Source organism: Peromyscus leucopus, chromosome 1 (genome assembly GCF_004664715.2).
Source record: "Peromyscus leucopus breed LL Stock chromosome 1, UCI_PerLeu_2.1, whole genome shotgun sequence".
Classification (NCBI taxonomy): Eukaryota; Metazoa; Chordata; class Mammalia; order Rodentia; family Cricetidae; genus Peromyscus; species Peromyscus leucopus.
The window spans coordinates 118,674,617-118,746,705 of NC_051063.1; the positions used below are offsets into that span (position 1 = coordinate 118,674,617).

The window sequence follows — 72,089 nt, forward strand, 5'->3', positions numbered from 1 at the left end:
TCCCCTTAGAGCTACATCAGGAAGGATCCCCTTCTCCAAGCCCCCAGCAGCCCCTGCAATCTCCATGCCCTGCCCCCACGGCCATCCGACTGAGACCCCAGCCACTTCCTGGGACTTAAAGACTGGCCCCCAGCTCCCATCCTGCCCTGGACTTCCCTTCTGGACCAGAGGGGGCTCCCATATTGCCCTGGACTTCACTTCTGGGCAAGAGCTCGCATCCTGACCTGGATTTCCCTTCTGGACAAGAGCACACATCCTACCCCGGACTTCCTGTCTGGACAAAAGCTCCCATCCTGCCCCAGACTTCCCGTCCAGATAAGAGCTTCCATCGTGCACTGGAGTTCCCATTTAGACAAGAGATCTCCCATCTGGACAAGAGAGAGAGACTTCCTGAATCTGTCAGCTCTGTCTGAACCAAGTGTGCTTGCTGATAAGACCAAGAACAAATGACAAGGAGATGGGCAGACATCAAGCCAGAAGTACATACAACAAAATGAAGAGCAATACAGCATCACCAGAACCTAGCCTGCCTCCAACATCTAGACCTGAATATCAAAAATTGGAAGAAGTAGAAGAAAACAGCCTTATGAATAACATCACGAAGAAGGTAGAGTCTTGTATAGAGGAAAAGACAAAAAAATGGGAAGAACGCTATAAACAACTAGAGGAAAGGAAAAACAAATTAGAAGAAAACAATAAAGTCCTAGAAGAAAACAATAAAGTCCTGAAAGAAAACAATAAAGTATTGAAGGAAAATCATGAAAAAGCAATGAAACAAATAAAGGAAGCAGTCCAAGACCTGAAAAGGGAAATAGAAAAAATAAAGAAGACACAAACAGAGGGAATGCTAGAAATGGAAAATCTGAGTAAAAGATCGGGAACATCAGATGCAAGTATAACCAACAGAATGCAAGAGATGGAAGAGAGGATCTCTGGCATTGAAGATACAGTAGAAGAAATAGTTTCATCAGTTGAAGAAAACACTAGAGCCAACAAAGGCATGAACCAAAATGTCCAAGAAATTTGGGACACCATGAAAAGACCAAACTTACTAATTATGGGGATAGAAGAAGGTGAAGAATACCAACTCAAAGGCACAGAAAATATATTCAACAAAATCATAGAAGAAAACTTTCCCAACTTAAAGAAGGAAATGCCTATGAAGATACAAGAAGCCTATAGAACACCAAACAGACAAGACCCCCCAAAAAAGTCCCCTTGACACAATAATTAAACAACTAAATGTACAGAATAAAGAAAGAATATTAAGAGCAGCAAAGGTAAAAGGTCAAGTGACCTATAAAGGCAAACCCATCAGAATAATACCCGAATTCTCAATGGAGACTTTGAAAGCCAGAAGGTCCTGTAATGCAGACACTAGGAGACCATGAATGTCAGCCCAGACTAATATACCCAGCAAAACTTTCAATCATCATAGATGGAATGAACAAGACATTCGAAGACAAAGTCAGATTTAAACAATACCTATCCACAAACCCAGCCCAACAGAAAACACTAGAGGAAAATTCCAACTGAAGGAAGTCAGATACACACTCGAAAACACAGGCAATAGATAAAGTCACAACAGTAAACCCCAAAGAAGGGAAGTACACACACACACTACCACCAAAAACAACAGGGATGAACAATCACTGGTCATTAATATCCCTTAATATCAACGGACTTAATTCACCTATAAAAAGACATAGGCTTACAGAATGGATATAAAAACAGGACCCATCTTTCTGCTGCATACAAGAAACACATCTCAAATTCAAAGACAGACACTACCTAAGAATAAAAGACTGGGAAAAAACTTTCCAATCAAATGGTCTTAAGAAACAAGCAGGTGTAGCCATCCTGATATCCAACAAAATAGACTTCAAACTAAAATAAATCAAGGAGATCAAGAAGGGCATTACATACTCATCACAGGAAAGATGCACCAAGATGAAGTTTCAATTCTGAACATTTATGCCCCAAACACAAGGGCACCCACATATGTAAAAGAAACATTACTAAAGCTTAAACCACATATAAAACCCCACACATTAACAGTGGGAGATCTCAACACCCCACTTTTACCATGGGACAGATCTCCCAAATCGAAACTTAACAGAGAAATAAAGGACTTAACTGATGTCATGACCCAACTGGACCTAATAGATATCTACAGAACATTCCATCCTAACAAAAAAAAATATACCTTCTTCTCAGCACCCCATGGAACTTTCTCTAAAATCGACCACATACTTGGCCACGAAGCAAATCTCAACAGATACAAAACATTTGAAATAACCTCCTGTGTTCTATCAGACCACCATGGTTTAAAGTTAGATTTCAACAACAACAAAAACTACAGAAAACCTATAATCCCATGGAAACTGAATAATGCTCAACTGAATCACCAATGGGTTAAGGAAGAAATAAAGAAAGAAATTAAAGACTTCCCAGAGATCAACGAAAATGAAGACTTCACATACCCAAACTTATGGAACACTATGAAAGCAGTGCTTACAGGGAAATTCATAGCACTAAATGCCCACATAAAGAAGTTGGAGAAATCTCACACTAATGACTTAACAGCACACCTGAAAGCTCTAGAACAAGAAGAAGCAAAGTCTCCCAGGAAGAATAGATGCCAGGAAATTATCAAAGTGAGAGGTGAAATTAATAAATTAGAAACTAAGAGAATAATACAAAAAATTAATGAAACAAAGAGTTGGTTCTTTGAGAAAATCAACAAGATAGACAAGCCCTTATCCAAACTAACCAAAAGACACAGAGAGAATCCAAATCAACAAAATCAGAAATGAAAAGGGGAACATAACAACAGACATTGAGGAAATCCAGATAATTATCAGGTTATATTTCAAAAACCTCTACTCCACAAAACTGGAAAACCTAAAAGAAATGGACATTTTTCTGGATAGGTACCACTAACCTAAGTTAAATCAAGACCAGATAAACTATTTAAATAGTCCAACAACCCCTACGGAAATAGAAACAGTCATTAAAAGTCTCCCAACCAAAAAAAAGCCCAGGACCAGATGCTTCCAGCACAGAATTCTACCAGATCTTCAAAGAAGAGTTAATCCCAATACTCTCTAAATTGTTCTACATAATAGAAACAGAAGGAACATTACCAAACTCCTTCTATGAGGCTACAATTACCCTGATTCGTAAACCAAACAAGGATACAACAAAGAAAGAGAACTACAGACCGATCTCCCTCATGAACATTGATGCAAAAATACTCAATAGAATACTGGCAAACAGACTCCAAGAACACATCAGAACAATTATCCACCATGATCAAGTAGACTTCATCTCAGGGATGCAAGGGTGGTTCAACATATGAAAGTCCATCAATGTAATACACCATATAAAAAAACTCAAAGGAAAAAAAAACAAGCCAGGTGGTGGTGGTGCACGCCTTTAATCCCAGCACTCGGGAGGCAGAGCCAGGCTGATCTCTGTGAGTTCGCGGCCAGCCTGGGCTACCAAGTGAGATCCAGGAAAGGCGCAAAGCTATGCAGAGAAACCCTGTCTTGAAAAAAAACAAAAAAAAAAAACAAAAAAAAAAAACAAAAAAAAACCCAAAAAACACATGAACATCTCACTAGATGCAGAAAAGGCATTTGACAAAATCCAACACCCCTTCATGATAAAAGTCTTGGAGCGATCAGGGAATACAGGGAACATACCTAAACATAATAAAGGCAATTTATAGCAAGCCAACATCCAACATCAAATTAAATGGAGAGAAACTCAAAGCAATTCCACTAAAATCAGGAACAAGGCAAGGCTGTGCAATCTCTCCTACTTATTCAATATAGTACTTGAAGTTCTAGCCAGAGCAATAAGACAACATAAGGAGATTAAGGGGATACAAATTGGAAAGGAAAGAGTCAAGCTTTCCCTATTAGCAGATGACATGATAGTATACTTGAGTGACCCAAAGATTCCACCCAGGAACAGATAAAGCTTTTAAACACCTTCAGCAACATAGCAGGATACAAGATAAACTCAAAAAAATCAGTAGCCCTCCTATATACAATGGACAAACAGGCTGAGAAGGAAATCAGAGATACATCACCCTTTACAGTAGCCAAAAATGACATAAAATACCTTGGGGTAACACTAACCAAGCAAGTGAAGGACCTATATGACAAGAACTTTAAGTCCCTGAAAAAAGAAATTGAAGAAGATCTCAGAAAATGGAAAGATCTCCCATGCTCATGGATAGGCAGGACCAACATAGTAAAAATGGCAATTTTACCAAAAGCAATCTACAGACTCAATGCAATCCCCATCAGAATACCAACACAATTCTTCACAGACCTGGAAAGAATAATACTCAACTTCATATGGAAAAACAAGAAACCCAGGATAGCCAAAAGAATCCTGTACAATAAAACAACCTCTGAAGGCATCACAATCTCTGACTTCAAGCTCTACTGTAGAGCTACAGTAATAAAAACAGCTTGGTATTGGCATAAAAACCGACATGTGGACCAATGGAATCGAATTGAAGACCCTGACATTAACCCGCACACCTATGAACATATAATTTTTGACAAAGAAGCCACAAGTGTACAATGGAAAAAAGAAAGCATCTTCAACAAATGGTGCTGGCATAACTGGATAGCAATGTGTAGAAGGCTGCCAATAGATCCATATCTGTCACCATGCACAAAACTTAAGTACAAGTGGAACAAGGACCTCACCATAAATCCAGCTACTCTGAACCTGCTAGAAGAGAAAGTAGGAAGTAGTCTTGAACGCATTGGCATAGGAGGTCACTTCCTAAATATAATACCAGTAGCACAGACACTGAGAGAAACAATCAATCAATGGGAGCTCTTGTAACTGAGAAGCTTTTGTAGAGCAAAGGATATGGTCAACAAAGCAGAATGGGAAAAGATCTTCACCAACCCCATATCTGACAGAGGACTGACATTCAGAATATATAAGGAACTCAAGAAATTAGACATCAAAACGACCAAAACATTGAGAAATGGGCTTTAGAACTAAACAGAGAATTCTCAACAGAGGAAACTCAAATGGCTGAAAGACATTTAAGGAATTGCTCAACATCCCTAATCATCAGGGAAATGCAAATCAAAACAACTCTGAGATATCACCTTACACCTGTCACAATGACTAAGATCAAAAACACTGAAGACACTCTATGCTGGAGAGGATGTGGAACTAGGGGAACTCTCCTTCACTGCTGGTGGGAATGCAAGCTTGTAGAACCAATTTGGAAATCAACATGGCAATTTCTTAGAAAATTGGGAATCAATCTCCCCCAAGATCCAGCTATACCACTCCTGGGCATATACCCAAGAAATGCTCAATCATACCATGAGAGCACTTGCTCAGCTATGTTCATATCAGCATTGTTTGTAATATCCAAAACCTGGAAACAACCTAGATGCCCTTCAACTGAAGAATGGATAAATAAATTGTGGCACATATACACAATGGAATACTACTCAGCAGAGAAAAACAATGACATCATGAGGTTTGCAGGCAAATGGATGGATCTAGAAAAAATCATCCTGAGTGAGTTAACCCAAACTCAGAAAGACAAATATGTTATGTACTCACTCATAGGAGGATACTAGATGTGGAACAAGGATGACTGGACTGCTACTCACATGACCAGTGAGGCTACCTGGAAAACAGGACCCCAAGAAAGACAAGGAGATCACCCAATGATGGAGAAATAGATGAGATCTACATGAACAGCCTGGACATGAGTGGGAGCAATGAAGGACGAGGGTTGAGGGAAAGAGAGCGGAAGATCCCAGCTGGATCAAGAACAGAGAGGGAGAACAAGGAATTGGAGACCATGGTAAATGAAGACCACATGAGAAAAGGAAGAAACAAAGTGTGAAAGAGGCCCACAGAAATCCACAAAGATACCCCCACAAAAGACTGCTGGCAATGGCCAAGAAACAGCTGGGACTGACCTACTCTGGTGATAGGATGGCCAAACACCCTAAGAGTTGTGCCAGAAACCCCACCCAAGGACTGAGAAACCTGGATGCAGACATCCATGGCTAGGCCCCAGGTGGAGCGCTGGGAGTCTAATTAGTGAGAAAGAGGAGAGTTTATATGATCGAGAATTGTTGAAACCAAGGTTGGATAAAGCACAGGGATAAATAGCCAAACAAATGGAAACACATGAACTATGAACCAAAGGCTGAGGGGCCCCCAACTGGATCAGGCCCTCTGAATAGGTGAGACAGTTGATTGGCTTGATCTGTTTGGGAGACATCTAGGCAGTGGTACCAGGTCCTGGGCTCATTGCATGAGTTAGCTGTTTGAAACCTGGGACTTATGTAGGGACCCTTGGCTCAATCTGGGAGGAGGGGACTGGACCTGCCTGGACTGAGTCTATCAGGTTGATCTCAGTCCTTTGGGGAGACCTTGATCTGGAGGAGGTGGGAATGGGGGGTGCGCTTGGGGGAAGGGGAGGGAGGCAGGAAGGGAGAGAACAAGGGAATCTGTGGCTGTTATGTAGAACTGAATAGTATTGTAAAATAAAATAAAATTAAAAAAAAAAAAATAAAGACGCCGGGCGGTGGTGGCGCACGCCTTTAATCCCAGCACTTGGGAGGCAGAGCTAGGCGGATCTCTGTGAGTTCGAGGCCAGCCTGGGCTACCAAATGAGTTCCAGGAAAGGCACAAAGCTACACAGAGAAACCCTGTCTCGAAAAACCAAAAAAATAAATAAATAAATAAAGACAACTCCACTTCAAAATTGAAAAATATAAGAAATTTACAGTAATAAGAAGCAAAGCACTGTGGTGATATTGTGTTCCTCAATATATTATGCACCCTAATAAACTTATCTGGGGGCAGAGGACAGAACAGCCACTAGATACAGAGGCCAGAAAATGGTGGCACACATATCTGGATCTCTAAGAGTTCAAAGCCACACTGGAACAGCCAGGCATGGTGACCCACACCTTTAATTCCAGGAAGTGATGGCAGGAAGCAGAAAGGTATGTAAGGCTTGAGGACCAGGAACTAGAGTCTGGTTAAGCTTTTAAGCTTTTAGCAGCAGTTCAGCTGAGGTTCATTTGTGTAAGGACACAGAGGCTTCCAGTCTGAGGATACAGGATCAGCTGAGGAATTGGCCAGGTGGCGTGGCTGTGGTTTGTTCTGCTTCTCTGATCTTCTAGCATTCAGCCCAATACCTGGCTCCAAGTTTGATTTTATTAATAAGATCTTTTAAGATTCATGCTACAAAACACTGCCATTCTTATTGATAATAATGTAAATTGATATGACCCTTTGAACTTGATATGTGCAAAAAAATCTCCAAGAAAGTTTATAGGAACTATTATATTTTAACCTTTATCACACTTTATTTATGATGTGTAGATGTGTGTGTGGCAGAGTAGGGAGTGGAGGGCACAAGCCTGCCATGAAAACTGTGAATGGAGGTCAGAGGACAACTTTTGGAGTCTGTTTTTTCCTTCTAGGGTCCCAGGGAGTCACAACAGGTGGCTAATCTAGACATGTGACCTTTATCTGTGCAGCCATCGATCCAGCCCAGCAAAAAAATAAAAAATAAAAAAATAATAAAGTTTAAAATAAAAAAAAGAAAGACTGACTTCAGCAATAATAGAATAATACCAAATTCAAATGCTAGACAAATAATAATTGATCTCCGAATTTTGAAAATGCTAATGCAGAATTCAAAAGGGTAATTAGACTGTTAAAGACAAGATCAGCACCCTTAGAGGAATAGATTTGAGATGCAATCAATATTGAATATCATAATCATGATGGTACTTGGACAGTAGAGGTAATTTCCAGAGGTTTGAAGAAAAATCAGAATATCAGGTCTCTCAATTGTGGTAAACAAGGTCACCTAAAAAGGGATTGTAAACTGAGCATTCCTAGAAACACTGTTTTTTCTAAAAGTGACCCAAATGCAATGGCCCTCTCTTCTTGAGAATACAGAAGGTGTGGCAAAGGACAAACAAATATAGATCAACAAGTGACAGTCAACATAATCTTTTACCATTGAGAGACACCTTGAAGGGCCACTTGCAGGTGCTCATGTCAAATTCAGAAATCTCATTTCTTGTCATCGTGGAGGAAACTACTTCCCAGACCAATTGAAGGACTAAATGCCTATTGTAACAAACCACACTGCTCTAGATGATAGAACAGTTTTAAAAGATAAAACAGAAATTTCAGGAGAAACCATAAATCAACACTGATAAAGATTAGTTTTGATCAAGACAGACCTCTTGATGAGAAGAGGTGTTAGTTCATCAAACAGAGTTCCTGTTAAATCTAAACTAACCTATAAAACTAACAAAATGCTTTTCATTTGATCAGATATGACTTGCTAAAAGGGAACCTCCCCAAAGTTAGGGTTGGGACAGAGTTTTGTTTTTGTCTTTTCAGAAGAATGAAGGCAGCCAGTTGGTGGTGGCTCACGCCTTTAATCCCAGCACTCGGGAGGCAGAGGCAGGTGGATCTCTGTGAGTTCGAGGCCCGCGTGGGCTACCAAGTGAGCTCCAGGAAAGGCGAAAGCCACACAGAGAAACCCTGTCTCGGAAAAAAAAAAAAAAAAAAGAAGGAGAAGAATGAAGGCATTCTGCTAAGGAATCGCAAGACCACTGGACAAATGAGACATGTGAAGAAAAAGGACAAATCATCCAGAAAAAAAAATGTCCCAAGAAAAAGAGTAAATTGGCCTGTTGATTTATAACATTTTCAACAGCATAAAATATTACATATCTTCCCAAATGTTTGTTTATGCTTTTCTCTATAGACATATAATGCAAATGATATTTTTGTAGTCCCAGTTCAATTAAAAATTAAAGCTGTTTGCCAGGTGTTTCGAGGCCAGCCTGGTCTACAGTGTGAGTTCTAGGAAAGGTGCAAAGCTACACAGAGAAACCCTGTCTCAGAAAAAAAAAATTAAAGCTGGCTTTGGAGTTGGAGTTCTGTAATTCCCTTTTTTTTTTTTTTTGTTGCGTCTTTCTGTGTTTTGGGTATCAGGGTTACTGTAGACAAATAAAAAGAGTTTTTGTAGCCAGGTGGTGGTGGTGGTGGCGGCGGCGGCAGCAGCGGCGGCGGCGGCGGTGTACGCCTTTTATCCCAACACTCAGGAGGCAGAGCCAGGCAGATCACTGTGAGTTCAAGACCAGCCTGGTCTCCAAAGCAAGTTCCAGGAAAGACAAAATGTTACACAGAGAAACCCTGTCTTGGAAAAAAAATTTTTTGCAACATCCCTTTTTTTTTCTATTGTGTGGAACAATTTGAGGAGAACTGATATTATCTCTTTTTTGAAATTCTGGTAGAATTCTGTGCTGAAACCATCCGGCCCTGTGTTTGTTTGTTTGTTTTCTTTTTTTTATTAGGAGACTTTTAATGACTGCATATATTTCCTTCGGGGTTATATGTCTATTTAAGTTATTTATATTGTCTTGATTTAATTTTGGCATGTGGTACCTATCCAGAAAATTGTTCATTTCTTTTAGATTTTCTAATTGTGTTGAGTACAAAATTTCAAAATATATCACCTGCCATCTGAATGCAAACAAGATCTGAGAGTATGACTAGGCATGAGAGAAAAGAAAGTACATTATGAAGTTTTGATAAGGGTCATAAGATGCTTCCATACAAGCAAATAGTCATATAGTACTTCCATTTTATTACTAACAGCTAAAGTTAGCATTTATTTTTCCCATATAGGACATATTTGTAAAGGAGAGTTGCCTTAGTTGTAATATCTGCGTCTATACCTATATCTACAAACATATATATATATATATATATATATATATATATATCCTGAAATATATTGTATATTTTATCATGTTTTTTATACCTGAAAAAGGTTCAAAGCGCTATCAAGAAATCCGTGTATTATTTAGAGAGAAGGATATGCAGGAGTGAGGAAAAAAGAATGCTTCTACTAAAATTTAAAACCCATGTGATAGAATGTAAAGTTGCAAGTATCACTTGTAAGATGTAAACTTAATAAGCATGTGCACCCCTTCTCTGGATCTCACTTATCAGAAGACTGACTTTTCATAGTCTCACTGAACACCCACTTTTTTTGTTCAGGCCATGTCCTGCTATAAGTTGCTTTATAGTGTATAACATGTTAACATCAGGCTATAAGTTTTCCTGGATTATTTCATTTTACAAACAAAACATGACTCCACTTTAAGTGAAACTTTAGAAGCACCTTGTTTCTCATCTAGACATACCACCTGCACAGTGCTACCCATAAAGCAGAGATTAATTAATAACTTTGTGCTATAGTAAGGATACTAACCCATGAAGTCATCCAAAAACTTTGCGATTATATAAATGTATCAGTGTATTAAAATCAACTTGCCCTCAAAATTAAACAAACACAAAAAAACCCAAGCTTGATAATTTATGGACTACAATAAACAGAATCAAGGTGTATGATATCTCTTGAAGAGGCACACACTTAACACTGGTGACAATAGCCACCACTGGACAATCTTATGTCTACCTGGTATGTATGAAAGCACTGACCAGGAGGAGAACTGCTATCTGCTCAGGCACTTCTGTTCAACTTGATCTTGACTGATGACACAGCATATTTCAAGTACTCATTGTCAGTCTGTCCATTCATTTGTCTATCTGAACTGGGTCCTGTGTTTGTCCTCAATCACTTTCTTTGTACTGCACATTGACTACATTTCAACTCAACCTGGCAGTCCATCTAAACATGACATCTCTACAGCCTGTTGCTTTACCTCCTTCCACTCCGCACTGCAGCCACATTTTGCATCTCTATCACTCTTCTGCCTATATCTACAGTGAGGCTTCTTTGACCCCCCTGAACTCTATTGTGGTCTCTATAATACTTCCATAACTATTCTGCAACACACACACACACACACACACACACACACACACACACACACACACACGGTCTCTGTATGATGTGTAATGTATAACCTTAGACAATGTCAGCAATTAAGACTAGAATAAAAGAATGTATGTTTCAGGGCCTGTATATGTTTTTAACAGGTCCTTTCTTTTAATATGATACCTTCAAGTTTATAGTTTTAATGAGATTTCTAAGTGTGTGCACAAGTAGGACTCTGATTCTTGTCCCTTTTCTTGGGCTCTTCTTCTTATGTTTCTATTTTCCAGTGCACATGTGATAGTTATTTTATATTATTATATTTTATTTTGATACTCTTTAATAGAATCTGTGTGTTGACTGACATCAAGAAAAGTTAGAATTAGTTTGCAAGTTGCATCCTATGAAATTGTTACAGTATGTGAATATGTTATTCAATAATCTCTGATATTGTGGAAAGAAAAATAAAGAAAAGTAAGTACATTGAAATCTAAACCGATACTAGGAAATTTTGGTATCTATCATTCTAAGCAAGATATAGGATTAAGAACTCAAGTATAGATGTGGTGGATTAAATGAAAATGGTCTGCATATGCTCATACGGAGTGCCACTGTTAGGAGTTGTAATGGTGCCACTATTATGAATTTGTTGGAGGAAGTGTGCCCCATGAGGTAGGCCTTGTGATTTCAGTTCAAGTCAGGACTAAAGACACACTCACTCTTCCTGCTACCTGCCTGCTAGTCCAGACGTAGAACTCTCAGCCAAGTCTCTAGCACCATGTCTGCCTTCATGCCACCATGCCTGCCACCATGAAGACAGTGGACTAACCTCTGAACTATAAGCCAACCTCAATTAAATGTTTTCCTCATAAGAGTTGTTGTAATGGTGTATCTTCACAGTCCATTTCCCATTTATAGCCCTCAAGATTTGGGTCATCCTTAAACTTCATCATTTAATAGAATTGGGTTATGAACTGTTGTATGGGTATAGCCAAAATTTTGTCAAGATATCAAAAATATGTCTTTAATGTATAATTTAAAGTATATTTGGTATTTTAGGACTGTTATTAGCTTCCTTCAAAGAACATTGTAACAGGAATGACTATTCATGAATCCCTAGTTATGAGAATCTCCATTTGGGAGATGTCAGTTTGTGAGGCATTGTTGAGCAGTGTGTGTCTGTATTAGATATTTTAGGGAAAAACCTATGGGTCTGCTTCTGGAACTTGACACATTAGAAGAAATTAGCTTAAGAATGTGATGGGTTTGGAAGTCTCAAAAATCTTAGGTGGTCTTGAAGCTTAGACGTGATATCTTACCCAGAAAGGTAGTAGGTTGAAAGGTTGGAACACAAAGGAATATGAGAAATGTTAATATCTATAATATAAGAAAGAGGCTGTATAAATAATTTGGCCAGTTGAGGCTTGATATCAACGCATGTGGAGATGACTGATGACCAAATATTTGAACGAAAAAAGTACTTAGCAATGATAAACAGTTGTCATATTTTATATATTATATATATCATATTATATATTATAACATAATGTATATATATATATATATATATATATAATTTCACATATCAGCAAAGGATTCCCCCATACTCCCTCCTCCCACCTCCCAGCTCTCCTCCCCCCAAATCCACCCCCTACATTCCCATCTCCTTCAAGGCAAGGTCTCCCCTGGGGAGTCAGCCCAACCTGGTAGACTCAGGCAAGGCAGGTTCAGCCCCCTCCTCCCTACATCAAGGCTGAGCAAAGTGTCCCAGCATAGACCCCAGGCTCCAAAAAGCTAGCCCATGCACCAAGGACAGGTCCTGGATCCACTTCCTAGGGACCTCTCAAACAGTTCAAGGCCCTCTGGATAAGTGAGACAGTTGATTAGCTGTCATATGATTGAACTGTCATATTCTTATTAAATAAAGCTTTGCTTCCTTTTTCATTTCAGTTTATTTGGGTAACACAGAGATGGAGAATACAGAAGCCTGTGTATCCTAGAACACAATTAATATTCAGAGGGATAAAAACTGATACCTTCAGCAAGGTGGTGGTAGAACACACATTTAATCTCAGCACTCGGGAGGCAGAGACAGGTGGATCTCTGTGAGTTTGAGGCCAGTCTGGGCTACAGAGTGCATTCCAGGAAAGGCTGCAAAGCTACACAGAGAAACCCCGTCTCAAAAAAAAAAAAAACAAAAAACCCAAAACAACAACAAAAACCTGATACCTTCCATTTCTTCCCATATTCTATGAACAGAATTTGAGATTTGTAATTTACAGGTTTGAACTTCACCTGGTTTTCCAGGCTTTGTTGTTGCTCTAACCTGATCAAATGGATACATTCTTTGTTCTATTTGATCCCCTCTTTACATATTGGACTTACTCCCAGAAGAATTTATTCACTAGATTGTTGTTGATGGTGATGAAGGTGATTATGATGCTGTGGTCATCTTTCATGAGATATTTTGATTTTGGTCAATGATAGTAGGAAAAGCCATTCATCTCGAGACAGATAATTTCTCTCAGAATAAGGAGGTGTCCTCAACAAGATCTGGCATTTCTTGAGATTGGCAGAGAATACACAATTGCTATAGCCATGGTTTGAGTTTTCCATGGACTAAGATTATTCTCAGGCTTTCCCCTCCAAGTTCTCAGCATTGCATGATACTTTATAAAGAATTTGAAGTTTGTGTCTAGTGATGTGAAGTAAAAATGTAGAGTCCCTTGTTTGCTGTTTGAAATGAAATGCTTGTCTATTATCTCAAGAGATCTGACCTATAAAGTGTACATCCAGAATGTCTTGGTGTTCCCAACTACCAGGGTACATGGTTTCTCTTTGCCTAGATTAAAAGGCAAAATGATTCTTGAAAATCCTTGTTATTTCCCACAAACTGTTCTAGTCAATGATTTTCATGATACAAGTCTTCAGTCTCTGAAATGGATAGTTCATCAAATACTCCCAGATGATTTTTATCCCATCATTAATTTGTCATGATTTGATAGGACCAGAGGATTAATTTGTGCCATCCAGTGTAGAATCTGGCCATTATGGAGGTCAGTTAGGAGTGTGGACCATCTTGATCCAAGTGTATAGTATAGTACAAATAGAAAATATCTACTGGTACACAGCAGGTAGGTAAATAGTATGTATGCATTGCCAGGTTCAATTTCTTAATATAGATGGAAGGATGAGACTTAAGATCCCATACTATACATACATTTGGAAATGATAAAATATATAAGTGGTGACAACTACGTTGATTGTACCAAAATGCCTATTTGCTAACTGAACTTCATATTCCAGAATTATGGCACAAAACCAACATAAGGCAAGTGTCAGCCAGTCAAAACATTCCATTAAAAAAGACATTCTTTCATCTTGCAAAATCAAACTTAGTTTTCATTCTTTGCTTGAATCTATTCAGATGGTCAGGCTAGACTTCATCTGAAAATGAAAATTCACAAACCCAAATTGGTCCCAGATTAGCTTGTTAAGTAAGGTGGAGACTCACTACTTCTGAGACTGTCAGTAATTTGTTGAGTATATATGTATCAGATAAGGAGATCTCACTGGAAATGCAGAAACCGAAGGAGTCGTATGTTGTGTTTATTGTTACTCATGAGATTTGTTGAATTCTGAAGAGCTACTGTACCAGGAAGTTTGTCATGAAAGTCCTTCCAAGAAATGAATACATAAAGAAGAAAAGAAGAAAAGCAGTATCAATAGACATGATGATACGGAAGACAACTATTTTGTTGGGTTCCATTCTAGAAAAAGAATTACAGGCAACTAATAATGCTAGGAGAGGAGGAAGTAGCCTCTTCTATGGACAAGACCACTTAATGATATTTCAAGACTGAGTTGTCAATCTTGAAACCATATACACACGAACAACACCAATGGTTTCAGAAAATTCCATTTATGTACTTGGGTATATACAAATTTATTTTTGGTGTGTGTGTGTGTGTGTGTGTGTGTGTGTGTGTGTATGTCTGTGTGTGTGTGTGTTTGCCACAGAAGGGTTCAGGGAAAGATAACTGGGAGTGCCTGCATAGAATAAAAGGAGGCCAAAATGGGAAAGGATATGATTTAGTTTCAACTAAAAACAGCATAGTCTAGAAGTTATGAAAACACGAATGTACATTCAAATGAAAGAATAACAAGTATACAAGAAAGTAAAGATAATTTTTCAAAGAGGTAATAAACAGAAATCCCAAAATTTTTCTTTAAAAGCAACAGTCTACATTATTGACAATATTAGCATTGCAGAGAACACTAACCACATTGGTTTAACTGTGTAACTCAGTTTTAAAACTAAAGACAACAAGCATACATCTCCATCAAAGATTGGCAAGGAAAGAGACAAATTAATCTTAAGGTTTTTATGAGAGACAGAGAAAATTGTAAGTAATAAAGTAATAAACATAACATAAATACATTATTCAGATATTAGAAAGATGTCAAATCATAGATGATTCTGTCAGTTGGGTACTGTCTGAACAGCCTCAGACTCTGTTAAATTACATAAGTTGCAATAGTGATAAGCAATGGAGAAATGCAGAAGAGGAGGACAAACAAAACACTCAAATGATGTAAGATAATACTTAATGAGATTGTCAAGCTCTATAGAAATATATTAAACAGTTATACCCTCTTAAGTATATTAAATAAAAATACAGCCATGAAAAGTTAAGCTATTACAGAATCAATAATGTTGAGCTAACCAGAGACAAACTATGGTAGTTTGAATCAGAATGTCATACTAGATTGTTTGGTTTCTTGTTTCTTAGACTGCTTAGGAAGAACTAGGAGATGTGGCTGTTTTGGAGGAGGTGTGTCATTGAAAGTGGGCACTGAGTTTTCAAAAGCTCAGGCCAAGCCAAGATTTGTTCTCTTTGCCTCCACCTTGTGGACCATATGTAGGATTTCAACTATTACTCCATAGTGATATTTTCCTGCCTATAGCCATACTCCCCAACATGATAATCACAGACTAAACCTCTGAAAGCCAAATCAAGCTTCCAGTTAAATGATTTATTTCATGGGGTTCCTTGGTCATGGAGACTCTTCACAGCGGTAGAGCAGTAACTAACACACCAACAAGCATAAACCCAGGGTCAATACTATAAGGTCCAGTTTAGTGATTATGATAACATGCTCCAATATCAATCCAAGTTCCGATGAGAAGAGGACTCATCACTTGCAGAAACAGACCCTGATCATTCAATATTGTACAGCCTCAAGTGTTAAACATAGAAGAGTCGTGCACAAAATGGAGGAGGAAGAGTAAGAATCATGATATTTGCAATCTCTCTGACTTCATCAATTTTTACAGAACTTTTGACAATGATATATACATTTGACTTCCTATTCTTCACAGCCATAACTAAATTGTGAACTTATCCAGTGGTGTTTCTTTGAAAAAAAAAAGATAATATTTTCAGTAACAGTTGCAATTCATTTACTCCCATGTATGTTAAGTATATTTCAAAAGCAAAGAATGAGCATTTATTTGAAGTGCTTTATGGTATATGAATTGACAGCACAGCAAGACTCTCACCATATTCACAAATGTAGTGAATGTATGAAAGTTCACAATGACAGAATTCTAGATAGTAAAATCCACAAAAAATAATAAAAATCCTTATATACTCCCATAGATATTACATGTTCATCCACTACAGATATAAGCTTGTGTCTCCACAGGACTGGATCAAGGAAACAAGCATTCAATAGAAAACTCACAGTGAGTGAGATTTAACACTGTCATGTTTGGAGCCTAGTCTCTAATGATCATTGTGATCTTTTTCAGATTGACAACAAAGAATGTTCACTTGATTTTCATTTTGCCATTGAATAAATCAATAGGAATTCTAATGTTTTACCCAATATTAAAGTAGAGTGCATCTTGGTGATTGATCAGAGGAAAACTGGTTTATTCTAAAATAAAATTGAATATTTTGCTAACTCTTAAAAGTAGAAGACAGAGGAGATATTTAATTGTACTTACAGGACAAATGTGGTTACCATTGACCATTCTTGGACCACAACTATAAATCTCAAGAACTACATAGGTAAAGTGGAGTAGTTTTGTTTTTATGAAATATTGTGTTATCCATGCTGAATTTCTAAGTGTCATGACAGGTTGAAAGGCAGAGACTGAATTTATGTCTGTCTTGACCCACAGTGTTCAAAAAATAAACACTAAGAATCTCTCTATTACACATACCAGAAATTTAATGTAAAAGAGCACAGAGATGGTAGGAATATAAAATATTTTACTGGAAGGATTAGTATATGACTATTTTTTTAAGTGGAAGAAATTAGAAATGACTTTAACATAAAAAAAAATCATACTAACACTCCCAGGTTTCTTAACAAAATTTGGTCTTAGACTAAGCATTGTGCATCCCATCTTCTTCAAGGATTTTGTCTGTTTGTTGTTTATTGCCCTACAGCTATATTATGGATCCTGTCTACCCCTCCTGAATAGCCATGAGCATTTTCCTTATCTGTACCAGCTGTCTATCAGTGATATATCTTTAGCCATGGCCATGGTGTTTCAGATGGTTTATTACAGCTGGAATTGGGTAGGAGCAATTTTCTGATTCACTTTCTTTGATAGATTTTCTTTCTGGATTTTTTGTTTTTCTCATATTGTTTTATAGACAAACACATATATACATATGCATATACATACATGCACATAGGTTTCACAATACAATCATAATATATACCACAAAATACAATTAAATTGTACTTTATAATTTATGCCTGCATGTAATAGATTTTCTAGTACACAGTGTTCTAAGTCCCTATAAATATTGCTTAGTAGGGAAAATTTTTTATTACAAGAACATGTTTAATTTTTCTCAGACTCCACTCTCAATATGCAGTGCAGCATGAACTTCAGGGTTTGGAAAATCACCTCAGGATGAAAGACACGTTTTCTGTTTTGATTGTACTTCCTGCCCCCCAAAATGAAATTTCCAACATGACAAGTAAGTACATGCCTACAAAAAAATTCACTGATTTAACTGATTTCTCCCATTGTTATATCATAAAGATGTCTTTATTAGAAATAAAATGCTAAATCTCTTCATGAAATGAAAGAATCAATGATACTTTCTTTAAAGAAAATATAATTCCCTTTAGAACATTCAGCAATATCTTATAAAATTTAGGAAAGCTGTCAACTACTGTATCCTAATAAAATTCATACATAAACAAAAATATGGGCTAGAGAGATGGCTCAGTGGTTAAGAGCACTGGCTGCTCCTCCAGAGTACCCAGGTTCAATTTGTAGCACACACATGGCAACTCACAACTGTCTATAATTCAAGTTGCAGTGGATCTGACTCCCTCATGAAGATATGCAGGTCAAACACTAATACATATAAAAAATAAAAATACATTTAAAAAAGATTTGTTAAATATAAAAATAAAGTGATAATTTTGACATATATATATAAGGTGTGATTGGTTCATGCCCCCTCAGCTGTCCTAACATTATTAGAGTAGACATGTAAGAAGGAAATGGAGTAGGTGATGATTTTATGTCCAAAAAGCCACAGGAGTACATGGACATTTGTGTCTTGGCTGTGGATTATAGACATATAGTACTCTACATGGACAGACTGGTTAATGGTACATTACATAGAATAGAGAACCAAGACAGAGCTGAAAATAATCAATGTTCTTCTATGTAATTATAATTTCCAATATATTGTCTTGTAGCAATCAAAATATTCTATTAGTATGCATTATTGTTTTTTGATCATTGCTGAAGCTGTCCTGAATATACCAGATAATATAAAAAAAAACATTGTTAAAGCATGTAGAAAGTATAAGACTTGAATGTGAGGAATGTGGATATGGGTGTAGAGTTCAGATACAGAAAGTTTTCATTGAAATTCTAAATATTTATGATTATGAAACACATTGAATATTGTAAGTAGATATCCTATTTTGAAGGAGTACTGTATAGAACAATATCAATAAATATTGAGGATATTTAGCTGATACAATGATAGGACTTTTAAATGCAAATTAAGAGTTTGCTTCTAATGTCTTTTGTAGAATGTGATTTTTTTTCATTTATTGAATTATTTTTTAAATTTTTTTATTTTAAAATTTAATTTAATTTTACATATCAGCCATGGTTTCCCATGCCCTCCCTCCTCCTGTCCCCTCTGTCTCCCCCCCCCAGCCCACCCCCCATTCCCATCTCCTCCAGGGAAAGGACTCCCCCGGGGATTCAGCTCAGCCTGGTAGATTCAGTCCAGGCAGGTCTAGTACCCTCTTCCCAGGCTGAGCAAAGTGTCCCTGCATAGGCCCCAGGCTCCAAAGAGCCAGCTAAGGATAGGTCCTGGTCCAACCGCCTGAGGGCCTCCCAAACAGTTCAAGCTAATCAACTGTCTCACTTATCTAGAGGGCCTGATCCAGTTGGGGGCTCCTCAGCTATTGGTTCATAGTTCATGTGTTTCCATTAGTTTGGCTATTTGTCCCTGTGCTTTTTCAAATTATGATCTCAACAATTCTCGCTCATACAATCCCTCCTCTCTCTCGCCAACTGGACTCCTGGAGCTCCACCTGGGGCCTGGCTGTGGATCTCTGCATCTGCCTCCATCAGTCATTAGTTGAGATTTCTAGCACGACAGTTAGGGTGTTTGGCCATCCTATACCAAAGTAGGTCAGTTCGTGCTTTCTCTCGACCATTGCCAGTAGTTTATTGTGGAAATGTCTTTGTGGATTTCTGGGGACCATTCTAGCACTTTGCTTCTTCTTATTCCCATGGGGTCTTCATTTATCATGGTCTCTTTTCCCTTGTTCTCCCTTTCTGTTCTTGATCCAGCTGGTATCTTCTGCTCCCCTAAGCTCTCTTTCCCTCAACCTTTGCCCTTCATTATCCCCCGCCCCCAGCTCCAGTTTGCTCATGTAGATTTCATCCATTTATCTGTCATTGGGTGATCCCTGTGTGTTTCTTAGGGTCCTCTTTTCTAGGTAGCCTCCCTGGAGTTGTGAGTAGCAATCTAGTCATCCTTTGTTTTACATCTAGTATCGACCTATGAGTGAGTACATACCATGTTTGTCTTTCTGAGGTCCCATTTATTAATTGTTTGCCCTCTTTGTATCCTGTTCAGGGAGTTGCCCCTATTCCAATGTGTTCAAGGCCATTTCTCAATTTCTCTTCTCTCATGTCCAGTGTATCTGGATTTATATTGAGGTCTTTGATCCATTTCAAATTGAGTTTTGTGCAGAGTAATAGATATGGATCTATTTGCATTCTTCTACTTGTCAATATCCAGTTATACCAGCACCATTTGTTGAAGATGCTTTCTATTTTCAATTGTATAATTCTATCTTCCTTGTCAAAAATCAGGTGTCCAGATTTACATCTGGGTCTTTGACTCAATTTCATTGATACACCTTTATGTTTTTGTACCAATACCATGTGGGTTTTTTTAATATTATAGCTTTGTAGAAGAGCTTGCAATCAGCTTTTGTGACACCTGATTTTTCACCAAATACACCTTCATTGGTGTTAGGAGTGTGACTTTGTACAGCTGTTTTGGGAATCAATATGATAGTTTCTCAGAAAATTAGAATATGATCTACCTCAACACTCAGGTATACCACTGTTGGGCATGTATGAAAAGGATGCCTAATCATATGACTAGGATACTTTCTCAATTATATTAATAGCAGTTTTGTTCTTGATAACCAGAACCTGGAAACAACCTAGATGTTCCTCAACCAAAGAATGGATTTAAAAATTGTGGCACATTTAGAAAATGGAGCATTACTCAGCTGTTAAAAAGAATGATATCATGAAGATTACAGGCAAATGGCTTGAACTAGAAAAAATCATCCTGAGTGAGGTAACCCAGACACAGAAAGACAGATATCATATATACTCACTCATAAGAGGATATTCAATGAAAAATAAAGAATAACAGTGTTATAATCCACCGACTCAGAGAGGTTAGGTAACAAGGAGGACTCAAGGGGGGATGCTGGGATCTCCCTGGGAAAGTGAAATATAAGAGATTTCTGTGGGTAGACTGGGGTCAGGTGGGTAAGGGAACATGAGGGATCAAGTGAGGCAGGTTGGGGGAGAGTACTAAAAGAGGTGACTGGAAGTAGGGCATTAATTTTCAGGTATAAACCTGGAACAAGGGAAACTCCCAGGAATCTATAAGGATTGCCCAAGCTAAGATGCCTAGCAAAAGTTCCTGCATAGACTGAATTGGACATCTCCTGTGACCAGGCAAGGTTTCCAGTGGAGAAAATTTGACACCATCCCAGCCTCATAACTTTTGACCTGCAGTCTGTACTGTCTATGGGATTTGCTGGGATAAGGGTGGTGGAGAGATTGTGGGAGTGGCCAACCAATGACTGGTCCAGGCTGAGACCCAATCCACAAGAGTGAGTCCACATCTGACATTGTCTGGAGCACCAGACCCAGAGGCTGGATGGCCCAAAGATCTAAAAATAGAACTAAACATGATTGGAGAAAAAAAAGTCAATTTAATGATGCCCATTGATATTTTGCTATACCCATAGATTGGAGCTTAGTCCAATTGTCATCAGAGAGGCTTCATCCATAAACTGAGGGAATGAGATGAAGAGACCCACATCCAAGCATTAGGTAGAGCTTGGGGAATCCTGATGAAGAGAGAGAGGAAAGATTATAAGATCCAGAGGGGTCAAGGACATCACAAGAAAACCAACAGGATCAACTAAGGTGGGCTCACAGGAGTTCATAGAGATGGAACCAGGGAGCTACATGGAACTGACTTAGCCCTTTGCATATAGAGCTTTGCAGTTGTATAGCTTTGTTGTGTTATGGGAGTCCCAACAGTGGGTGCAGGTCTTGTCTCTGACTATTCTGGCTTTGTGTCCCTATTCCTCATACTGGGTTGTGTTGCCCAGTGTTAATACAAGGCAAGATTAATATCGTTGGGCAGTGGTGGCACATGCCTTTAACCCTAGCACTTGGGAGGCAGAGCCAGGAAGATTGCTATGAATTTGAGGCCAGTCTCTGTGAAATCCAGGACAGGCAACAAAATTACACAGAAAAACCCTGTCTTGAAAAAACAAAATAACAATAATAATGAATAATAATAATAAAATAAAAATTAATATCCTCCAATGAAATGTCAGTGGGTATTTCAACCACACTTCAAGGTAAGCCCTCTATGTTCATGAGTAGTTTGCCACCACAAAATTAAATTCATATTTTGTTTTGTAGATTCTTATTTCATTTTGGTATTTCTTTCTGTCACATTCTTTTGTTTCTTTGCCTTGAATTTCATATTTGGTTTTGCAGTTTTATTTTTTAATTTCAGTTTTGTTTTTAATATTTTGGAAAAATATAAAGGGAAGGTTAGATGGATAGGGGCATGAGGGGCCTATGAGGTGTTGGATGATATGGAACCTTATTAATTACATTTTAAATTTTTTATTACTTGAAACAATGATTTAAATTTACATATATTTTGATCATATTCTCCTCCTCCAAGTCCTTCCTCTCTTTGTATCCCTCTCATTTAACTTTAAGTTCTTTCTAAAAAAACAAATGCCCAATATAATAACAAATTCCTTTAAAACCTATAAAACAAATTGAAAACACCTACAAAGAAAAAGACAAAAAAATAAGCAAACAAACAAAAATCATCAAACTGTAACCAAATAAAAGTTTACAAATAAAAAACAAAAACAAAAACAAAAACCCTTGTGGTCCACTATATGATAGTCAACTACTCCTGAACAGAAAAATGTCTGTCCTCTTGAGCTTGATATCCCCAGGACCACTCTATTGGATAAAACTGAGTTTCCCTGTGCGAGTAGGTATAAGTGACATTTTAGGTGTTAACCTTAACCTTAGTGGCTATGTTCTATTCATTTATTTATTAATTAATTCACTCATTCCCTTTAATAAAATAAAATATAAGTTAAAACAAAACTACCATATTGATGTTGGACAATATAAATCAAGAGAAGGAAAAAAGCCCAAGAGAAAGCACAAGAATCAGAGACCCACTCATTCACTCACTCAGTATTCACACAAAGACACTAAACTAGGAGCCATAATACAGAGATGTCCTGGTCCTGATCTATGCAGGTCCTGTGAGTGTTATCTCAGTCTCTGAGTTCATATGAGCTTTGGACATGTTGAATTAGAGGGCCCTGCTTTCCTGTCTTTCAGCCACTCTGGCTTTTACACTCCTTTCCCCTCTATTCAGCGATGTTCTCTGAGCTCTGAAGTGAAAGATACATTTAGTGCTTGTTTTTTCAAGATCTGTCACCTTTTGTGTAGTGTGTGACTGTGGATCTCTATATTTATTCCCATCTGCTACAGCCAAAGCTTGTCTGATGACAGTTGAAGAAGGTGCTGATTTTTAAATAGAGCAGAATATCATTAGGAGTCATCTTAACACTATTTTTTCATAAATCTGTATTACTTAATTTTATCCCATGTCTCTGGATTATACAGTCTCAGGCTCTTGAGCACACAAGCAGTGAAGGTTATAAGTTCTATCTTATGAGGTGTACCTTAAGTCAAATCAGTTATAGGTTGCTTACCCACACTAGCTCTTTTCAACCAATGCCTCAGCATATCTTTCAGGCAGTACAGCACTGTATGTATACGGTTTGTAGCTGGCTTGGTAATTGCACTTTGCTTTTGAGAACTTGCAGAGTAGTTCCCATACCAAATACAGTGGAACATGGGAGAAATGACTTTTTAAGAACTGGCTTGATGTTTCCATCTTCGATGAGTTCTGTAGGTGTCCCCTTCAGCAACAGAACCTTCCTGTAATTGTGTGGAGAGCAACCTATACTCTTAGCAATATCCTGTTTTTTTTCTGGATCTGTGTGGGTCGCCTTTGGCCAGCAACTCAGTTAGATGTAACTCAATCTGGGTACCAAAAGCTTCATTTGCCGAAAAAAAGATGAGAAACTGGGACTCTGTGTACACCAATATTAAGAATTTTATTAAAATGCCTTCATGTACATATATATTTGAGGAAGTTTCAATTGTAATAGGGTTCTACCCTACCCCTCAAATGGCCCTTGATTTTAGATATTTCTCTCCATATTCTCTCCCATGACCTCCTCTCCCCACTTGATACTCCCATTCTAGCCCTCAACCCTTATCCATCCCTGTCTATTCAATATAACTTTCCAAATGAGATCTAACTATTCCCTCTAGTTCCTTATCCTATACATGCTCTCTGTAGTTCCATCAGCTGTAGCTTGGTTATCAATGACTTCACAGCTAATATACACATATAAACAAATATATGCCACATTTATCTTTCTGGATCTAAATTACCTCACTTGGGATGATTTTTTTCTCACTCTGTCCATTTGCCTGCCAATTTCATAATATCACTATTTTATCAGCTGAGTAATACTCCATTGTACAAATGTACCATATTTTCGTTGTCCATTCTTCTGCTGAGGAGATTCTATGTTATTTTTTTTAATTCTCACTAGTATAAATGGAGTAACAAGAAAAATAAAAGAACAAGTGTCTCAGTGGTAGGATGAAACATCCTTTGGATATATGTTCAAGCATGGTTTAGCTAGATCTTGAGGTAGACTGATTGTCATCTTCCAGACAAGCTGCCACACTGACTTTCACAGTGGCTCTATGATTTTGCATGGCTACCAGCAATGTACAAGTCTTTTTCTTATTTAACATTCCTACCAGCTCTGCTTTCACTTGTGTTGTGGATCTTTGCTATTTGGACAGGTGTAAGATGAAGTGTAGCCTGGATTTGTATTTACATGTTTGCTAACGATGGTGAAACTCTCTTTAAGAGTTTCTCAGAAATTTGAGTTTCCTCTTTTGGGGTTTTCTGTTTATGCTTGTGGTCCATTTTTGAGTTATTTGTTTTATTGATATGCATTATCTTGAGATATTTATAAATTTTGGTTATTATTCTTCTATGTGATGTGTACTTGATGAAAGTTTTTCTCATTCTGTAGGCTACTATATTGTCTGAATGACATTGTACTTTGCCATGCAGAAGCTTCTCAGACAGAATGACAAAACATTATTCAATCAGGCACAAGACATACTTGAACATACTTATGCAACAGACAGTAAAGATACTGCTTCATGTCATGAACATTACTGGTCATATTTCCTGTATGTCTGTAATAGGTCTGTCTAGTTTAACACAAAATTGTTAGAAGGTCTTATTAATAAAAACAAACCCAGAGCCAGGTATTGGGGTGAATGCTGGAAGATCAGAAAATCAGAACAAGCCACAGCCACCTCACCTTGCCAATTCCTCAGCTGATCCTGTTTCCTCAGACTGGAGGCTTCTGAGTCCTCATCCAAATGGATCTCAGCTGAACTGCTACTCAAAAGCCCAAAAGCTTAACCAGCTCTAGCTCCTGGTCCTCACACCTTTTATATCTTTCTGCTTTCTGCCATCACTTCCTGGGATTAAAGGGTCTTGATACCATGCCTGGCTGTCCAGTGTGGCTTTGAACTCAGAGATCCAGACAGATCTCTACCCTGGAATGCTAGAATTAAAGTTGTGTGTGCCACCATTTTCTGGCTTCTATGTCTATCTAGTGGCTGTTCTGTCCTCTGACCCCAGATAAGTTAATTAAAGTGCACAATATTTTGGGAAACACAATATCACTGCAGTCTAGAAAGAACTGTTTTTGACACGAAACTCAAATTGAATGTCTGATGTGATCCAAGTCAACTACTACAAATGATAATCAGAGAATTGGTTTGGTGAACTTGGCTTGTTAGGCAATTTGCCCAAGAGGTATTGTGTCTAACGACATGTTCCTAATCATAAGGGATATGGAGGGGAAGAATAATCATAAATGAAATTGTTATCTCTTAATTGTCACCTGGACTTAGGAACTCAGATGCAGAGCCCAAGGCCAGAGAGTGCTTAAGAACCCCCCAGAGGCAAATAGCAAATTGAAAAGTAAAGTACGGAGAGAATACGTGCATTCCTTAGCAGTAACTATAATAGTTATAAGTGACAAATGGATGTGTTCAAACATGATTGATATATGGCTTTCTCTCTGACTCTTCATGCTGCACTTTGCTCAGGCTCTCTTCTCAGCTACATTACAAAGATGTTGTCTTTGATCTTCATCTTCCTGGTCCTGAAGCCTCCCTTACTTCTCTGCAGTTTGACTGACCCTGTGTGCTTTTTCAGAATGAAAGACAAGAAAAACCCAGAAGGAGATAAAGACATTGATTGTTTCTTTTCCATTTATACAGAGCATAGATACATGAAAAATGATTATTTCAGTGGGAATCTTGATAAGCAGTAAGTGCCTCTTCCACTTTAAAATTTTTGTTTGTCATGTAGATGATACATTCTAGGGCTTCTGAGAGGTAGACCATTATTCTGTGTGTCTTCTGTCTATTTTCCTCCTCTCTTTAGGACATAACCCAAATATATTTCATGTTTACTGAAGGTTATTGTCCTGTTTTTGATGGTTTAGGAGTTAGCTTGTTTGTGTTTTTCAAGCCACAGATTCCAGGCTGGAAGCTGAATGAATGATCCATGCTGTCAACTTTGCTTCTAGGGACAATCTTTAAATATGACAATTCCCAAATGCTGTCATGTGATGCCCCTCACAAACATAGTACTAAGCACTGCTTTTAGTTTATTTCATAGAGACTACAATAAGGTGGTCTTTCTTTAGTTTGCTAGTGTTTTTTTTTTTAAAGCATAGAATGCCCAATTCCTTCACTGAGGACTTTGGTCTATCTGTGCTAACTTTTAGTTAGATATATTAAAAAGGTACTGAGATTTTGCTCAAATAATATCTGTCATAAATTCACAACTGCTGTGTTCTATGACTCCTGCACCTGAATTCATGTGTGGAAACACAATGTCTGTTCATTATGAGAATTTCATGCCGCCCTTTCTTCTATATTCAGTTTCATATGCATAGCCATATTTTTTGTGACCCAATGAGTTTTATTGGGATTAATTAAGGAGTATGGATGAGGGGTTACTCTCAGGAGTTCTCAGAAATTACTCCCAGCATGAGTGGCAGATCACAAAAGCTGCAAACCCAGAGCACACAGCTCTTCTTACAGATAGCTCAACAGGTTGTAGAGTGTCCTTTTCAGGTAGCTCAGTTGGTCTAAGTCCCTTCCAGGAAGCTCAACTGGTCTCTACTTCTTCCAGGTGCTGGTCTCAGAGTCTTCTTCCCAGTTTGTCTCACCTGAAAGTGACCCTTGGTGGTCGTTATTGTTTACTCTTAGGGAAGGAGGGGCCTAGTGAATCTGGTCAGTTTCTGGGACTTCCGGGTGCTATTTTAAGCTGTTTCTTTTTCACTTTGAGGATCTTCCCTGAAGGATAGAAGGTTTCAATCTAGAGGATAACTATTACAAAACAGAGATGCAGAAAAAGTCCTATTCATCTTTGTAGTGCTCTTGCCTCTTATGCTCTTCAGCAAGTAATTACAACAAGCTCTCAGCAGGTTAAAGTCACTTCATGTTTGACTGTTTGCCACAGCATGAGATGTGACTTTTGAAAGATGGTTCTCTTCAGCATTCTCTAGGACAGCTGGTCACTAAGGGCCATATGTTGACAATATGCCCAGAAGCCAAGGAATTATGTCTCTCCTGTAAGAGAATCTTGGCAGAACGTCCCACTTCTAGCCACTTCACACTCTATTTAACAGGAAGAGGGATGGCTTTCTATTCCTTAAGTAGATAACTATACCAAGCTCAATAAAAGTTCTGCAGTTGCTAAAGTGAAGCAAAGTGGATTTATTGAGGCTTGAAAGCTTGATGTGAAAAACACAGCTTTTCAATCAACCAAAATTCAGAACAGAGTCCAGAAAAAGGCCCACCTGTATACAATTAACCACATAGCAACAAAAGGAACACCATAATTTAGTAGAGAATAGCTACTTTAGTCAATTATGCTAGATTAGTTGAATTTCCATAGTGTACTGATTATATTTTAATCTCTTAAAATAATAATAATAAAAGCACAGCCACATTTTTGTTAAGCAAACAATGTCAGGATTTTTCTCAAATTCTTATTAGAAACACATGTCACATCCATCTAGCATACTCCAGTAAGCAATTTGTTCTTTTGTTAGAATAGATGGTGCTCCTGCAATCAGTGGCTTCCTATTTCCCTTTTAAAGTGTTAGGAAAAAGGTGTTGCCTGCAGTAGTGCTAACAGTTGAGAGAGTAGTACTAAGGTTACAAATTCATCCAAGTTTTCCTAGGCCAAATGTCATTTATTGATTTCAAATATGTATGTCTCATTTTTGCTGCATATTCTTTCATCTATTACCTTTAATGCACATTTAAATATCTTTCTCCTCCTTCACTAACTATATAAAATGAGATTGTTTATTGTGAGGACGAGTGCACTACACAATCTTTGATTTATATTTGGTCACAATTTTACTTTATCAATGAAGTTACTGGTTGAGATTTCAGCTGAGGACATTGCTACAATGTCTCTTGGAGTTTGATAGGAAAAATGTCAAAAATTCTAAATGTTTAGTGAAGAACACATCTCAAAAAGTGGTATTGTATATGTGTGATAATAATCACAGTGAAGTTTTCAATTTCAGATAAAGGTTATAATCAATTTTAATACTATATCTTAGTATGAAAATCAAAACAGGAGAAAGTGTGTGCCTGTATAATAGAGACATCTCAGAAGAAATGAAAAACTACAGTAGAACTTAAGCAATATCTTAGTATTGATACTGATCTGTTTATCAAAAACATCCTTAGGTTGGAAGGAGAATGTGGAGTGAAGGGTAAGTGATTATATAATAGTTATGAAAGCAATATTCATGGTAACATGGGACATGGAGAAGATGACCTAGACATCCAAATAATTAGATACAAATGAGGAAGAAAGAAGGGGGGATTTAAATAAAAAATTTTCAGCAATATCTATGTCATGCCTCCCACAAGCCCATGATTATCCCCACATTGCAGGCAAGTTGTGTCCTGAACGTCAAGAAGATGATGTTTTTATTTCATCTCATTCACTTTCAAAATTCATCAGCTAATGAATGAATATGCCTCAGTGATGGGATCTTATATTTTAAGATGATGAGAAATTTCATGTCTAAACTTCTGATAGTTGAAATTGCAGCATCTTTCTACATCTATGCTTACATATTTACATGATACAAGATGAGAGAGGTCCAGAGAAATGTTTTAATTTCTCCAACTTATGAGTAAGAAAGAAAATGGCAAAGCAAATGTTTTCTTTCTAGACTCCTTTGCATTTTTACCAATACAAATAATTGATTAGCATAGAAAATGACACATGGAGGCATAAATGCCTCACTTGTAAAATATGGTCCTGACCTTTTTATTAAATCCTACATTTACATGTATGTTCACTGTAAAGTAGGATTGTTGTATTTAAATTTCTTAATTTCTATTCCATAGAAAGCATGTTTCCATATTGGTGTACATTTCTCTTCGTGTATTATGACAACAGTGCAGTGTATGTTTTATGGCTATTCAATATTATTTTCTGAGCAATATTTGGATGATTCTACAATGATTAGAAACATAATATCACAGTTAACAAAGCAAATGAATTTATAGAGGAAAAATATTGGATGATTAATGCACCTACAAGATGTTTTATATAATTAAATAGTGATATAATATCAGATCATTGTGAATAAAATATAACTATATGAAATATGGCCATGACGAATGATATTTAGCAAAACTAAATACATATTCACCACCTCAAAAGAGACTCCTGTGTGAAAATATTGGTATTCTGAAAAAACATTCTCTCTATGTACCCAGTAGTAAAAGCTTTAAGGTGATCATTTAGTTATTTGTGAATAGCAAGGTTAAGGCAACAGGAACATGAATTTTAGGGAAAATAAAATATATTTTGTCAGACTATTTCTACTATTGTTCTATGTCATAATGAAGAAATGATACAATTGTCCTGTCATTTGTTTTCATAGGCTTTATAGAACATCAGGAATTTATTCATGTTAACTTGGAAGATTTAATATAAACTTAATGTATATGTATTCATTTTAACCTAAAAACAAAAAGTATGTTCCATTTATTCGGTATATGCTCTTGATTTTCATAGCTATCATCAGCTGTAATTTGTCAGGAGGATTGTTTGTTTATGCTGTGTCTGATCATTTTACAACCCTGCTGAGTTGAATGAACACTTAGGTGTTTCATTTAACAAACAGAATTTCAAATAATCCAATTCCTCTGTTGACTTACATAATTAGAATTTCTCTGTGACTGAGCAAAGGATCCTCTTCATGGCATCCATTATTCTCTGTAAGTTGGAATTTGATTCATAGAAAAAAGAAAAGTAAGCTTATTATATGTATTTACTCTCTACATTTCCAACATTTTTGTAGATTAAATGTGAGGGATACACAAATGCTTGTACTGCATATTATTGATCTTCACATCAGCACTGTATGTATATAATGCAATAAACAGGAAATTAAGTTATTTGTTTGTATAATCTCTACTGGAATTTAGTTCCCAATTCTGCCTATAATTTTCTTTTGTTTATCCGAACAATGAGGTAAATATTTTTAGTAATACATATTTCTCATATGGATGTATAGAGATGAGAGGGAACAAAAGCAACCAATCAATCTCCATTCAGATTGAGTCAAATCTCCAAACTGTGAGCCTACCTGAACAATGCAGGAAGGATTCACTTATTTTCTGACATAACTACCCCAACTGTGTTATCTATATAAAATTTTGTAATTCATTTGAGGATTTTACGGAATGCATTATGATCATATTCATGCCCTTCCAATAACTTCTCTAGATTCATGCCTCTTTTCCAACCATCCTGCTTGTTTCTTTTTTTTGTTCTGTATCAAGTCCAATTTGTATTACTCATATGCTCTTGGATATATGTCCTTCTACTGGCCAATGGTTAACAACCAAGGTGTTATAATCATAAAAAGCAGTAAAAACTGGCTCTCCATCTTTCAGTAGCTATCAATTGCCAATATTGGTCTAGTTTCTAGTTATCTTCTCGGTGGAGAAAAATTTGGAGTATATTTCTTTCTCGTTTCTAAATATAGTGATTTTATATAGAATGATAAGAGTCTTGTGACTAAGTAAAGCCTTCTAGTTTGAGATTTCCCAATGTCACTTCATTTTTGTAGATGGATGTGGAAGTTATTGTGCTGAATTTCAGAGATAAACCTCATCTGATAAACTCCAGGTTTTCCACAGATTAAAAACAATAACCATGACTGATAAGTAGAGGCTTCCTAAGGACATGAGAAAATGTAGCATCATTGACAATGGCACAAAGTAACAGTGGGTAATTTTTTAACTATAAAACAGTAAAATATTGAAGATTTTATATAGAAAACTTTCAATATAAATTGATTGACTGATATAATTTCCATGCAAATAAAAGATATGACTCCAAAAAGGAAAAAACACAAATCTAAAATGGCTAATTTGTTTGAAGTTTATTTTTGTTTCTGTTAAGACATGTTTTATGGTCTACTCCTTTAAAAGAATAAATGCAACATAGACAAATGTGTGCATCCATCACCACAGTCAAGATCAAAATATTTAGAACATTTCACTAGAAATCATGATAATGTACCCTTTAGCTCTCATCTTTTTACCCCTTCATTCCTGCCTATTTCTAAATCTATGTTCTATCCCATAGAGTTCCATTTGGGCTTTTCATATGAATGAGATAATCTGCTCTTTGCACATTTATGCTTTTTTTTTTACTTAACATAATGTTTTTCCATGTCCATATACATAACAGCACAGAACAAACATATATCCCTTGCATATTTTACTAAAAATGCATTTTATATATGTTGTATACTAATTATGGTTTTCACTCCCCAACTCCTGAAAAATCCTCTGCATCTTCCCTATCTGAACATGAAACCTTTTTTTTCTCTTTTTAGAAATAAAAGACTCATTTAAATAACAGTTAAAAATAAAATAAAATAAACACAAATAAATAAAAGTAGGACAACATTATTAGATAAACAGAAGAAATAAAAAGAATGAGATACACATATAGATAAGGAGACACACACATTCTTACACACAGGAATTCCATAAAAACCCAAAACTGGAAGCCATAACATAAATGTAATGGATGTGTAGCTCAAAATAATTTTTAAAGTCCTGAAAAAAATATTATGATACAACAAACCTCCAAAGATGCCATTGATTTTATTTTGTAATGGCCATCTACTGCTGGGACTTGGACCTGCCCTAAAGGTGGTTTGTAGCCCCAGTGAGACTCTATTGGAAAGAACTAAATTTTTACTTGTAAGTAGATATTGTTAGGAGATATCTCCTGAATTTAGGGTAAGAGCATTTGTCCACTTCTCCTCTAAGCAAATAGACTCCATCTGGCCCAGAGCCATGCAGCTCCTGTGCATGTTGCCACAGCCTCTGAGAGTTCTTATGTGCGTCTGTCCTGAGCATAGAAGGCCTTCTTTCCTTTGTGTTCTCTGTCTACTCTGATTCTTACAATCTTTCCACCTCCATTGCCATAAGGTTCCTTAAACCCTGTGGGGGTGGGGTGGATTTGATGGAGACACCACATTTACACATGGTGCAAGGACTCTCAGTCTCTGCACATTGACCAGCTGTATGCCTTGGTATTTATCTACATATACTGGAGGAAGGTACAATTTTGATGATGTGTAAGCAAGGAAAACTTCTATGACTATAGCAGAATGATGTCAGGAGTCATTTTATGGCTTTGTTCCTATGTCAGAGTAGTCGTCTTTCATTCTACCCTAGGTCCCTGACCTATCTATTGTCAGGTTCTTGGCAAGCAGTTCAGTGTCATACATGTATTTAGTCTCTTGGAATGGACCTAAACCAAATCATTTTCTCTTTGATTATTCCCACCAGCTTCGCGCCACTGTTTCATTAGCACATCTTGCAGGCAGTCACCATTGTAAATGTTTAGGTTTGTGTTTACCTTGCCTGGTTTTCAGAGAACTTTGAGTACTATGGGCAGTAGTTAGTAGGCATAAATGCTCTAGGTAGGAACCAGCTTGATTTCTTCATCAGCTGTGTAGGTCATCTGCAGACACAGGGCCTTATCCTCAGTTTATAGAGAGGAGCCTATAACCTTTGTAACAGCCTGTGCTTTTGGAGAGTCCCTATGTTGTCCCTTTGGCTATCTATTTAATAAAATATAACCGATTCCTAGTATTGGAAGTTTCCTTTGGTGACAAAACCTGTCTGTATGGTTATGGTGTGGTCTTAACTGTTATTTGTCAATTTAATTTAGATTGCCTTAATATATATATATATATATATATATATATACATATATATATATATATATATATATATATATATATTAAGAAGTTTATACTATTTTAGATTTCCATATAATATACATGGATCTCCTTACTAGGATGTAGAGTACAATATATGTGTCCCATAATTTTCTTATGCTCATGTTTGAAACGGATTTTTTGGCTTTAGAAAATTATGGGAAACATAAATGGTTCAGTCAACTCCATTCCAGTTTCACAGCCACAAGTTATGTCTAGTTACTTGAATATGTATTTAGTCACAAAGCAATAAAAACATATGGATGAGTCAATACCTAAAACACTCATAAACAACAACCTGAAATGAGCAGTTATTGTTAAATAAGATCAATCTGTATAAAAACTATATCAAAACAGTTACATACAATTGAAATACCTTAAATGAAAGAGAGTAAATATATAAATCAGGATCAATTAGGACAAATATAATGCAACTTGAACCCAGGGCCAGGTCTGTAATACCAAGCTGAGCATATAAGTTGAAAGTCATCTATATATTTAAATAGAAGGGAGCTCATTCCTAACTAGAATCAGGTATAGTTATATCCAATCATATAACACTCAATATTGCACATCCTCAAATACAAAATGAAGATAGGAAAGTATGTGAAGGGGGAAGGAGAGTATAAGAATTATTATGCTCTTTGCATTACCTATGAGTCCCTCTTTTTTTCAGAGCTCTTGACACAAACATATTTGGCTACCTTGTCTTCATACCTTTAAAAATACCATAACATTATCCAGGACTCCTCTGTATAGAAGTATAAAATTCTAGGTTGCAGATAATATCTATTTATTTTCCACATGTTAAATGTTAGAAATATACACTGAAGGCATGGGCAGATTTAATGTTAACAGTACAATCTTTTCTAGTAATTAAATGGCATGCATGCATTTCAAAATGTTTACAGAAAACAGGATGGAAATATAGAAAACTTGAAAAAACAGATTCGATCGCATTGGTATAAAATCCACACTCCCCCCCCCAAAAAAAAAATCTTGAATATTCCTAATATTCTCCCACTGTTCTCACATCATCATACAACAAAGTAATAGGATTTTTGTCACCATAGCAATGGTTCAAAAATGTAAACAAGAATTCAGTGCTATCCTCACATTGTGTGTGATTTAAAATTGTCATGATTGGAACCTTTTCTCTCATGAATAGTGTGCTCTGTTTTCAGGTTGACACCGAAGAATGTCCACTTGATTTTCTCTCTTTATTTTGCCATGGAAGAAATCAATAGGAATCCTCATATTTTACCAAACATTTCTCTGCTAGTTAACATCAAATGTAACCTGATAGCTGATCAGAAGAGATCTGGTTTATCTGCAAAAAGAAGTGAAAACTTTCCTAACTACTACTGCAGAAATCAGAGAAAATATTTAATTGTACTTACAGGACCCATGTGGGTACTTCCTGCAACCCTTGGGCCATTCCTGTACATGTCCAGAACTCCACAGGTAAGTTGGGGTGGGTTACTTTTAATGAAACACTGTCCCATTCAAGTTGACTTTCTGAATATCAAAAAGGTTAAAACTCAGAGAGACTGGATTTATATATGTTCTGTTCCATCAAGTATAAAAGCTCAGATACTTTCTGCAGAAAACATAACAACTTTGTCACAAATACACATGAAGGTCAGCAGAAATAGAAAAAAAAATGTTACCATAAAACTTAGTTTATCTGTAGTTTTTTGATAACCAAGGGAAACTATATATGATTTTAAAAATGAGGTGAAGTATTCAAAATTTCTGAAACCCCCAGTATTTGCTTACTACATTTAGATCTTAGACCAATCATTAGTCCTTCTATCTTACTCATACGGTGCCTATGTTCTATGTCCTTCAGCTCTACTATGGTCATTTTCAACCTCTCCTGAATGTCCATGAACAGTTTCCTTATCTCTACCAGATGTCTCCCAAGGACACATCTCTGCCACTAGCCATGGTATCCCTACTGGTTTATTTCAGATGGAACTGGGTGGGAGTGATCATTTCAGATGAAGACCGTGGAATTCAATTTCTTTCTGAATTGAGAGAGGAGATGCAAAGGAACATTGTCTGTTTAGCATTTGTGAGTATTATCACAAATGACAATTTTTCATACTTTAAAATGTTTAAACAGTATTATAACCAGATTATGATGTCATCAGCAAAAGTTGTGATTGTTTATGGAGATAAAGACTCTAATTTACAATGGAACTTTATACTATGGAAATCTGGAGAAATTAGGAGAATCTGGGTCAGTATGTCACAATTTGATAGGATCACAATTAAAGGAGATTTCTTGCTTAACTCCTTCCATGGTACACTCATGTTTTCACATCAGATTTCTGAGATGTCTGGTTTTAAACAATTTATGCAGACAGTGCACCCTTCAAATTACAGTAATGAAATTTCATTTGTTAGACTATGGTGGATTTATTTTAATTGTTCTTTGTCATCATCTAATTGCAAGAAACTGAACAATTGTTCTACCACAACTTTATTGAAGTGGATATTTAGCCACAAGTTTGGAATATCCATGAGTGATTCAAGTTATAACTTATATAATGCTGTGTATGCTGTGGCCCACTCACTCCATAAGATGCTTCTGCAACAAGTAGATATATGGTCAGAGAATCCTGGGAAAGGGCTGGAATTTGACGCCTGGCAGGTAATGAGTCATTCGTTGAATAGCCTGTATGTCATAGAGATGACATTCTTAAAGGTAACCAAGGATTTTAAATGCATGCAAACTACAAACCTTTCTCTAGATGCATTATTTCTGGACTCTTTCACTGCATGTGATGAAGATCATGTTAGTGTCATAAATTATGATACAGCTGATAGTGGCACACAAGTTTGTATTTTACATTCTAAGTGAAGAAATTTTGTTGAGAAAATTTCAAGCACATACATGAGGATTATGCCTTTAACATTTGGAAGAAAAACATTTTTCATGAAATTCTCAAATTATAACAAGAAAATGACTTTTTTATATGATCAAAATTTTGCTCATCATCATAATAAATAGGTTCCAGATAACACTTATGGTGATATTTTTTTGTGCACCTCAATAAAACTTATCTGGGTATCACAGAACAGAACCAGCCATGAAATTAGACATAGAGGTCAGGCATGGTGGCACACACCTTTAATCCTATCACTCAGTCAAGGCATCCATCTGTATCTCTGTGAGTTCAAGACCACAGTGGGAATAGAGCCAGGCATGGTGGCACACACCTTTAATCCCAGTGCTTAAGATCTCATGTCTTTGCTTGGGGAGGACACATGTCTTTAATTCCAGGAAGTAATATGGCAGGACACAGAAAGGTATATAAGGTATGAGGAAAAAGGAACTCATACTCTTGAGGCTGAGGATTTCAGTCAGAGGATTCATGGAGTTGGTAAGTTAGTAGCTGGTGGCTGTGGCTTATTTTGTTTCTCTGATCTTTCAGCATCCACCCCAATGTCTGGCTCCAGGTTTTTATTAATAGGACCGTCTAGCAATTCATGTTACAAATACTGGTAATACAGCCACTTTTTGAACTATTAAGGAACCCAGTTTCCCAGGTTATGTTCAAATAACTATGTTGGCAAGATGAAATAGAGAGTGTGTCTCTATTATATAAGCATAGAATTTAGGTGGGATGGTTTAACATATCAATTCCAGTGAAAATATTTTAACTTTAAAATGTAGTGAAACTTTAGGTCTATATGTAATTTCTTTTATTTATTACTGAGTACTTCTAATGAAGTTAATTTTAGGAGAGGCAAATGAAAATTACCAGCATTGTATAATTTATATCTTCTGTCCTACTGTGAAGCCATAGTTGAAACTAAAATGACAAATGTGTTTTAGATGTTCTCTCTTCTGAAGAACATACAATTTGTAAATCCTGCTGGAGACCTAGTGAACATGAACCAGAAGACAAAACAGGATACAGAGTATGACATTTTCTATATCACAGATTTTAACCAACACTTTGGACTTAAAGTGAAAATAGGAGAGTTTTCTGGACATTCTCCAAAAGATCAAAAATTGTGCATATCAGATGAAAAGATAGAGTGGGCTACTGATTTTAGACAGGTAATTTGGTCTTAACTCAAATGATTTACATGTAGCACAAATACTCTAAAACAGCATGCTTCATCATTGGGATAATAGGTTTTGACATTTACTCATTTATACTCATTTCCACTCTTCTATACTCTCTCTCTCTCTCTCTTTGTCTCTCTGTCTGTCTCTCCTTCTCTGTGTCTCTCTGTATTTCATTATATATATATATATATATATATATATATATATATATATATATAACATATATACACACATATATATGTATATATATAGTCACCATACATTAATAATATTTATCTTTAAGGCAATGAAATTTTAATTTATAATATGCTGTATAGGTTTAATGGGAGGATTTTCACTGGGCCATGTTGTGAATCGCTGCAGCTTTTGCAACTTACAATAAAAACTCTTTGTGTCTAAAATGTATCTGATTTTCCTCAGACTCCACCCTCTATATGCAGTAGACCCTGCAGTCCTGGACACAGAAAATCCCCTCAGGAGGGAAAAGCCATCTGCTGTTTTGAATGTAACCCCTGTCCAGAAAATGAAATTTCCAATATGACAAGTAAGAATATGATTTACAAAAATAATCAACAGATAGTTTATTTTCTCCCATATTTATGTAGTTTTCAAAGAGTCCTTCGGGAGAAAGGAGAAGTTGAATCTCACTATGAAGTTGAAAGCATCAGTGAAACTGCTATTTGGAATAATATACTCTCTATCTTTTAAAGTACAGTTTTGTGTCACTGTTCTAGGACCCATGAACATAGTATTTACTCTGGGACATTACTTTAGAGCACTAATGATTACTCTTGAATCTCATCTTCATTCCATTATTCAGCACTTTGTAATAAGTTTTATCTACTTTTCAGTTAATTTAAGTTACATACTGTATATACTTATGTTTCCAGTACTCCCCCCATGGGTTTCTAATAAGGAGTGAATGCTCAGTGATGTTGTATCATGTTAAAGAAACACTCCTTTTTGTACTATTTACTATTATAGATCAATTCAATCATTGGTAGTTTGTATTTGCAGTCCTACTCTGTTTCACAGGAGAGTTTGGATGCTATGATATTGAACTTGAAATAAAGATTTTATTATAGTGTTCAGAACATGTAAAGCAAAGAGACTTTTTAAGTAAATACATGGTGAAATCAAACTTGAGGTACAGAAATTTGAAAACTTTGTTTTTGGTAGTCTATCAGATAACAGAAGGTTGGAATTAATAACTGTAGTAGCTATAAGAAATAGCTAAACAATTAACTGACAATTTCATTTAGAGCCAGATGAGCATGTAAATGATACCCTATAAGAACTGAACATGAGGATTTTGAAGAAGTAGTACAGATGTTTTATAAATTACTCTAAAATAATAAACATATTTGACTATAAAACCCAATGAATAATGCAAGAAAGTAAGCTACTTGACTATAAAAATGAATAGAAAGAAAATAAAAATTGTATGATTAAAATGTCATTCTCACATATATATCAAATTCAAATAAGTGTTCAAATGTACTGACTTTTTTGTTGGATGAACACAAAGTTACTGTGCTCAATTTTATTAAATTCCCTTTCTCTTACTTAGAAAACCAAGGGACAAGTTGAGGAAGGGGAAAGTATAGTAAGGGTGTACTGTATAAGAGTAGAACATATTTTCCATACAAATAAATAAATATAACATTTTTATAATTAAGTAAAAAGAGTATTAAAAAAAGTAATGTATTAGAATGCTTCCAATCAACTGTTTAGATGACATTGCTTAGCAATATCATAGAGAATCTAAAAACTGAAGCCAAATGTAAATTTTTTTTTTTTTGGTTTTTTGAGACAGGGTTTCTCTGTGTAGCTTTGCGCCTTTCCTGGGACTCACTTGGTAGCCCAGGCTGGCCTCGAACTCACAGAGATCCGCCTGGCTCTGCCTCCCGAGTGCTGGGATTAAAGGCATGCGCCACCACTGCCCGGCCAAATGTAAATTTTTGATGGATAGACTAAGTACTGGAATGGAAACATCATCTTTCATTTTTTTCTGTTGGATCAATGCAATTGAAAGAAAAATTAATATAATTTGGCATAAATTACAAAGATACAAATGCAAGCAAGGTCTCAATGTCATCCAGTACTAGCTTTCAAAATTATGTCCTTGAGATATAGAATATTATCTTGATGTTGATGTTTTCTTATTAAGTACTGTAAACTTGGGAGCATTGAAAGGTCAAATTCTATAGAAATTTGTAAAATTTGCAGAAAATATGCAAACTAAATATGATACTCTTGAAATGTAGAGAATTCGGTGTTAATTTGCTCATGTTATTTCTGCATTCCTTGACATTGCTGGCTTTTGTTTATGCTTCTTTGCTTTTTAAAATTTTTAATATAAAAATACAGTTATATCATTCTCCATTCCCTATCCTTCCTCAAAAACCTCCTATAAAGACCTTCTGACTCTCATTCAAATCCATGGCCTCTTTTCTCATTAATTGTTGTTGTTTGCATATGTTTTATTTATTATACTGTATATCAGTCTGTACATTATTACTTGTATGTTTTCAGGGCTGACCATTTTGTTTTCCAGAAACAATCAGTTGGCATGGTTTACTCTAGGAAACAATTTGTCCGCTCTCAATATCCCTTTGATGCCTGTAGTACTCTCTGTATGCTTGGGGCCTGATGGTCTTTCCCCCATCCACTTTGCCATGCCTATTGTTTTTATACTTGTTCAGTTTAATGTCAGCAATCATGTTGGTGAGATTTTGTGACTGTAGCTTGTGACATTTCTTGGAGACACTGACTCACATCAAGCTCCCTGATCCCCTAGCTCTTACAATCTTTCCATCACCGTCTTCTACATTTTTTTTTCTGAGCCTTAAGTGACAGGATATTATAATAGATGTATCCTTTGTACTTGGTTCCACACATCTACATTTTAACTGATTGTGATTTTTCTCTAGTAGTCTCTGCCTCAAAGATGTTTCCTTGATGAGGTGGGAAGACTTTACTAAGTGTGCAAGCACAAATATTTTAAACATCGTTATTATACTGTTATCATAATGTAGGTTCTTTCTGAGATATGGAGTGTAGCTGGAGAGTTTTCTCTCTTGGTCATGCCAAGCCCTGGCAATTCCTTAGCCCACTTATAAAATAAACATACAGATGCTTATATTATTTAAACTGCTTGGCCATTAGCTCAGGTCTATCATTGTCTAGCTCTTACTCTTATATTCAGCCCATTTCTATTAATCTATAGTTTGCAACGTGGCTCATGGCTTACTGGTACCTTCCATCTTCCTTGTCCTGGCGGCAGCTACAGGCAGTCTCCTCCTTCCCTTCCTGTTCCCTTAATTTTCCTCTCTGTTAGTTCCACCTATACTTCCTGTCTGCCTACTGGTCAATCAGTGTTTTATTTATTAACATATTTGCCATACAGAACATCCCACAGCAATGGAGTAGGTGGAATTTGATGTCCAAGGAGCCCCATTAGGTCATTTATATGTAGGAACTAATTTGTTGCTGATAGATAAATTATAAAATGCTATAAACTAGCTCATTATCAGTTCTTCTTTTGCTTAATTACAAAATCTATGAATAACAAATGTGTTTTATCATGAGTGATTCAATCCAAGGTAGGTTACTGGGGCTACCTAAACATTATTTAAAAATACATTATTGTTTATAAATGTACATACATAAGATTATTTTAGCAAAACTATTGCATTCAGATGAAAGACAATAAAAATTAAATTAAATTCTATGCATCAAACACATTTAATTTCTATATACCACAAGAGGTAAATAAAATTTAGCTATGACTTCCTAATGCATTAATGTGTCATGTATCATCATGTATCATGAATATTAGGGAAAAATTAAAACTGAAAGTAATTCCCTTCCTATATTAGACATGGATCATTGTTTGAAGTGTCCAGATGATCAGTACAGCAATGCAAAACAAACTCACTGCCTCAAAAAAGTTGTGACCTTTCTGGCTTATGAAGATCCCTTGGGAATGTGTCTGGTTGGCTTGGCTCTGTGTTTCTCTTCTCTTACAGCTGCTATTCTAGCTATTCTTTTCAAGTATCAAGATACTCCCATAGTCAAGGCCAACAACCAAGTTCTCAGCTATGTCCTCCTCATCTCCCTCATATTTTGTTTTCTCTGTCCTTTGCTCTATATTGGGCATCCACATATGGCCACCTGTATCTTGCAGCAGATAACGTTTGCAATTGTCTTCACTGTGGCAACATCTTCTGTCTTGGCTAAGACAATTACTGTGGTACTAGCATTCAAAATCACTGTTCCAGATAGAAGAATGAGATGGCTGCTGGCATCAGGTGCACCTAACTTCATCATTCCCATGTGTACTGTGATCCAACTGATTATCTGTGGAATCTGGATGGGAACTTCTCCTCCATTTGTTGATGAGGATGTACATGCTGAACATGACCATATTTTGATTGTCTGCAACAAAGGTTCAGTTATTGCCTTCTACTATGTCCTGGGATATTTGGGCTCACTTTCCCTGGCAAGCTTCACTGTAGCTTTCCTGGCCAGAAATCTGCCTGACACATTCAATGAAGCCAAGTTCCTGACATTCAGCATGCTGGTGGTCTGCAGTGTCTGGATCACCTTCCTTCCTGTCTACCAAAGCACCAGGGGCAAGGCTACAGTAGCTGTGGAGATTTTCTCTATCTTGGCCTCAAGTGCAGGGCTACTTTTTTGCATCTTTGCCCCAAAGTGCTACATTATTTTGTTCAAACCACAGATAAATTCTTTTCATAAGTTTAGGAACATACATTTGAAAGATGAAAATATCCATTAAATATAACTAACTTATTTCCTACAGCAAACATGCCTGCAATATCACAATATATTAGTAGTAACAATATATTATGCTAAAACAAGAAGTTTGCTCTTATGGAAAAATGGAGAAAATAAGCTGCATAATAAAGTTTGAACATAAAATCTGGACCTAAGTTCTATTGAATGAAATGTTGTGATAAACCATTTCTCCACATGAAATTCTGCTTTTTGTTATTATTTTTTACTGAATTGTGTGGTATCTGAGAAGTGGAATGGAGACTTTTACATTATTTCATTTGACTGCAGCCTTCCACTACAAATTCTATGCTATTATTACATTCCAAAAATATTGATATATGGAGAGCATATACAAACAAGTTTTAATAAGGAAACCCCTCATATTGATCAATGACTATAAAGAAAGCTACAAAAATGTAATTAAATTATTTTCTATGTGATGGTATAGACTTGAACATGGGATAATACAAATAATGATGCTAGGAGATATATGATGCTAAATTCTTTCTGATTTGATTTGAAGCCTAATCAATAGGAAGATATTCCATGCCTTAGTGTGTTGAATATCTCATAGCTGAGGATGGAAACTGGCCCATAGTATAACATTCCATTGTTACTTTGCTAAGTGATCATAGTATCAAATGCCTTTCTAAATATTTATATTTATATCTAAAGACACAGACTGCTCTCAAACTTAGTCATATAAGATTGTTTATGTAATAGAAAAAAGTCAAGGAAGAAATGCACAATAGTTTAAAGTTCTGAAAAGAACAGACTAAGTGCTCTGACTTAAATACGACATCTGACCAAATCCTCTCATTATTATGGCTTAGGGAACATCTTGGAACAGGTGGCAGAAGGATTTAAGAGACAACAGGTAAGGAGTTCTGGAAATGCCTTCTTTATAGCAAGATGTTTCTGTTGTATTTCTGGTACTTGACAAAATCTCCACAAGAACAAACAAGTGAAAATCCTGGCAAAGAATCAGTAGATCTTCTTTAGGAACCCACTCCAACACACTGGTGAGCTATAGGTAGTAGAGAGTGTCTATAGTATGAAAAGGTTTTTTTGAGACTGAACTTTCTGTTAGGATTCTAGTAAATGACCCTAAACTCATGCGCATGTTACCATCACAAACTAAGCATACTGGGTTATGAAAATTAAGAGCCAAAAAGGTGGGTGAAGGGTGTGTTGAGATGAGTGGAAAGTTGTATGGGGAAGAAAGTAGATAAGATTCTGTTATATTGATTAATGTGTGACATCCCCCAAAGAAACAAATTTAAATTGCTATCTATGAGAAAGTTCATCATTAATGTATGAATTGAAGCTGACTGTTTCCAATTTTAAATTTAAGGGGCCATGGGACTAAAATTAAACCATGTGCTAAAATGTTCTTGAGCTTTATAGGAATTCTTGTGGTCAGATATCCTAGGGCCTAGATGATCTAGTAAGTGAACTAAACAGAGAGTTCCTACTATTTGAATCTTAACAAAACCTGGACATAGCCATATAGAAAAGGTAAAAGAATGATGATTAAAACTTTAAAATTGGTGGTTTATGTTGCCATCTTTCCTAAAAAGCCTATAGTTCTTAGAACTACAGTGTAGCCTAGCATCACAAATATTTATAATCCTCTAGCTCTCAATCGTTCTGTAAGATTATTGTGACATTTTTTATGAACAAGATGTGGTTATGTCATAAAGTGGTCCATGTGTGCAGTGGCTAATAGCCAATAATTTACAAACTGCTTGCTAATCTTTCCTTAATTCATGATTTTAAGGCATTGGCACTTTTAGAAAAAGTGGTTTCTTTAAAAACATTGTGACAGGAATAACTATTAGGGAAATTCCAGATCTGGTGATATCTCTTTGAAGATAATGCTTGGAGGCATCATGTCAGTCAATACATGTCTATATTACAAGTCATAAGAAAGACCTATATGTCTCCTCTGGGACTTTACAGAGTAGAAAGCATCAATGTTAAGAATGTGAATGATATTTGAATTTGCGAAAACTTTTACATGGTCCTGAGTTTTGTTCTGTGAAAAAATTTTCATTGAGAGATACAGTAAGCGTGTCTACTCACTCCACATAGGTAACTCACAACATATCAAAGTATAGATACACCTAAGCCAATTTGGTGAACTAATGATTTTATTGGGGTGCTTACAGGATTTTGGGTGAAGGGTTACTTATAATAGCAGGAATGACTCATTAAATCTCACATCTTTATTGGTAACAGCTCACAAATCTGGGAACCTGGAGTACACTGCATAATGTGAAGAGACCTCAAAAGGTTGGATAATGAGTGTCATCTCCAGATGACTTTGGTCTAAACCTATTCCAGGCAGTTCCTCTGATTTATGCTTCATCTATGGAGCTGGTCTTATCTCAAAATCTTCTTTAAAGTTTTGATCGTCTGAGAGAATTCTTTGCAGCTAGATTTAATTTTATCTGAAAAGGACTCTCATTTTTCATTGCTTACCATTACAGGGAGGGATCTAGTGAACCTTGAAAGTATCAAGGATTCCCTGAGGCTATTTTGAGTTGTTTATCTTCCTGTTTAGGATTAAAATGTGTTAGAAATTTTAATCCCGCAGGAAACTGGTGAACAACACTCTACCCGCTCTTATGCCTCTTATATTCTTTCTCTACTCTCTTTTGCAGTTATCCATGAGCTTTGCAATCAGTGACTAGAGATGCCCACAAAATTAATAGGCCACCATGTCCCAATAATAGGCGACTATTCTTTGTAGCTTCATCAGTAGTTATGAGTTGAGGCTGACAAAAACAGTGATCTATGGGTAAAAGCATACCTGTTCAGAAGACAGTTTGACAGTCACATAAAATTATAGAGGTTGCTTCCTCAGCCACAGATTTTTTCTCTGACTTACCCTACCAGTCTTGGATTCTCTCTCTTGTATAGTATGCAGTAAATCTAACTGGAAGACTGTTATTCTTACCCTTGATAACTGAGCCACTACTGCACAGCAAACAATATTGCCTGGCATATTGTTTGCTAAGCATGCAGGGTCCATATATAAGCAGGAATGTTGGTCACAATTCTCCATGGCAGCTTCACATCGCTCCTTTGACATTCCATATGGCAGCTAGCATGGTGGCAGTTTCCAGGCTATTCCCAGCTTAATTTCTCTGTGTCCTACAGTGAAGGATATATATTCAGTTTCTTTAGCCATAGGGCCATACCATCCAGTCCTGGTATAAAATCAAGAGAATAAGAAATGGATTTTATGATGTGTGAGCCTCAGGGGCTTTTCTGACCGGAAACACATAGGAACATACTTACTACTAGCACCAAAGTTTTTATTTGATAACTTTATGGCCTCTTGCATTGTCCTCTTACAAATATATAGCATATCTTTGGTTTTTGTTTTGTTTTGTTTTTATTACCCCAAAACCTGTAGGGTGGTAAAACAGTTCAAAGTATCATTGCAACTGGTTGTCTCACCAAGAACTTTCGAAATCTGCAAAGTACTTCTTGCTCAGAATTTTATCATCTATATAATAAATTATTATCCAGAGGATATACAGAACCAAAGAACACTCCAAAACATGATTGTGGTTACAAAGATAGCCTTGGTGAAGCACTCTGAAAGTCTATTGTCATCTGTTTCAGTAAGTGCCAGGTGATTCTAGATGTTCACAATTAAGAAGATACTAGCAGTAAACATAAGCATGGTCTAATATAGTACAGAAAGGGTTCATCCATTTGTATCAGTTGCTTCCTCCAAAGATCAAAGTTTCTTATAAAGCATACATAGGCATTTCTAACATAATTCATTCTCTATAACCCTAAGTATTTCTCTTCAAGTCATTTTATCGACATATCCAGAAGCTCTCCATAGAGCCTCCATACATTTCTTTTACTATGCTGAACTCTTTGAGCCTGAGTTAATCAAATCCAAATTAAAGCATTAAACACAAAAAGAAAAATGCAGGAACACAGAGTCAACATAAATATTTCAGATGTATGAATAATGGATATAGAAAGAGAGTAGACATAGGGCACAGAGAATATTTTAAACAAAATTATAAAGGAAAATTTTCCTAATTTAAAGAAAAACATGTCCATCAAATCCTAGAAGCATGTATAACACCAAATAAATAGATTGTAAAACTAAGCATTCCATGTAATATAGCAGTCAAAACACTGAAGGTGCACACCAAATAAAGGATATTGGAAATAGAAGAAAGAATGATCTATAAACAAAATCAGACCCATATCAAATATAGTATATTATTCAATGGAGACAATAAAAAGCAAAAGTCATTGGATTGATGTTGTACAAATTATTGAAAAACAACATATCCTAGCTCAGAATTCTATACCACACAAAACTATTATCATAATAGAAGAAGAATGGACAATTTTCCCAAATAAATGCAAATTTCAGGATATATTACTACATAATAAATCCACAGAAAATAATGAAAAGCAAATATAAATATAAATTGAAATTTAAATATGCCCAAGAAGACACAGAAAACAAATTATCAGTTTTAGAATATTAATCAGTAGATGTCTAATAGAAAATTACAACACTAACAAAACAGAAGGAATAAAAACACATTTTCTTTAGTTTTAAAAATAAAAGATATAAACATGGCAATAAGGAGATCGAGATTAACAGATTTGCATAGAGAACCCAACATTTCACAGGCTCCAAGACAAACACCTAACAGCCAATGACATACATTGCCACAGGGTAAAAGGAGGAATTACTTGCATTTCAGTAAAATAAAGCTAAAAAACAAATAGATCTACTACATAATGCAATTCACTTCAAACCAAACCTAATCAGGACAGGTAAAAAGAGACTCTTAGTAATGTTTTAGGAAAAGACTAACAGCCGGAGAATACCACAATAAATATACAAGGACCAAATACAAGAGTATCCAATTTTATAAAAGAAATACAACTGGACTGTTAACCACTAACTGATATCAATACAGTGATAGTGGGTGATTTCAATGTCTCATTCTTAACAACAGACAGGTCATCTGGGGACAAAAGGGGCTAGAGAAAATGAGAAGTTAAATAATAAATGAAATGGACCTAACAGTTATCTACAGAATATTTTGCAATAACACTAAAGGATACAAATTATTTCCTAACTGCCCATGGAGCTTTTTAAAATATAGAATATTCAATCAAAAGCTAGCCTTAACTACCTAGAAAAAATGAAAGGACAGACTGCAATAAATATGAATACCAATAAAAATAAAAAAAACAAAAAATACACAAATCCATGAAAGATGAATACAAACTACTACAGCAAAACTGGATGAAAAAAAAACTAGAAGAAATTTTAGAATTCTAAATTGAATGAAAATAAAAACACAACATATAACAATCTACAGGAAACAAACAAAAGATTCATAAGAAGAAATATAACACAATATGCTTACACCACTAAAATTGAGTGGTCTCAAATCAATAACTTAATGAAAGCATTAGAAAAAAGAATAATCAGAAGGGAAGAGATAATCAAAACCACAGCTAAAATTAATAGAATAGAAATGAAGGAAAAGCACCCCCCCAATCATTGAATCATAGCTCTAGTTGTTTGAAAATATTCAGATGGACAAAACAGTGTAGCAAAAAGTGTCAAAAAGAGAGGCAGCAAATTGCTTAATGTGAAGATGAAAGGTCAGACAATACAGAAGATATTGCTGTAGAAATGCAGAAGATCCTAAGAACATTCTTTAAAATTTAAGTTCTAAAAAGATGAAGAAAAATTGTGTAGAAATACTTAAAAATCATCAACATCCAGACACCAAGGAAGCTGTCAGAGTCAAGGCCCCCTGCCTAGTAAACTCATCCACTCTCTCACTCTTGGTGCCTGACACCAAGTCTTATCAGCATACTGGTACCTTCCTAGTCACCTTGTTTAGGTGTCCAACTGGGGTTCAGGCTGTCTGCTCTAACAGAGACCACACAGGCCACAAGATATAAAGGTCTACCAACTGCCTCCTCATATCACAACTCTCTCAATCTTTCTGTGCCATCCCACACTATCCACAGTTCTGTGACCTCAAAGTTCCTTTTGTCCATCATAAAACTGGGGACAAGAATCCATGTTCTACCAGAGCCCATGGCAGCCTCAAAAAGTCCAGGTAGGCTGTTCCCCCAGAATTGCCTCATCTCACTCTACAGGTGCCTGCCTACCCTCTTTATCATCATATCACCGTCCCCATCTGGAGCAGAGACACTCTGCTTCCCTGAGACCATCTTAGCCAATTGAAATCAAGCCCACAAAACAAGTGGAGATCACCTGTTTAACCAGAGGTGACACCAAACAGAAGATAAGGGAGAAAACAGAAACAAAAGAACAAAACACCCATCCACCAAAGACAGATACAAAATTTGGCACCTAGACCTATAATCATCCCAAACCCAAATGCCTAGAGGTCAGCATCAGAACAAAATCAACAACAGTCAAAATCATATGTCACAAACAGAACCCAGATATCCAACAACAGCAATCCCTATATTACAAAACAGTAGAAACACAGAAAAATACCTAAAAATCAACTTTATGAAGATGTTTGAAGTCCTTAATGAGGAAATAAGTAAATCCCTTAAAGAAAACTAGGAAAAGACAAAAAATTGGAGGAAATAAATAAATTCCTTAAGGAAAAGCAAACAAATAGTTGAGGGATACCATTGTGTTGTTTGAATCTTAGATGATATTTTAATAAAGAACCCAGGGACAGATATCAGGGTGAAATCTGAAAGATCAGAGAAACAGAACAGCCAGCCATTAGTTCTTACTTCTGTGAAATCCTCAGCCTAAGGAGAGTAAGTTCCTGTTTCCTCATGCCTTATATATCTTTCTCTGCCCTGCCATACTACTTCCTGGAACTAAAGGTGTGTGTTTTTCCCAAGCAAAGGCATGAAATCTCAAGTGCTGGGATTAAGGGTGTGTGTCACCACTGCCTGGCTCTGTGTCTAATCTAGTGGTGGGCTCTGTCCTTTGATACTTGGACAAGTTGATTAGGGTATAAAACATATCACCACATTTCCACTTTTTTTCTAAAATAATAAAAGAAGGTAATAACTAATTTAAGAAAAAAAACTATATACCATAAGTGTATACAATATATGCAGTCAAGAATTATATTAACAATATCCAGTCCATTAACATTTGATAAATTCAGATAAAAACCTCCATTATTTATCTTATTGTGGTGAGTCCAAAATGTTGTACCTAATTCAATTTCTATTCTAACTTGTATTAACAACCAAAAACTATCTTTTGAAGTCTTTCTTTCAAACTTATATACTTTACACATCTTCAGTGAGTTTCTTTTCTGAATTTGTTAACAAGAAAACTATATCTATAATTGTTTAATTTTCAAATCCCTCAGAGAGCTGAGAAGGAAATAATATTATCTAATTATTACTGGTTTGCAAGCAAACAAGTGACTTCCAAAAAATGTGAGAAATTACCGAAACAGTTGGCTGCCTGTACAGTCAACCAAGATTTCTCTGCAATGTTGGGGCAACCATCTTCAGCCTATAGGTCTAGCATATCTGACAGACTCATCTATGAAGCAGGATTTTCTAAAGGGCCTTCCTACCTTGTATTGGCAAGGTAGGAAGTCCCTTCTTTTGTGCCCTGGTTGTCCATTTTGGACAGCACACAGTCAGCAGTGGAGGCAAGGGCATTTTCTTGCCCAGTGGCTAACTTTTGCTATGAAGAAAGTAAATTCCATATGGAGTTTCTTCAATGCTCATCATCTCTGAAGTAGATTGGTGCCACTAGGAGCAGACATGTCTCATTGCCATAAAAAAAAGAATCTGTTATTAAAACATTTTAATTGCCATATTCTGTAGATCATTGAAGTGTTTGAAGATGGCCTGTTTATCTAAAATAAATTTCTGTTTGGCCTTGAAAACATACCTAATATTACTACAGGTTCAATTGTAATATGTGACTAAATACTAACGTGCAATTCTTTATAGCCTAATTAGTTGGTAACAATAACTTTCAAGGACTAGCAATTTCAATTACATTGTTAAATGAGCTCTAAGATTAGAAATATATATACAATATTTTCTAACAATTCATCTCAAATTTGTATCAATATACAAAATTTGTATACAGTATATAAAGATCCAATCTAATGTAAAATATTTAAAACTAGTACCTGTTTTCTGAAAATAGATCAATAACCTACCCTTTATCTATCATTTCTATATTTTTTTTGTGAGAATAGTTTCAATAATCTACCTTTTATCTTATCATATTCTTTTACTCTATTTTTTCTTTTTTTAAACAAGAACCCTGAATCTAGTTTCCTTTGTTTATCTTTTTTCTTGATCATTAACAATTAATAACTTGTAGCCAACCATCCTAAACAATGACAATTATCCACAACCTTTGAATGATCAAAACCCACCTATCCCACATCTTGGTTATGTGGGCGTTGTGTTCTGAAAATTACTTCCTACTGTCTGGGGCAAAGGCATCTTTAGGGATCCTGAAGAGAAAATTTTAGGGTTAATTGTCAAGTCCTGGAAGAGTTAGCTGTATCATTTGTCCAGTCTCTGCATAATGTGAAAGTGCAGGGCTTGTTTCAAGTCTTGCTCAAGTAGTCTGTGAGGCTGGATCATCTCAGCTAGCCATCTCATGCTGTGGATATATTTACATATATCGCTATATGTAAATAAACACTGATTGGCCAATAGCCAGACAGGAAGTATAGACAGGACTAACAGAGAGGAGAATTGAGGAAGGAGGAAGGATAGGGGAGATTGCTTGGAGCCGCCAAGAAAAGGAAGATGTAAAGTACCAGTAAGCCACGAGCCACATGGCAAAGTAAAGATTAATAGAAATATGCTGAATATAAGAGTAAGAGCTAGACAATGATCAGCCTGAGCTAATGGCTAAGCAGTTTAAATAATATAAGCATCTGTATGTTTATTTTATAAGTGGATTTTGGGACTGGCGGGACTTGGCGGCAGGAGCTGGAGAGAAATTCTCTGGCAAAAATCTCAAAATTGTCCTGAGCAGTGTATACTCCAAAGCCAATCTTTGGGTGGTGTTTGTCATCTTAGTGGTATTTTCCTGAGAGAATCATTGTTGTGGGGCCCTATTATCTCTTTGAAGACTTCAAATTTGCTGTTAGGCATGATCATGTTTATTGCAGAAAACTGATAGAGAATCAAATCTGAAATCACGTACAGGAAGCTCAATGAAGTCTTTTTCTAGGATTAGTTAGTATTCTATATGACCATTAATACCATGACAAAAGTTTAAAATACATACATATGTGTGTGTGTGTATGTGTATGTGTCTGTGTGTGTCTGCATGTGTGTGTCTTATAAATTTTAATATAACATTCATACATTATGAAAAGTTTTAAAGAATCAAAATAAAACCAAAGAACTATGAGATTAATAACAATAGAATAGTCCCATAATTTTGGTTTTTCTTATGTTCCATATCAGGTGGTTCTTCTGACATGAAACAGAGATCTTGGATTTTCCTTTTAATATTTGGGTTTATTGAACGAGAGAGCCATGCTCCAACCCCAAAGCCAGTTTAATTTTTAATTGAACTGGGACTACATAAAGACCATTTGTGCTATGTGTCTATAGATAACAGCAGAAACAAACATTTAGGAAGACTTAATGAAATATTATTCTGTTGGATATGCGATATACCAAGAGGCCAATTTACTCTTTTCCTTTGGGACATTTTTTTCTGGATGATTTCTCCTTTTTCTTCAGAAGTCTCATTTGCCCAGTGTTCCTCAGATTCATTAGCCATCATTCTCCTGAAAGACAAAAACAAAGACCTTCCCCAACCCTTACTGAGGGGATTTAACAAGGCAACTCCATATAGTTTATCTAGTAGTTAAAAGGAGTTTATTTTGGGGTAACTTATAGTCAGTCAAGGGGTTGCTTACAGGATCCAGGAGAGGTGAGGTACAGTCCAGAGGGGTTCTCTGGAGAACTCTGACTTGGTATGCAATGTAGCATCCAGGATCTTGAGGAGATAAGAGGTCCAGCATGTATGGATCTCAGCTCTTAAGGGATCCTGCCTCAGCCATGCTCCAGTTACCAGCTGCCTCACTGGGGTGGTGTTTCAAAGTCAAAGCTGGATCAGCTACTCACTATAAACCCTAACTTTGGAGAGGTTCCCAATCTAATCTTTATCAATTTTGATTCATAGCTTTTACTTAAATTCTTGGTTGTGGTCTTATAGAATCAGTCTTATTTTGCCTCAGAAGCATGTGGTGGGCTTGACCATTATGGTAGTTAATAATGCTGATGTGCTTTCTCTGGCCAGTTTCATGCTACAGTCCAAAACCTCTGAAAAAAACTTTGAAATGATCAACTGGAGGTACTATGAAAAATATCTCTTACCACCCTAATTCCTTAGTGGAGGTGGGAGTCTGGTTAAATTTTTGTAGTGTGGACTGAATTTGCACAGGTAAGATGTGGAAAAGGACCATCTAGCTTTATTATTCCAAAATACTCATTGACCAAATCAGGAGTAGTAAGATAATCCCTGAAAGAGGTATTATTTATCTCTACCCTAAGTTAAATAAGAATTTACAAAGTGATTGTGTGATGGAAAGTATCTGGGGAGGGAGAAAGAGTGTAAAATTTGAGTCCATAGTTGAAACTAAGAAGGAAATGGTGGGGAATAATTGAACAAGGTGGCAGAGCCTCAATGTGAAAAGCATCTAGTAGCACAAAATCCAAGGAATGAAGGAGTACTTGAATTTACCAGTGGGAATAATTATTAACAATATGATATGTTGCTGAATTTAAGAAAGATGACCGGATGTAAAAGAATATGGTAAGGAATATACAGCATCTGTCTTATAGCTTAATGTCTTGTTAAAATCTATGACAATTTAACATGAGGAGTCTTGTTCCCTTTCTATACCTAAGAGTTTTAAGGAGATATAAACCCTTCCCCTTACATCCCAACAAAAATGATCTAACTTTAGTAAAATATTGTGCTGTGGGATGTTCTTTATGGCAAATGTGTTGCTCTGATTGGTCAACAAATAAAACACTGATTGGCCAGTGGCTAGGCAGGAAGTATAGGCAAGACTAACAGAGAGGAGAAAAGAAAGAACAGGAAGGCAGAAGGAGTCACTGCCAGCTGTCGCCAGGACAAGCAAAATGTGAAGATGCTGGTAAGCCATGAGCCACATGGCAAGGTATAGATTTATGGAAGTGGATTAATTTAAGATATAAGAACAGTTAGTAAGAAGCCTGCCACGGCCATACAGTTTGTAAGCAATATAAGTCTCTATGTTTACTTGGTTGGGTCTGAGCGGCTGTGGGACTAGCAGGTGACAAAGATTTGTCCTGACTGTGGGCAAGGCAGGAAAACTCTAGCTACAATATTCTAGAGAAATATCCCATTCATTGTCTCATAGTTCTGACTGGGAAGCAAGCACATAGATCAAATCCAGTTCCAAAAGAAATTAAGTTTCATATTGGAGAGCATCATGTGCAAATTTACACCAATACTTGAGTAAAGACTATAGGTAAATTATAGAGAACAGAAGCAATGAACAACAATTTTAGTCATCTCAAAGAGTTCCAGAAGAAATTCAAAGTTGCTCCTTTGGGTATAAAATTCCAACATACCTCATTTTTTCAGAGTGAGCCATGGTATCACCAAAATGAATTAACTGAAGTATGATCTAATCAAGTCATTCTCTCAAATTACACACACTCCTAACTTGAAAGTTTTCATTCTGGTTCCACATCCACTCAGATGGTCAGCTTTAACTGAACTCAAAAGAAAAAATTATAAACCAAAACTGGTCACAGATTTCTTGGGAAAGCAAGTGAGACTGATTATTTCTGAAAAAGCCAAAATATGATTGACCATAGCTGTTTCAAATGAGAAAATCTCATTAATACTCTACAATCAAAAAGGGCATTTACTTTATGCCCATTGTCACCTATATGGTCAGTACTGGCAAATTAAAAATAAATTGCAGAAGAGAAAAGCAAGAAGATAAAGAGCTGACAGTAAGTTTGAATTCTCTACTATTTTGAAAACTAACTCATACTGGAAATGAAGAGATTCCTAGAAGGAAGGTAGAGTGTGCTTGAATCCTAATGGGCTATATCACACCACCCTCCATTTCCTCATACCTTCAGATCCTGCCAATGTGTTTCCTTGTCCATGATCTGTTAACTGAAGTTGTCAAATAATGGCATTTCATATTTATTTAAACTAATTCCTTAGTCTTTAAAGCATGGAGAACTGGAATATAGTGTCTACTTCTGTTGGCCTTAAGAATAGAGATAAGATATCTCCTTCTAGAGTTCATCAGTGGTCTCTAAATGACTTAGAGAGACACCCCAGTGTCCAGAGCAACAAATTCCAAGAAAAACAAGGAAAGAAAGTGCTTTAAAAAGTCACCAAACAAGTGTGTTTTATGAATTCTGAGAGACTAGCACTGTATAGGTAGTAAGAAAACTTGGAAATAATATTAATAAATTATTAATTGAAAAACATGACAATAGAACATTTGGAGCATGTCCTAGGAGTGTATTATATATCTCAGAAAAAGTGATAGCAATTAAAAGAAAGTTGTGAGGCTTATGACAGATTCAAATACATTGTGTACATAGCATGGTTATTAATGCAAGATCTATTGTTTCTCTGGGGAAAGTTGAGGTTGTTTATATGTTATATGTATATGTGCCTACATACATATGTGCACATGCCTCTGTTTATAAAGCATATGTCATACCTGGCTCTTCACCTTACTTTTTGACACATTGTCTCTCTCTGAACTTGGAGGTTATGGTTTAGTCAAAGTTGGGTTACCAGTGAGTTCAAGTGATCATCTTCTCTCTGCCACACAACAGTATTCAGACATGAACCTGGTATTCTTGACATCTTCATTAAAGAATATGGTGTAGAAATTATAACAGCTAAAGGATCAGGGAATTTGCTGTGAGATAATGTGTCCTAGTGATGTCAGAAACTATAACAATGAAGTCTCAACAACCTGACTGCCTAAACATAAACTGAAGAGCAAAAATAATTTATATGACAAAGCAGCCAAGGTAAATATCACGAGGCATTAAACCTATACAAAGGACTACAGACAAGGAAGGAATGCTGAGAATTGGAGAGTTAGACTTCAAAAAATGCACCAATTGGTTATCCAATACCAATGGTCAGCAATGTAAACAGTAACATCACAGAGACAGTACATTGCATTTGTGTATTTATGAATCGCACATGCACGCACACAGGCATATATGTGTATATTCTATATGATTAAGTTTGTGTGTACTTATTTGACCACAACAACTCAAAAAAAGTCCATGAATTTAAAAATCAAGGATACATGTACAGGAATTTTTGGAGGAAGAAGAGTGAGTGGGAAATAATTTCATTAAATTTCAAGCTCAAATAGTAAAAGAAATAGTTTAAATATGTTTATTAATTCTTTGAAAATTCGTATGTGGAAATTTATCATGTTAATCTCCAAGCCAGTTCTTTCAAACCCTGTCCTGATTTCATACCCAACAATCTTTCTGTTATCATTTTTAATTGAAAATTGATTCTTCTCTCATTCACTGCATGACAACCAGTTTCCTTTCTCTCCATTCTTCCTAGCTCCTCATAATTCCTACCTTTTCAAATCATCTATCTGTTATAATTTCATGACTATTTTACTGTACAGTTTCTGGAGCTGAAATCAGGGATCAGAACAAAGTGTTTTGTCATGAACTGGATTTTATGTTTTCCTTTAACTTTTGTTCTGTTTCGTAATCACAGCTTCATTTTTGCAGTATAAACAATGTCAGGATGTTTTTTAAAGGTTTCAAGTGAAAAAGTCATGGGACTCTCATTTACAGTAATCCAGTAGACAAATAATTTGTTTGATAAAAAGGAGTGATCCTGCAAGTAGTGCATTCCTATATCCTTTCAATGTATTAGAATACAAAGTGTTGCCTCTGGTATCTACGGGCATTTGAGAGCGATATATAGAAGTTACTTATTTGGCCAAGTTGTCTGGTATTGATAATCTGTTATTGTTTTTAAAAATGCATGTTGCAAATATGCTGTCTAGGTTTTGAAAGTAAATTCTTCTCTCCTACAATACATCCCAACCACAGATTTCCCTTCCTCTGCTCCTCCTAGCTCCCCTCAACCTCTGCTCTCCCCTAGATACACTCAACCACCATTTCCTCTTCAAAAAGGAAAAGGCCTCCTGAACTATAGATTTGAACTGCAGTTTTCACTCATCATAGAATCATTGCAGGTAATAGTTTCTCCTGGAAACTAGTTTAGAGTGTTAACTATCACTGTAGTGTTTACCTTCAACCTAGAAAATCAGCACCTATATTACAGTGCATCTAGTTTTCATCATTCTTGACACATATGGCATCTTTCAGCAGATATGTGACACTACAGTTATTAAACTTTACCCTAGTTACTAGGTTTCATTCATCTATTTATTCATTCGTTTCCTTTTAAAAATATAATTAAAGTTTAAAAAAGTACCAAATGGATGTAAACACCAAGAAATGGAAAAAAGCACAAGAAAAGCACAAGAATCAAATGCATCCTGGTTCAACCACTCTGAAATTCCACAAAAACATTAAACTGGGATCCATGAAATAAATGCAGAGGACCTGGTGCTGATCCATTCAGGACCTTTATATCTTACCTCTGTCTATGTGAGTTCGTATAGGTTTTGCTCATTTATTTAGGTCTGGGTCTCCCACCTTCTCCATAATGTGTGACTGTGTATCTCTGTACTTCCTCCTATCTGCTGCAGGAAGAAGCTTCTCTGATGATAGGTGAAAAAGGAACTGATTCTTAAGTATAGCAAAATATAATTAGGAGTCATTTTATTATTATATTTTTCTCTTCTTATATCTGTATTATTTAATTTTACCTTAGATCTGTGGGCTCTTTAGTCTCAGGGTCTTGATCATGCAAACATTGTAGGGTGTGCATTCCATCTTGTTGAATGGGACTCAAGTCAAATTAGTTATCAGTTGGTTAGTCCCACAAGTTTTTTGCCACCATTGCCCTAACATATCCTCAGGCAGTAAACCGTTGTATATAAAGGATTTATAGCTTGCTTGGTGTTTACATGTCTTTTTTGAAAGCTTACTGTGTAGTTCCTTCACCTAAGACACTGGAACATAGAAAAGGCTCTTGTATAGGAACTACATTGGCATCTCCATCTTCAAAGACTTGTACACTTGTTACTTTCAGCAATGGAGCCTTTCTGTCAGTGTGTAAGAGGAAGCTATACTGTCAGCCATAGAGCCATAGCCTTGTTTTTTTTTTTTTCTGGATTAGATTTAACTCAATCTGCGTACTTAAAGCTTCATTTGTTGAAAAGAGATGGGCATTTGGGACTCTGTGTAACCCAGTATTGGCAATTTCCTTTAGAACCCCTTCATTAATATATGTATTTGAGAAAATTTCAATGATATTATGTTTCTATACTACCCCTCAAATGCCCCTTGATTTTAGGTATTTCTCTGCATATTGTCTCCCATAGCCAGTTCTATCCTTCTTGCTGCACTTGATCATCTTGTTCTAGCTTTTCACCCCAATCCATCCATGACTATCTATTCTCATACCTTTCCTAAGGAGATCTATCTATTCCTTCCAGTCCCTTATTCCCTTATATACCCTTATATACTCTTTGTGATTCTATCAGTTGTAGCTTGGTTATCAATAACATCTTAGCTTATATCCACATATAAGAAATACATGCCATCTTATTTCTTTCTGTTTCTACGTTACCTCACTCAGGATAATTCCTATTTCCTCATCCCATCCATTTGCAAGCAAATTTCATGATGTAGCTATATTAACTACATGGTGTTAATGTACCACATTATCTTTATCCAGTTTTCTCTTGATGAGAATCCATGTTATTTTTAATTTCTGACTATTATACATTGAACAACAATGAAAATAAGTGAACAAATGTCACAGTGGTAAGATGAAACACCCTTTGGATATATGCCCAAGAACAGTTAAGCTGGATCTTGAAGTAGATTGATTGCCATCTTATGACAAATTGCTAAGATGATTTTCATAGTGTTGGTATGAGTTTGTACTTCTACCAGTAATGTGTATTCTTCTTATTTCACATGTTTGTCAGCTCTGCTTTCACTTGTTTTATGGATCCTGGCCAATCGGAAAGATGTTAGATGAAATCTCAGTATAATTTGGATTTGCATTTTGATGGTTGCTATGGACTTTGAATATTTATTTGTTTCTCAGCTATTTGAGTTTCCCCTATTGATAACTTTCTGGTATGTCTGTACTCCATTTTGGGGTTATTTGTTTTATTGATATGTATTTTCTTGACAACTTAAGAAACTTTGGATAATATTCTTCTATCTGATGTATATAGTTGAGGAAAATATTTTCTCACTGTGTAGGCTGTTGCATTGTTTGAATAATAGTAGTCTTTGCTATGCAGAAGCTTCTCAGGCAGACCTATTCAAAAACAGCATCCAAGCAGGCACAGAACTTATTCATACAACAGACAGTAAAGATACTATGTCCTATGCTACTCATTACTGCTCATATTTCCTGTTTGTCTGTAATAAGCTTTATCTACAAAGAACTGCTTTGGACACTTCCACATCAAAATTCATTTGAAATGTCTGATGTAATCCACATCAACTATTACAAATAGTAATCAGAGAATTGGTTTGACGAACTAAGCTTATTAGGAAATTTGCCCAAGAGGAATCTTATCTGGGAGCGTTATGTTCAATGACATGGATCTAATCATAAGGAATAAGGAGGGGAAGGAAAATCATAAGTGAAATTATTACCCCTTAATTGTTACTTGGTAATAGAACCTCAGATGCAGAGCCCCAGGCTGAAGGGTGTTTAAGAATCTTCCAGAGGTGAACAGCAGACTGAAAGAAAAGTACTGAGAGAAGTACATACATTCCTTCACAGTAACTGCAAGAGTCAAAGGAAACTCGTGGACATGTTTCTGCATAACTGACACATGGCTTTCCTTCTGACTCTTCATGCTGTACATTACTCAGGATCTCATCTTAATTTCATGACAAAGATGCTGTCTTTGATCTTTGTCTTCTTGGTCCTGAAGCGTTCCTTCCTTTTCTGCAGTTTGACTGATCTTGTATGCTTTTGGAGAATATGAGACAAGAGAAACCCAAAAGGAGATAAAAAAAAAAAAAACGTTGATTGTTTCTTTTCCATTTATACAAAGCATAGATATTCAAAAAACAATTACTTCAGTAGGAATCTTGATAAACAGTAAGTGCCATGTCCATTTATTAATTCATGTTTATCATGGTAAATGATGCATTCTAGGGCTTCTGAGAGGTAGAACATTCATCTATGTGTCTTCTATCCATTTTTTACTCCACCTTCTAGGACACAACCCAAATTTATTCCATGTTTGCTACAAGTTATTTCCAAATTTCTGATAATTTAGGGGTTAGTTGGTTGGTTGTCTTTTTCAGATCAGAGATTCCAGACTGTAAGCTGAAGGAATGACCCAAGCTTTCTACTTTGCTTCTAGAGATAATCCTTTAATATGACAGTTCCCAACTGGGGTCATGTGATGTCCTTCACAAACATAGTACCAAGCACTGCTTTTAATTGATTTTATAGAGGCTACAATAAAGTGTGTGTGTGTGTGTGTGTGTGTGTGTGTGTGTGTGTGTGTTTTCTTGTCTCCTACTCTTTCCTTCATCATCATAGAATGCCCAGTTCCTGCACAAAGGAACTTGATTTACCTGGTCTGACTTTAACTTACATAAATTAAAATGGTACTCAGATTTTGTTCAAATGATCTCTCTGTTATAACTTCACAACTATTGTATTCTATGACAACTGCAACTGAATTCAGGTGTGGAATCACAATATCTGTTCACTATGAGAATTTTGTGCCCTTCTTTCCTTTACATTTTGTTCCATATGCACAGCCATATTTTTGTTGAATAAACAATGTCAGGACTTTTTAAAATTAAAGTTCTAGGTTAGAAACACATGGAGAATCCATCTAGCATACACCAGTAGACAATTCATTCTTTTGTTAGAGTAGATGGTGTCCCTGCAAGCAATGACTTCCTCTTTCCCTTTTAATGTATTATAGTAAAGGTGTTGCTTGTGGTGCCTGCTAACAGTTGAGAGAGGAGTACTAAGGTTACAAATTCACCCAAGTTTCCACAGGCTGAGGTCATTTATTGATTTCAAAAGTCATGTCACATTTTTGCTGCATATGCTTTCATCTATTACATTTATTCCACATTTAAATCTCCTTCTCCTCTTCTCCTAATATTATAAAATGATTTCATTCATTGTGAGGAAGACTATACTATAGAATCTTTGATTTGTATATTTGGCCACATTTTTTCTTTATCAATGAGGTTACTGGTTGAGATTTAAACTGAGGAAATTGTTACAAGGTCTCTTGGAGTTTGAAGGGAAACTGTCAAAAATAATATTATAAATGTTTGGGTAAAAACATATTTCAAGATGTGGCATTGTATATGTGTGAAAATCGTCACAGTGAAGTTTTCAGTTTTATATAAAGATAATATTCAGTTATTAACACCATATCCCAGTATGAAATTCAAAAGAGAGGAGAAAATTTATGACTGCATTATACAATAGAGAAATCTCAGAAGAAATGAAAACCTACAGTAGAACTTAAGAAATTTCATTGATAACTGATTTGTTTATCAAAAATATATTTAGGTTTGAAGGAAAATGTGGAAAGAAAGGCCAGTGATCACATAATAGGTATAAAAGCATTATTCATGGTAATATGGCACATGGAGAAGATGACGCAGACATCAAAACGATCAGATATAAATGGGAAAGTATGAAGGGGGAATTGAGTAGAATTTGAATAAAAAATTTTCACAAATACCAATTTCATGTCTCCTACAATCCTGTGAATATCAACACATTGCACACAAGCTGTGCCATGAAAGTCAAGGAAATTTTTTTTAATTCTTCTCATTCACTTACAAAATTCACCAGCTATTGAATCAATATACCCCAGTGATGTTATCTCCTATTTTAGGATGATGAGGAATATATGTCCAAACTTCTGACACTTGAAATTTCAGGCTATTTCTACATCTATGCTTACATATTTACATGACACAAATCCGAGAGGTCCAGAGAAATGTTTGAATTTCTCCTAACTTATGAGTAAAAAAGGAAATGACAAGGCAAATGTTTCCTTCCTAGATTCCTTTGTTTACATTCTTACCAATACAAATTAATCTATTTGTATAGAAACTGATTCATGGAGGCATAAATGTCTCACTTGTACAAAAATGGTCCTGATAATTTAATTAAATTCCTTCATATACATGTATATTCATTAAAGATTGGATTATTGTATATAAATTCCTATTGCGCCTTTTTTTATTACATAGCAAATATGTTTCCAAATTAGTGTACATTTCTCTTCCTGTATTGTGACACAATAGCAGTGTATATTTTATGACTATTCCATATTATTTTATTTTCTCAATGTTATTTGGATGATTCTACCATGATTAGAAACATGATATCACAGTTGATAAAGCAAATGAATTTATAGAAGTAAAATATTGGATTATTAATGCACCTATATGGTGTTTTGTCTAATTAAACAAAGATATATTATCAGAACATTGTGAATAAAATATGACTTCCTGGAACATGGCCATGATGAATGAGAATCAGCAAAACTAAATACATATTCATCATCTCAAATGAGACTCTTGTATAAGCAACAAATATTGGTATTATGAAGAGTCATTCTGCCTATGTACCCTCTAGTAAAAATTTTAAGGTTATCTTTTAGTTATTTGTGAATAACATGGTTAAGGCAACAGGAACATGAATTTTAAGGAAAAATAAAATATCTTATTTTTAAGACTCTTTTTATTAATATCCTATGTCATCACAGTGAATATATTAAAGAAGTGATACAATTGTCCTGTTATTTGTTTTCATAGGCTTTGTAGAACATCAGGAACTTACTTTGTGGCAAGTTCAAGAATTTAATATAAACTTACTGTATATGTATTCATTTTAACTTAAAAACAAGTAGTATGCTCCATTTATTCAGTAAATGGTATGGATCTTCATATCTATCATCAGATGTAATTTGTCAGAAGGACTGTTTGTTTCTGCAGATACTGGTCATTTTACAATACTTCTGAGTTGAATGGGCACTTAGATGTGTCATTTCACAAACAAATATTCCAACTACTCTGTTGATATACATAATCAGAATTTCTCTGTGGTTGAAAAAAGGATTCTCTTTTTTGTGGTGATATTGTATTTGTATGTTAATAAATAAAGTTTGCCTGGAGATCAGAGGAAATAGCAAGCAATTTTAAGTAAACACAAAAGTCAGGCAGTGGTAGTACATGCCCTTAATCCTATCATTTAGCAGTCAGGGTCTCTGTGTTTTCACGGACACACCAGGGAACAGAGCCAAGTGTGGTGACTTAAACCCAGTACCAATCATAGAGACCTGGATGTCTGTACAGACAGTCAGTGACAAGGAAGTGAGGTAGATTGGCTAAGACAGCCAATGAGAGGGCAGCACAGAAAGGCAATACAAGCCTGGTTAGACAGGAAGATGTGGCATTTGGAAGGTGCAGAGCTGGTGAGGTAAGATTGGCTGGTGGCTATTTCTATTTCCCTGATCTCTAAGGTTTTCACACCTATATTGGCTCCATGTTTTTTATTTAAAGAGACCATTTAGCAATTCATCTACACTTCATGGCATCTAATGTTCTCTGTAAGTTGGAATTTGATACACAGAAGAAAGAAAATTAAACTTATCATATGTATTTACTTTCTACATTTCCAACATTGTTGATGTGAAGGATATTCAAATGCTTGTACTGTATATTATTGATTTTCAGATAAGCACAGTTTTTGTATAATTCAGTAAATAGGAAATTAAGTTATTGGTATGTATATCCACCACTGGAATTGGGTTCCCAATTTTGCCTATAATTGTCTTCTATTTGTCCAAACCATTGGACAAATATTGTTAGTCATACATGTTTTGCTACAGATATATAGTAATGAGAGGCAACAAAAACAATCAATCAATCTCCATTCAGATTGAGTCAAATCTCCAAAACTGTGAGCCTACCCAAACAATACAGGAAGGATTCATTTATTTTTCACATAACTACACCAACTTGTGTTACCTATTTAAAATGATATTACTCATTTGAGGATTTCATGGAATTTATTGTTATCATATTCACACCATTCCAACAACTTCCCCAGATTCATACCTATTTCCCAACCACCCTGCTTTGTTTCATCTTTTTTCTTAATGCATCAAGTCCAATTTGTACTGTTCATATGCTTTTAGATATATGTCCTTCTACTCCACAATGGTTAACCAGCAAGATGATTTAATCTTAAAAATAGGTAAAAACTGGCTCTTCATCTTTCAGTATCTATGAATTGCCAATATTAATCTGGTTTCTAGTCATCTTCTTTGTGGAGAAAACTTTGGAGTAAGTTTCTTTTTTCTTTCTAAACATACTGATTTTATTTTTTTACAGAATGATAAGTCTTGTGAATAAATATAACCTTCCAGTTTGAAAGCTCACAATGTCACTTCACTTTCATATGTGGAAGCAGAAGATAATGTGTTGCATTTCAGAGAAAAACTTCATCTGATAGACTCCAGGTTTTCCACAGATTCAAAACAATAACCACAACTGATAAGTATAGGCTTCATTAGGACATGAGAAAATGTAGCATCATTGATGATGGCATAAAGTAACAGTGGGTACTTTTTGAAATGTAAAGCAGTAAATTATTGAAGATTTTATATAGAAAACTTTCAATATAAATTGAATGAATAATATAATTTTCATTCAAATTAAAGCTATAATTCCAAAGGGGAAAAAACACAAATCTAAAATAGCTAATTTGTTTTGGTGGTTTGTTTTTGTTTCTGTTAAGACATATTTTATCGTCCACTCCTTTTAAAGAATGAATGCAACATAGACATATGTGTGCATCCATCACCACAGTCAACTTCAAAATATTTAGAACATTTCACTAGGAATCATGAGAATGTATCTCTCAGCTTTCATCTCTTTACCCCCTCATTCCTGCCTATTCCTAAATCTACATTCTATCCCATAGAGTTCCATTTGGGCTTTTCATATGAATGAGACAATCTGCTTTTTTCCATTTTATGCTTTTTTACCTATATAATTTTTCCATTCCCATCTACATAACAGCACAGATCAAACATATATTCCTGCATATTTTATTGAAAATACATTTTTCATACATTATATTCTGAATATAGTTTTCCCTCTCTAACTCCTTTGAGATCCTCTGCATCTACCCTCCTATCTGAACTCACACCCTTGCTTACTCTTATTAAAAAGTCATCTAAATAATAGTTAAGAATAAAATAAAACAAAAACAAAATCAAAATAAAACAACATTTTCAGACAAGCAGAAGTGATAAAAAATAATTAAATATATATATATATATATATATATATAGATAGATAGATAGATAGATAATGAGACAAACACCTTTGTAAACACAGGCATCCCATAAAAACCCAAAACTGGAAGCTGTAATATAAATGCAAAGGACCTGAAGCTTAAAATAGTTTTTAAAGACCTGAGAAAATATTATGATATAACAAACTCTGAAAGATGCCATTGAGTTTATTTTTTATTGGCCATCTACCTTATAGGGTAGTTCGTAGTCCCAGTGAGGTTCTATTGGAGAGAACTAAAGTTTTGATTGCAAGTAAATATTGATGGAGATACCTCCTGAGTTTAGGATAAGAGCATTTGTCCACTTCTCCTATGAGTAAATGGACTTCATATGGCACAGACCTGTGCAGGTCTTGTGCATGTTGCCACAGCCTCTGAGAGTTCTTATGTGCATCTATCTTATGCATAGGAAACCTTGTGCATATAAAGCCTTGTTTCTTTTGTGTTTTTCATCTACTCTGATCCTTACAATCTTTCCACCTCCAATGCTATGGGGTTCTTTAATCCCTGTGGGGGATGGGGTGCATTTGATTGTGACACCACCTTTAGTTCTGGTGCACGGTCTCTTACTCTCTGCACATTGACCAGCTGTCTGTGTTGGCATTTATCTATATATACTTGAGGTAGATACATTTCTGATGATGTCTAAGCAAGGAAAACTTCTATGACGACAGCAGAATGATGCCAGGAGTTATGTTATGGCTTTGTCCCATTGTCAGAGCACTAGTCTTTGGTTTTCCCCTAGGTCCCTGTCCTATCTATCGTCAGGTTCCTGAACAGCATTGCAGTATCATACATGTATTTGATCCCTTGGAATGGACCTAAACCATATCATTTATTATTTGGTTACTCCCACCAGCTTTGTGCCACTGTTTCACTAGCACATCTTCCAGGCAGTCACCACTGTAGATGTTTAGATTTGTGTTTATCTTGCTTGTGTTTTCAGAGAACTTTGAGTAATATGGTCAGTAGTTAGCAGGCATAAATGCTCTAGGTAGGCACCAGCTTGATTTCTTCATCTTTACTCAGCTGTGTAGGTGTCATCTTCAGGCATAGGCCTTATCCTCAGTATATAGACAGGAGCCTATAGCCTTGGTAACAGCCTGTGTTTTGGATGGTCCCTATGGTGCCACTTTGGCTAACTATTCAATAAAATATTACCCATTCCTGGTGCTGGAAACTTCCTTTAGTGAGAACTGTCTGTGTTGTTTGGGATTGGTCTCAACTGTTATTTGTCAATTTCACTCAGATTGTCTTCATAAATGTATATATTTTAGGAAGATTATACTATTTTAGATTTCCATACTGTAGTGGATAGCAATTCCAACCTTGATCTGGAAGTTCCAACCCCCATTGAGGTTTTGGTAACTGTCACGCGGGGCCAAGAGAGGACCCTGAAGACCCGAGATCTGGATGCATGGGCTCTCTTGGTTCCTGGACCCTGGATGCTGGAGGTAGACCAAGCAGAGTTCTCCAGAGAACACCACTGGACTGCGACACACCTTTCCCAGACCCTGCAACCTACCTATCCCTTCACTTGTAAGTTAAGCCACTAAATAAACCTCCCTTTTAACTATGTGGAGTGGCCTTAATAATATCACCAATACCACACAGTGAACTTGGGTAAGAAAATGTCTCTATAGTAGGATGTAGAGTCCTTTGGGTGTATAACTACGTGTAGTATGGTGAAGATTTATTAAACTAGATACAAGCTAAAGTCATCTGAGAAGAGGTAAACTCAATTAAGACAATATCTCCATATTATAGTTTGTGGACTTGTCTGTGGAATATTTTCTTAATTAGTGATTGATGGGGGAGGGTCTAGCACATTTTGGGTTATGCCCTCTATGGACTTGAATTTCTGGGGTCTATAAGAAAGCAGGCTTAGCAAACCATGAGAAAAAAGCCAGTAACTAGCACTCCTCCATGTGTGTCTTCAATAGCTTCTTTTTCCAGGTTCTTGCTCTGTTTGAGTTCCTGTCCTGACTTCCTTCTGTCATGAACAGGGATATGGAAGTGTATGGCAAATAAACTTTTCCTTCCTAACTTACTTTTTGGTCATAGGGTTTCCTTGCAGCATTAGAAATCCAATTACAACAGCTCAGATATCTGGATATTTAAGTAGATCTATACTAAGCTTCCTAAGGAACTACTGCCCTGATCTTCATAGTACAAGTTTGCATTCCTATCAGCAAGGATGATTCTGCCATTAGTATTCATTCTTGCAACATGAACTGTTATTTGATTGATTTTGGTCATTCTGAATATAACTGGATAAAATTTCAAGGTATATTTGATTCAGAGTACTGGTGAGTAAGGATCTTTTTTCCATTCTCTAACCTGCCATATTGTCCCAATGATGGTGTTTCCCATATAATAGCCTTTCAGTTTCATGAGGTCTCATTTACTTATTGTTATTTTGGTACCTTTCCTATCAGTGTTCTGTTCAGAAAAAATTTTACCATCATAATGAATTGAAGACCTTCCCCAAGTTTCTCTTTTAAGAGATCTAGAATGTCTGATCTTACATTGATGTCTTATATCAACTTGGAGTTCAGTTTTGTGCCAGTTGATAGATATGGATGAATTTGTGTTCTTCTCCATGCAGCAATCCAGTTGCCCAGCACCATTTGGTGAAGATGTTTTATCATTCCAACTGTGTATTTCTGGCCTCATTATCAAATCATAGATCTCCATATGTGTGTGGAAATTGTCTAAGACTCAAATTCCATTCTATTGATCAACATATTGGCTTCTGTGCCCATATCATGCTCTTTTTATTATTTCATCTATATAGTATATTGTGAGACCAGTGATATTTCCAGTAGTTATTTCATTATTTAGTATTGTTTTAGCTATCCTGGGTAGTTCTGAGTTACATATGAAGATAAAAAGTCTCCTTTCAAGTTCTAAAGTACTTAATTTGTGAATTATATTATAGTCTATATTTTTAATATTAATATTTCACAGAAGAGTGATTGCAGTGCATGAATAGGAGAACTAAATTTTATTTTATTTATTTATTTATTTATTTATTTATTTATTTATTTGGTTTTTCGAGACAGGGTTTCTCTGCGTAGTTTTGCGCCTTTCCTGGAGCTCACTTGGTAGCCCAGGCTGGCCTCGAACTCACAGAGATCCGCCTGGCTCTGCCTCCCGAGTGCTGGGATTAAAGGCGTGCGCCACCACCCCCCGGCGAGAACTAAATTTTAACAATGCATATCCATCTCCATTATAGAATGGCAAGGGCCTAGACAATGTGGTATAACTTCAAGACTTTTTAAAGAGATAATTGTAAGAAATGAAAGAATAAGACACTGCCAAAATAAAACTAATCCAAGCATGAGCATAACAAATTATGGGAAACATAAATGATTAAATCAAGCCCATACCAGCATCACAGCCACAAGTTATGTCTAGTTACTTGAATATATATTTATTTACAAAACAATACAAAATTATGGATGAGGCAATACCTAAAACACTCATAAGCAACACAATGAAATGAGATGTTATTGTTAAATAAGATCAAACTGTAGCCGGGCAGTGGTGGTGCACACCTTTAATCCCAGCACTCAGGAGGCAGAGCCAGGCTGATCTCTGTGAGTTTGAGGCCAGCCTGGTTTACAGAGCAAGATCCAGGAAAGGCTCAAAGCTACACAGAGAAACCCTGTCTCGAAAAACCAAAACAAAAAAAAAAAAAAAAAAAAAAAAGATCAAACTGTAGAAAACTATATCAAAACATTTACAACCAATGAAATACCTTAAATGAAAGAGAGAATCTAAAGGAAACATATTACAGAGAACATATCAGGACAAATATGATGCAACTTGAACCCAGGGCCAGGACTGTAATACCAATCTGAGCATATGGGTTGAAAGGCATGTGTACAGCATAAGGGTCCATGTGAAGATTGTGGAACTTATTCCTAACTCGTAGCAGGTATAGTTATATCAATTCTTATATCACTCAATACTGCACATTCACAAATACAAAATAAAAATGAGAAAGTATGTGGAGGGATTGCCAGAATACAAGAATTATGATACTATTTGCATCACCTATGAATCGTTCAGACTTTTCAGAGCTCTTGGCATAGACAGATTTAGCTACCTAGGCTTCATCCCTTTAAACAAAGTCATAACATTGTCCAGGGCTACCTCAGTATACAGTATAGCAATCTAGATAGTATATAATAGCCATTTATTTTTTACATATATTAAATGTTAGAAGTATACAATGAAGGCATGAGCAGATTCAATGTTAGGCAGTACAAAATGTTCTAGTTCCTGAATGGCATGCATACATTTCACAAAGTTTAGAGAAAACAGGGTGGATCTTTAAGAAACTTCAGGGTAACAGCATCAATATATTTTGTATGAAATCTACCCACAAAAAACCCTTTTATATGCCTAATGTTCTCCCACAGATTTTACACCCTCATACATAAAAGTAATAGGACTTTTGTCACCATAGCAATGGGGTAAAAATAAAACCCAAGAATTCAGCATTAGTCTCACATTGAGTGTGATTTAAATTTATCATGTTCAGAGCCTAATCTCTTACGATTAGTGTGCTGTGTTTTCAGGTTGACACCTAAGAACATCCACTTGAATTTATCTCTTTATTTTGCCATGGAGAAATCAATAGGAACCCTTATATTTTACCAAACATTTCTCTGCTAGTTAACATCAACTGTAACCTGGTGGATGATGATAAGCAATCTGGTTTATCTATAAAAAAAGGGAAATTTTCCTAACTGCTTCTCTAAAAATCAGAAAAATATTTAATTGTACTTACAGGACCCGTGTGGGTACTTCTTGCAATCTTTAGACCATTCCTGAACATGTCCAAAACCCCACAGGTAAGTTGGGGTGGTTTGCTTTTAATGAAATACGGTCTCCTTTCAGTTGAGTTTCTGAGTACCAAAAGGCTTAAAAGTCAGAGACTGGTTTTATATCTATTCTTTTACATGAAGAATAAATGCTCAGATACTTTCTACAGAAAATATAACAACTTTATTACAAGTAGACAGGAAAGTCAGTAGAAATGTGGAACATTGTATGAGAAAACTTGGTTTATCTGTAGTTTTGTTTATAACTGGAAGAAACTATATATGCTTTTAAAAATGATATGAAGAATTCACACTTTCTAATACCCCCAGTATTTGCCTAGCACACTTAGGTCTTGTACCAAGCATTATTTATTCCATCTTCTTCATATTGTGCCTGTGTTCAGCTCCACTATAGTCATTTTCAACCTCTCCTGAGTGTCCATGAGTAATTTCCATATCTCTACCAGATGTCTCCCAAGGATACATCTCTACCACTAGCCATGGTGTACATAGTTGTTTACATCAGATGGAACTGGGTAGAAGTGATCATTTCAGTTGAGGATCATGAAAATCAATTTCTTTCTGAATTGAGAGAGTAGATGCAAAGGAACATTGTCTGTTTAACATTTGTGACTATTATCACAAGTGGTACAGTATCATACATTCAAATGTCTGCTAAGTATTATAACCAGATCATGATGTCATCAGCAAAAAGTTGTGATTGTTTATGGAGACAAAGACTCTGCTCTTGCATTGAACTTTATAATATGAAAATCTTTAGAAAGTAGAAGAATCTGGGTCAGTATATCACAATTTAATAGGATCACAGTTAAAGGGGATTTCTTTCTTCCTTCCATGGGACTCTCATTGTTTCACATCAGATTTCTGAGATGTCTGGTTTTAAAAAATTTATGCAGATTTCCAAAGTGGTTGTAAAAGCTTGCATTCCCACCAGCAGTGGAGGAGAGTTCCCCTAGTTCCACATCCTTTCCAGCATAAAGTGTCTTCAGTGTTTTTGATCTTAGCCATTCTGACAGGCATAAGGTGGTATCTCAGAGTTGTTTTGATTTGCATTTCCCTGATGATTAGGGATGTTGAGCAATTCCTTAAATGTCTTTCAACCATTTGAGTTTCCTCTGTTGAGAATTCTCTGTTTAGTTCTAAAGCCCATTTCTCAATTGGACTGTTGGTCATTTTGATGTCTAATTTCTTGAGTTCCTTATATATTCTGGATATCAGTCCTTAGTCAGATATGGGGTTGGTGAAGATCTTTTCCCATTCTGTAGGCTGACGCTTTGCCTTGTTGACAGTATCCTTTGCTCTACAAAAGCTTCTCAGTTTCAAGAGGTCCCATTGATTGATTGTTTGTCTCAGTGTCTGTGCTACTGGTGTTATATTTAGGAAGTGATCTCCTATGCCAATGCATTCAAGACTACTTCCTACTTTCTCTTCTAGCAGGTTCAGAGTAGCTGGATTTATGCTGAGGTCTTTGATCCACTTGGACTTAAGTTTTGTGCACGGTGAAAGATATGGTTCTATTTGCAGCCTTCTACACGTTGATATCCAGTTATGCCAGCACCATTTGTTGAAGATGCTTTCTTTTTTCCATTGTACACTTTTGGCTTCTTTGTCAAATATTATATGTTCATAGGTGTGTGGGCTAATGTCAGGGTCAAGAAAGCTGGCACTTTCTTAGAAAATTGGGAATCAATCTCCCCCAAGATCCAGCTATACCACTCCTGGGCATATACCCAAGAAATGCTCAATCATACCACAAGAGCACTTGCTCAGCTATGTTCATATCAGCATTGTTTGTAATATCCAAAACCTGGAAACATCCTAGATGCCCTTCAACTGAAGAATGGATAAATAAATTGTGGCACATATACACAATGGAATACTACTCAGCAGAGAAAAACAATGACATCATGAGGTTTGCAGGCAAATGGATGGATCTAGAAAAAAATCATCCTGAGTGAGGTAACCCAGACTCAGAAAGACAAATATGGTATGTACTCACTCATAGGAAGATCCTGGATGTGGAACTAGGATGACTGGACTGCTACTCACATCACCAGTGAGGCTACCTGGAAAACAGGACCCCAAGAAAGACACGGAGAAATGGATGAGATCTACATGAACAGCCTGGACATGAACGGGAGCAATGAAGGGCGAAGTTCGAGGGAAAGAGAGCAGGAGATCCTAGCTGGATCAAGAAAAGAGAGGGAGAACAAGGTATAGGAGACCATGGTAAATGAAGACCACATGAGAAGAGGAGGAAGCAGAGAGCTAGGGAGGCCCACAGAGATCCACAAAGATACCCCCACAAAAGACTGCTGGCAATGGTCAAGAGACAACCAGGACTGACCTACTCTGATGATGGGATGGCCAAACACCCTGATTGTTGTGCCATAAACCCCATCCAAGGACTGAGGAATCTGGATACAGACATCCACGCCTGGGCCCCTGGTGGAGCACTGGGAGTCTAATTAGTGAGAAAGAGGAGGGTTTATATGAGCGAGAATTGTTGAAGCCAAGGTTGGATAAAGCACAGGGACAAATAACCAA

The 72,089-nt window shown here is 36.1% G+C and overlaps 1 protein-coding gene and 1 pseudogene across 1 annotated transcript; both read left to right on the forward strand.

The window, feature by feature from the left end:
- Window positions 1-26,011: 26,011 nt before the first annotated feature.
- On the forward strand, window positions 26,012-42,132 carry LOC114686438 (vomeronasal type-2 receptor 116-like). Its single transcript, XM_028861115.1, has 6 exons — window positions 26,012-26,211; window positions 34,429-34,708; window positions 35,097-35,903; window positions 37,092-37,319; window positions 37,752-37,875; window positions 41,213-42,132. The coding sequence occupies exons 1-6, from the start codon at window positions 26,015-26,017 to the stop codon at window positions 42,130-42,132; spliced, it is 2,556 nt and encodes an 851-aa protein (XP_028716948.1). The 5' UTR covers window positions 26,012-26,014.
- A 27,401-nt stretch (window positions 42,133-69,533) lies between these two features.
- Window positions 69,534-72,089, forward strand: part of LOC114686432 — a 9,088-nt pseudogene continuing 6,532 nt past the window's right edge.

Coding starts and splice junctions, on each gene's coding strand:
- LOC114686438 (XM_028861115.1), top strand. CDS start 26,015: ATGTTGTCTTTGATCTTCATCTTCCTGGTCCTGAAGCCTCCCTTACTT. Junction 35,904..37,091: donor TGGAATTTGACGCCTGGCAG/GTAATGAGTCAT, acceptor AATGTGTTTTAG/ATGTTCTCTCTTCTGAAGAA. Junction 37,876..41,212: donor TGAAATTTCCAATATGACAA/GTAAGAATATGA, acceptor TTCCTATATTAG/ACATGGATCATTGTTTGAAG.